General features: G+C 49.7%; 1 long non-coding RNA gene across 1 annotated transcript; it reads right to left on the bottom strand.

The window, feature by feature from the left end:
• Window positions 1–6201: 6201 nt before the first annotated feature.
• LOC105240937 lies at window positions 6202–30885 on the bottom strand. Its single transcript, XR_004620442.1, has 3 exons — window positions 30747–30885; window positions 16352–16631; window positions 6202–6269 (listed from the first exon to the last, which is right to left on the bottom strand). It is a non-coding gene; the product is annotated as an uncharacterized LOC105240937 (long non-coding RNA).
• Window positions 30886–63622: the final 32737 nt, after the last annotated feature.

The following is a 63622-nucleotide window of genomic DNA, read 5'->3' as shown; positions in this document are numbered from 1 at the left end:
GGGAATGGGATAGACTGGTGATGGGTAGTAAGGAGGGCACGTATTGCATGGTGCACTGGGTGTTATACGCATAATGAAGCATCAAACTTTACATCGGAATCCGGGGATGTACTGTATGGTGATTAACATAATATAATAAAATAAAATAAAAAAAGATGTGGTTACTAACCTATGGCGATAAGCATTTTGCAAAATATATGTATATCGAATCATCACATTTTATACTCTAAAGTTACACAGTGTTATATGTCAATTACGTCTCGATGAAGTTGGGGAAAAAATAACGTTTTCCCTGCCATGGGCCTTAGCTGAGGTTGTTTAAATGTTACAGGGAAAGAGCCGCCATGGTGGTAGAAAGGGCTGAGTCAGGGGGGCGGGGGTAGGGGGGAAGATTTGAGAGCTGCCCCTCCTTATCCGAGAAGCCCTGATTGTCACTTCACTTCCTCTGACCTCAATCCCTCCTCTGTTACAGTTGTCCCCAAAGTACAGAGGGTCAGTGGAGGGGCTTGGCAGGCCTGGGCTGGGGACACCCTCTCCAGTCCCCTCACCGTTACAGGAACAACTAATCCCAGGTGCAGTTTGGATCCTCAGTCCTTCTCTCTCCCATGCTGACTCCCAGTTCTGTCCACCTCTGCCTGGACAGCCACGGGCTTCAGGGGAAGGCCCCCCCAGAATGAATCCTCATCAGCCTCAGCCAGTCGGTTGGTCTAGTTTGCTTTGCCAGAAGATTGCCGTGGGCAATTGCATGGGTGGGGTGGGTAAAGCGGTCACCCCGTGGCTGAGAAGACGTGAGGGAATGTTGTGAGAGGCGCTTCTGGGACGGGATTTTTTTTGCTCTTAATGACACGCGCGCACACACACACACACACACACACACACACACAGAAGTGACACAAGTGAGGACTTTGTCTTTTTCCTGTCTTGACTGTTACTATCTGCATGGATGCCTGAAACCGCCAAAGCCCGAGGAGAGCCATGCTGAGCGGGCATCAGCCTGCAGACCAGTGGAGAAGGATGGGGTCCTTGCTGCAGGCAGGGGGGGCCCTCTCTGGAAAACCCAGGCACTTCCCTGTGTCACCTTCTTGTTTTATGAGATGCCAAATATCCCTTATAGTTCCAACTCCTTTCTGCTGGGTCTCCTGTTACTTGCAGCCAAAAGTAAGATGGAGACAGATCCATACAGATCCTGGCTCTGCTATTAACTTCTAGCATCCAGGGACACTGTCTAAAGAGAGGATTCTATTCTGATCCTGTTCGAACCCCCTTATTCCATTGTCTTTGTGCGTACCTCGACAGAGTGCCTTGAAGTGGTCACCCCAGTCATAGGTCAAGCGCCACAAAGAACTCCAGAAATTTAAGACTATCTTTGTTCTCAGTCTGCTGTCCTGACCCTCCCCTGCCCTCCATTCTCCCAGTTTTGGACTTCCTTTTTCACCTTCTGGTACGCAACTTCCCTTCGTCCGCAGCCTTAACCTTGAGGACTGCCTCCTGCGTTCGAGCTAAGACTTCCCGCGGGTTAAGGCTCAGTCTCCCTGTGACCACACTGCCTCTGCAGGACCTACAGCAGCATCCCTGCCTTTCCCCATCTCACTCAGGGCCATCTTGGGATTTTTGCTTCTCTCCTTTTGGGTTTGAGTCTCTCTTCTGGGTTCTGCTGCTGCCCTGTCTGCTTATTCCAATCAGAGGTCTGATTGCATTGCCGAGAGTCCTCAAGTCTCTGTCTGCATGGGCTCCACGTTCCCTTGTAAGGTTCCGAGGGGTCTTCAACTCTACTTCCACAGAGGACGGCTTCTCTTTGGTGCACGCTTCTTGCAAAAGCCAGAAGCTGCCGCCTGGGACGGGCCCTCCTCTGGGCCCCCCTGCACCGTTGCCCCTGCCCCTTCTGTGACACACAGAAATTGAACTCTTGAGCTGGCTGTTCGGGGCTGGAAGGTAAGCACTCTCAGATTGGACACGACTCTGCGGTCCGCTCCCGGCCCTCTCCTCATTCTCAGGTTTAGCAACCAGGGCTTTTTCTGATCAGATTTTCCAGGCCCACAATAAGAAAGCTGCATCAGGAGCCGAGAGGCATGCAAAAACAGGCAAAAAGCTCCCCTGCCCTTGTTCTAGTTGGAGATGCCTGCCTACCTCGATGGTCCATTCCAGCTCTTAAATTCCATGCTTCCAAATAAGATAGTAAAATATTCAACTTTATGGATTGCTAACAGACTCTTGGACCGAAGCTCGAGCCACCCCCAACACGCTTGATTGGATAACAATGCAAAGTACAGTGGTCTAACATGTGCAACGCATTGCCTTTCCTTTTTAAAAACTCATTTTACGAAACCCCTTAATTGAATCAGGCTTGAACTTCCTGTGGCATAAAACCAAATAGAATTACACTGATGCTAAAAATGTAAATGTATCCCAGATACACTGGATGATGTATTCATGGGAACATTGAAGCCTGAAGACTTGCGTGCACACACTGGGATAATAGAGCAGAGCCCAAGGATCAAGCATCTGAGATATAAACATTTATGGAAACATTTTAAATTCCCTGCTTTCTTAGGATTTTTAAAAACTAGTTCTGACCTTAGAATCCTAGAATGTCAGACCTGGGACGACCTCTAACAGATCACTGGTAAATGGTAAAAAAGGATGCCTGGGGGGTAAAGAGACACTCAAGGGCACTCAAAGGACAAACAGGGTGGCGCTGGGTTTGGTTCAGCACACATGGATTAAGCTTCTATGCTTGCCTACCATTGATCTGGGCGTGGAGGTCCAAAGGCAGAGAAGAAACAACCACTGCTTTCAACGTAGCTCCAAGTGTCTGGATGTCCAGATCAGCCCTGGTTCTACCTTCTCCCTCATTCTGATGCGACTCCTTGAGCAATAGGAAGCTCTCTCTTTAGCAGCACAGGCTTAAGGGACTAGGAAAAAATCAAGGCATCTCTCTTTGTCGCCTTCATCTTGAGGCCTGCTCCCCAAGCAGAGCCCCACACTGAGTCACGGGGGGTCCGTGAGCTCTGCCCCCAGCAGCTTCGCCTTTGCGCCTCCCTCCCCACTGCATGAGCCCCTCTCGTGTTAGTCGTTCATGACGTACCCACGGATAACGGGTAGCTGCAGCCTGGTGACATGTCAGCGGACCACAGTCTTCCTGCTTGGCGGCAGGTGCCGGGATCTCCTTGGGAGAATGCTTGTACAGCACGTTTACTTTCCTTTTTGTTTTTTTTCAAAGAGTAGAGTCAGCTCACCAAGGAGGAAAATTGCGCAGCGTGACGCTCTCCCAGCGTGGAGATTTTGGCCCTGATGTTGGGGCCTAGCATCTCTCTTTCGTAGCGCTGTTGCCAGGCAGACTTGTTACTGACACAAATTTCCTCCCTGCTAAGCGGAGTTCTTCCCCCTCCCAACTCCATCATCCCTGCAGCCCGAGCTCGGCTGCAGAGGAAGCCATGCCAGACTCTCTGATTCACGCTCCTAAAATATCAGCCGGCCCGGGTATGCGAGTGATGCGATAAATCTGGAAAACATAAATCAGATTGTTGGATGCTATATCTGTCCACGTGCATAGGCTGCAGCAGGCCTGGAGACATGCCCTGCCTCTCTTGGGGGGCTGCACCCAGGAGGAGGTGAAAGGTCACGGCTTCCGGACCCAGGAAAGTGGACGAGGAGGGAAGCATTTGACACACAGAAGCAGCTTTCAAACCGCTGACACACATCCCAGACCCCAGACACGGGGCCGAAGTGTTCAGGCTCGGAGATTGGCAGGACAGGCTGGAGAAGGAAGCCGGAGGAGAGGCCCTGACGTGGCAAATCTTCCAGCGTCAAGAACTTGTAAAGTCCCTGAGTCTGGACATCAGAGGGAAGGTTGCTTCAGCTTCCCTAGGGCTCCAGTCAAGATGGAAAATCCAATATACAGAACTGAGCAGGTCAGAAGCTTCCTTAAAGAACATTCTAGAAAAAAGTGAACTAACAAGGCCTTTCCTTTGGTGAACAAAGACAAGTGCTTTCCCTGAGCCACTTAGTCATTTCAAAGGCCAGGGGAGAAGGGCCTTGTCTACCTAGCTTAGTTCAGGCCATTTGATCTCACGGTTTCTTGACCTGGGCCTGGGGCAGCGGGCTTGTCACAAAGGACGCTACTGCTCTGGGTCGGGATCCTTACTACAAAGGTCGTTTAAATCTGTAGGCAAGTAAAGAGGGTTCATCCCTCAGATTCTTAAGCCTCAGACACTGCTTTGCTTGGGTTTGGTCCTGCTGCCTCAGTGTGACTCTACCCTAAAGTCAGATCGGATTCTCCGGGGCTTTGTGCCAGGGGATGCCAGGGAGAAACTAGAAGAACGAACAGACAAGGTAGATGGAGTGGGAGGTGCCACCTGGGAGCAGCCCTGAATGTAAATGAAGGAAATGAAGATACGATCAGTGGCCTGCTCCAAAGGGTCTAAGAGGTACATCCTGGGCAGCCAAGAAAGACCCAGGAACAGACCAACAGGTGGCAGGGCCACTGGCTCCACTGACATCATGGCATCGGATGAGGAGCCCAGCCTACCCGTCTCCAGGTGTTCAGGCAGGTGAGATCATTAACGAGCAACAAGGTGAGATGTTGAGAAATTAATTGTAGCTTATCTTTTCTGCCACTCTGACCTATCAACAAAAACAATGAAAGGATAATTTTCCTCTTTCCCTTCCAGGAAAAACAGGCTGTGCTTTGTGTTCCCAAACCTGGGTGTCTTGACCCAGGCAGGGATTTTCCAGCTCTTTGTGCAGTCAGGCCCACCTGGGGGAATTAAAGAGGCTTCCAAGAAGGTAAGGGGGTAGCGGTTTCTGTGATTTGTGGGTAAGAGAGTGTCAGGGCCCTATCCCCTGATGGTAGATGGTTCTGGATTTGTGGGATTCTCCACATCACCTGTCCCTTTTGCGCTCCAGCTGTGAGATGGCTGTGTGCTCACCGTGTGGTCCTGGGAGCAGCGTGAAGGGTCCTCCTAGGGGGGCCTGGAGATAACAGAGAGGAGCCATCCTTGCCATTGCCTGGACTAGAAGTGCCAACAGGAGGCAGGGACCAGCACAGGGCAGAGGCGTCCAAGAGCAGAAACTGCCGCAGGCACAGGAGTGACCCACACTAGTTTCAGTAAGGTAGTGAGTGAGGTGACCTTGAAGGTCTTCCAGGTCCAATATCCCATATCCCTGTATCACATACAATTCTGCAAGCTCTCTGCCTCCTTTTCATGAATTGATCTCCCCCCGTCCCGTGACTCAGCACAACAGACACCGCGCCCGCAGACGTCCAGCTCACAAGGACGCTCTGGTGTCCCCTCTACCTGGGCCACGGCGACGGCGGCCCAGCTGTGCACATCTGTGCGCCGTCATCCCGAGAAAAGTCCGCGCATGCGGGCCTGCGGGGTAAGGCATGTGCCTCAGATTGGCCAAGTCCAAGATGCCGACAAAACATTACATAAGCTTTTGGATTGAATGAAAAAAGCTTCTATTCTTTTCGTTGTCGGACTGCAAAACCGACAGCCGCACACGATCAGGCAGCAACATGCAGGGAGCCAGTCCCCTGTTTGCACAGGAAGCTCTGGCGGGCTCTGTCTTTCTCTAGAATCACACCGGTGAGCCAGCCAAGGCCTCCACTCTGGCCCTGACCCACGGCTGGCTTTCACTCAATTGCTGAGTTCAGCCAGCTTCCTGGGTCATCTCCGCAATAAAGGCAACACTGCCTCATGGAGGCCTGAGCTTGCCTTCTTGCCAGCCTTTGGCCAGGCCTGTTCAAAGTCCCAGGATGTCCCCATGACAGGGCAGAGGCCGCAGGGGATTGCACTGGTGGGTTGACTGGTTTCCTCACATCCCAGTCCTGTCCCTCCATCTCTAGTCCACTTTCCAGTGCGCCCCCCACCATGCTCACCCTCTTCTCTATTAGTAAACTCCTAAGGGTTTAAACGTTTCTTTTTCTGGGAAGCCCCACTAACCACCCAGGCAAAATTCAGTGCCTCTGTCTCTGCACTGGCCCACAGTTTCATGTCCCTGTGGATTGTAGTTAATTGCTTACTTGTCCTTCTCACCTACCAGATAGCAAATTCTTGGGGAAGAGAAGCCACAGCTTATCAATCCCTGAAACTTGCATGATTTGGGTGTAATAAGTACTTTTCCTTACCTCACTTACAAATTCATTTTCAAAGTAATGCTCTATAGGGACATCTGGGTGGCTTAGTCTGTCAAGGGTCCGACTCTTGATCTCAGCTCAGGTCTTGGTCTCAGGGTCCATGAGTTCAAGCCTTGTGTTGGGTTCCACACTGAGCATGGAGGAAAGATATAGATAGATAGATAGATAGATAGATAGATAGATAGATAGATAGATAGATAAAGAAAGAGAGAGAGAAAGAAAAGAAAAAGAAAGAAGAAAGAAGGAAAGAAAAAGAGAGAGAGAAAGAGAGAGAAGGAAGGAAGGAAGGAAGGAAGGAAGGAAGGAAGGAAGGAAGGAAAGAAAGAAAGAAAGAAAGAAAGAAAGAAAGAAAGAAAGAAAGAAAGATGAAAAGAAAAAGAGAGAGAGGGAAACAAGCCATAAGTGACTCTTAGTGACAGAGAACAAACTGAGTGTTGATGGAGGGAGGTGGGTGGTGGTGGGCTAGATGGGTGAGGGGCATTAACGAGGGCCCTTGTTGTGATGAGCACTGGGTGTTGTATGTGGGTGATGAATCACTGGATTTTACTCCAGAAACGAATATTGCTCTGTACGTTAACTAACAAAATTTAAATTAAAAAAAAAAAGTAATTGTGTATAGATGGAGAGTCCAAACCCTAGCAATATCTGATTTTCAAAAGGGATCACAAGCTATCCAAGTGAAAAATTCTCATAAAGTTGCTTCTGGAAAGATACATTTCTTTTACAAAATTACGGTAAAATATACATAAAATTTACCACTTCAAATAACCATTTTAGAGTACACAGTTCAGCAGCATTAAACATATTCACACTGTTGTACAACCATCACCACCATCCATCTCCAGAACGTTCTCCTCTTTCCCAACTGAAATTCTGTACCCATTAAACACTAACTCCCCACTCCCCGTTTCTCCCAGCCCTGGCAGCCGCCGTATTACTGCCTGTCTCTCTGAATTTGATGCTCTAGGTATCTCATACAGTGAATTGTACAATATTGGTCTTTTTGTGACCGTCTTATTTCACTTAGCATACTGTCCTCAAGATTCATCGTGTGCATGTGCCAGAATTTCCTTCCTTTGAAGGCTGAATAATATTTCATCGTATGTATATGCCACATTTTGCTTATTCCTCTGTCCACTGATAGACGTGTGGGCTGCTGTCATCTCTTCGCTATTGTGAATAAAGCTGCTATCAACATGGGTGTACAAATACCCTCTTGAGACACTGACTTCACTTCTTTTGGGTGTAAATCCTAGAAGTGGAACTGCTGGATCCTATGGTAACTCTACGTTTAATGCTTGAAGGAGCCTCCACACTGTCTCCACAGACACTGCACCAGTTTGCATTCCCTGCAACAGGCAAGGATTCTAATTTCTCTGTATCCTTGACAACACTTACTATTTTCTGTTTTTCTTTTTTTTTCATAGTGACCATCCTAATGGGCACGGAGTAGCATCTCATTGTGGGTTTGATTTACATTTCCTCAATGATCACTAAAGTGGAGCAAAAAATAAATTTCTTTAATATGTGTTTCCAGCTTGGGGGATCTGGGTGACTCAGTTGGTCAGGCGTCCAGCTCAGGTCATGATCTCGGGGTCACGCGATCGAGCCCTACATCAAGCTCTGCGCTCAGTGGGGAGTTTGCTTCAGATTTTCTCCCTCTTTCTGTCCCTCCCCCTGCTCTCTAAATGAATGAATGAATGAATGAAATCTTTAAAAAATATATGTCTTGGGGTGCCTGGGTAGCGCAGTGGTTAAGCGGCTGCCTTCAGCTCAGGGCATGATCCCAGCGTTCCAGGATCGAGTCCCACATCGGGCTCTTCCGCTATGAGCCTGCTTCTTCCTCCCACTCCCCCTGCTTGTGTTCCCTCTCTCGCTGGCTGTCTGTCACATAAATAAATAAAATCTTTAAAAAAATAAATAAAAATAAAAAATGAAAAATATATGTCTTTTTAGCTTGTTGAAGAAATATAGCATGTACTATAGACAGTTTTGAAAATACAGAAACAAAAATTATAGAAAAGTACAGGACTATGCAGGAGGAAAAAAAAATATGTGTAACCCAGTTACCTAGAGATAAACACTGTCAAAATTTTGGGACTCTCCCTCCAGTCTTTTTTTCTATGGAAGCACATTTTTATGGCAAAAGAGTTTGTAACATTTTGGGGCCAAGGCTTTTAAAAAGCAGAGGTGCCCCCTTCATCCTCCTTCCCCTTCTGCCAGCTTGATGAGGATGGTGAGCCCTAGGAGACGGGGGGGGGCCAAAAAGTGGAAGGAGCATGGTTTCCTGAAAAACTAGTGGAACCAAGTGGAAGAGAGGCAACTGCTGACCAGGAACACTTGCTTCAGATTGCCGCAAGAGTGGAAAATGCATTTCTGTTTATTACAGCATAGTCTGTTCCACCTTATGTACCATCAAAGGATGCAACTTAATTACCCAGTAGCCTACTGCTAGACAGTTGGAAGGGATAACCCGCATTTTGAGGAACAGACACGTGTTTTAGTTCAACAGCCCAGTTGCTGGGTGTAGCACATAAAATGCTTTTGGCTGCAAGTAACAGAAAACCGAGTTAAAACTCATAAACAAGGAGGGACTTTTTGGCTAACTGGGAGTCCAGAAGTACAGTGAGCAGCACTGATGGCTACAATGACATGAGGACTCTCTTCCTACCTCCCCTCTCTTTCACACCCGATATGGGTTGCCTCCTGGGGCTAATTCCCTGCTGATTATAGGAGGTCTGGCAGCAGCAAGGTCCACATGCTCTCCCATGAAACAGGAGAGATTGTTTCCCATAATCAACCAATAGCAGCTCAAGGCTTTGTGCTGATTGGCTCATCCCTGAACCACACTCTGTGGCCACCACAACTGGACTTCCAGTGGTCTGGACTGATCAGGGACATACTCTAGAGCCAAAGATAGGCTTGGGCCCAGCCACACCCCGTAGCTGCCACCAACAGTGCTTATTTCTATCGAGGGATGGAGAGCCTGGATTACCCAGATGTAGAGAAGAAAGTCGCCTGATTCTAGCTTTCTCTGAAATAGACTAAAGCTCCTTTGGAGATGCTGAACAAAAATCAGGTAATTCCCCCCTTACATGCATTGATATATGTCTTTGAAAAAAATTACTTTCTGCAAAAAAAGAAGATTGAAACCATGAAAGAGGTCGATATTTAAAGACAAGGACACAGAGTCAACAACCAGGGGGAAATTAAAGGACTTGGAAACAAAGTCCAGGTATCTCAGAGAGAATATTTTACAGGAGGCCCTTCTATGGTGGGATGGCGCCAAGTAGAAGAAAAGAGGACAGTGGCATATCCCGATGTTGCGTGCAGGGTATTTAAGCTCAAACTTGTTTCTCAGTCTGTTCTCTGTTATTGGAATACTTTGCTCACTTATCATCCAAATTAAGCACGACTGTCAAGGACACAGTATCTATGCTAAGTTCGGGCTACATACGCTGATCTCAGCTTTTCCTCCAGACATGTAAATGCATCTTCCTGGACATTATACCATGTTCTAGAAATAAAAAAGAGGTAGTTAGGTGAATGCTTTTTTCCCTATACTGTATTACTTTTCCTCCAAGACAGGCATTAGAGACGTTTTACTTATTAGTTCAGAGAGGAACTGGGCCAATTATTTTAACGCACACAAAAAAATAATTCCTTTCAGCACAGATGCTCTTTGATTGACTTAAAACCCCTGCGTGTAAAATCTGCACAAACAAAAGAAATGTGAAGAGATCTGCTATAATAAGCTTAAGTTCAAATGGCAAGGCAGGTGTTGAATTTCAAATTAATTGGTAATGCCAACCCCAAAAAGGTCTAATTCACCTTCTCCGTTGCTCTATAGGGAGAACAAAAGCAAGAAAGCCTGTTTTTCTGCCCTGATTCCTCCCCACTGCAATCCTTTCCAATCTTTCCGATGCAATCCTTAAAATCCAGCTCAGTTTCCATCCTTCCCTGGACTCTTCCTGAACTTCTCCAACCCTTGGCTTCGGACTGCCTGGCACTCACTGAAACGGACCAAAGACTAGGGGTTAAAATCTCAGACTGTGATGTCAGACCTGCAATCAACCTAGATCCTCGGTCCGCTACTGGGACCTGGGGCTCTGCCACTCTGAAAAATGACTGTGAGGATAAAATGAAGTCATGCTTGACGAGAAGCAGTCAATAAATGTCAGCTCTTATTAATATATTAATATTTTATAGCGAGTCTCCTCCCCCCTGGCCTGGAGTAGCACAACATTGGGCAGAGAGCATCTGCTCAACCTATCCCTGTTGCTTTGGACAGAAGGGAATTGAAAATGTTTCCCAAAGTGGAGGATGGTTGTGGACCCGGCTGGACAGAAAGGCCAAGGGCTGTTAAGGCAAGGGTCATACCATTCCAAAACGGGCCTGCAGCAACTACTCCCTAAGTCTGGCACGAAGCAACTACAAACTCCAACCAACTCCAGTGACGGAAAGAAACCCCGGGACCACTGCTATCAGACAGAGAAGTTAAACAGAGGCTGTGAATGTCAACATACTGTTCAGAAGAGCACTGCTAGTCAGAACTTTCTGTTTGATGACTGGCCAAACAGGAATTGGGGTCTTGATGGAATTTCAACATGGGCCAAACTCATAAATTTTATTTGTTAGATTGTAATGGGTTTGGAGAGCAGAGGCAATGCTTAACATTTTTAAGGGAACAACAGATTTTCAATCACCTAAGAGTCAATAAATGAGCCGCTTACAAAGGATCTTTATGTCTTTGTTAATTGAAACAAATCCGTTAGGCCCCGGAGTGAACAATACAAGCTCACCAGCACTTGTACTTGGCATGATGGAAGTTTCTTTCTTTCTTAAACACAAATGCTGATTGCTTATTTATGGCCAGTGGTAGGAGCCTGGACCAGAAAATGATGTAAACCAGCCTCAAAGCTCTGACTCTGTTTTCCACTAGGGAGATCTTGGGAAAGTTACATACTCTCTCCAGATACCCATTTCCTCATCTGGGAAATGGGAATAATAATTCTCCCTACCTCGAATCGTTGCCATTAAACAAGCCAATTCATGTAAAGAACTCAGCCCCATATCTGCCATGTAAACAACTGTCCAATAAATGTAAGCAATTACAGTAATGATTATTCCACAATTCAGATTCTTGCTATTTTTATTAAGCATTGTCTTCACACGCTGTTTAACCACATCTTTGCATGAAACTTGGAGACAGCACTTGGCTGTTTTAAGGAATTTGCATTTCTTTAACCAATAAATCTTCTGATGGGTGCTCTGTGGATATCAAGAACGCTAAGGATAAGGGTTGTCACCAACATTGTGTAGGAGACAGCAGAATTAGACCCAAGGTGAGCGAAATTGATATAATTTACAATTGCTTATTTGAGATATCCGCTCCTCTTCCAAATTGAGTTGTTTTCCTACCCTCAGCAAAACACACTTCAATTTCTTCTCTGACTTGAGAAAACTTCTATAAATCAAATAACTACCAAATCATCTATGCCCTTGAACTGAATCCGGGAAACCGTGAGTTATGATGTTATGTGCCTAATACAGCAAGAATGAGCTTAAAGTAATTCTGCTCAGAGACCTTTACAGGATAGGTGCTTTTTGTGCGTCTTCTCAGGTGATGTCATGGCCTTGCTGGCACTGAGGAGCGCCAGGAGCTGTGATAGGGTCCTGAGCAGTGATGGATTGCGCCTCTCACCTGGACCCTTGGCGAACAGGACCCCTTTGGGAGGCCACTCTCCAGGCATTTTTGCTTGTAAAGGAAGCATAATACTTGACCTGCACGAGGCCTGGAATTCCCGTGGCAGCCTCGTTATAGGAAGGCTCTAACCCTGGACGCGGCCCCCCGACGGCCCCCCGACGGCCCCTCGTGAGCCACTGAGAATGCAGAGAACAAGAAAGATGTGGTGCCGCCCCCCGGGAGCTNGGCCAAAAGCCGCGGCCCCCGACGGCCCCTCGTGAGCCACTGAGAATGCAGAGAACAAGAAAGATGTGGTGCCGCCCCCCGGGAGCTGACCGTCCAGGGGAAAGGAGAGCAGCTAAATATTGGGCAAACACGAATTAATCCCAACTGTGACAAGTACCGTGACGTACAGACCAGTGCCGGGTTTTATACTGGGACCTACTGGGAGGGGGAAAGGAGGGCTAGGCATGAAATTGAAAACACGTGTTTTATATCAAAATCAGCATGGATACATGATGTGGAACACAAACTTTGCTTCAGTTCTAAAGATAAGGCTGGAGACAGCCGAGAAACGTCACATCTCCCCGAGGTGGGGCTGGCTGTGTCTCTCCCGGGTTCGGGGATGAGGCTCCAAGCAGCTTGGTGCGGCCGAGCAGGAAGTCTGAGTGGCCCCGGCAGGCCACAAGGGCTTGGTCTGTAGGGGTGAAGCCCTCCGAAGAAATGAGGAGGGTCCCGACAGGCTGGGGAGCGGCCCATGGCCAGGAGATACCTGGCCCGGAATGGCAGCCACCAACTGGCTACAGCTTTCTCAAAACTCTTCACGCAGCTTTCAGACTGTCTTCTCAGCCGCTCCTCTAAGTTGTCACCTAATCTTCACTCAGGGTGTGTGTGTGTGTGTGTGTGTGTGTGTGTGTGTGTGTGAGAGAGAGAGAGAGAGAGAGAGAGAGAGATAATGGAGGGGAGGCAGAGGAGAAGAGGAAAGGAAACACTTCTGGCTCACTTCCCTTTCCTTCTCTACTCTGTTCGTCCCTCTCTTCGGGCACCTGTCAACTTGTCTGCTCATTATCTGTTTTCAGTCCATCCCCCTGGACACAGTGGGCTCAAAGGCAGCGGCCAGATAATGTCAGCCACCATCTGAACTCTCCCGCACTCCGCTACCACAACTCTGGCTTCTTCAAACTTCTCTCACTAGATCTCCAGTGGCATCTCAGAGGTGGGGGGAGTAGGGGCGCTCAGATTGCCACGGGGTGAGCAGTGACGGATGGGGAGAGAAAGGCATGGAGGTAGAGAGCACAGCCTCCTCTTTCATAAAACACGTGGGATGGAAACACTTGGAGAAGTCTCACCCCCAACCACCCCTGAGGCGGGAACAGCTGCAGGACAATCTCCAGGACCCAGAAGCCTCCCAGGGCAGTGGACTCGCCCTAGAGCTACCGAACCCTTGAATTCTTCAATATCATCAGACCTATAGAAGTCCTAAGTCAAATGCATTAAAGGATAACTAAAAAATTAAAATGACCCCTTAAAAACTTTCATAATTTTATTACAATAGGAACCCAGTTATTTGTAATAGACATCTCACCTAGATCCCTTAACATGTGTCACCAGCAGTTGCCTTGCTCTCAGAATAGTTTGTCACATAAAAAAGTTTTTATATGTGTGACAATAATTACGATGACAGAGAATGCCTGTGTTGATACATGGATACTGGCAATTAGTATCATGCTCCCCGAGGTTTGCACCCCTGTAAACCAGCCTCACTGCAAAATTTGATGCCTGAAGATAGAGAATACATTTTTTTAAAATTTAATTTAATTTATGGTATATTTCAAACCAATATTGGGTTGGTATGTTGCCTGCTTTAGGGTCAGAGGAAAGAGAGAACCCCTCTACCCGACCTCACATCTTACCCAATAATTAATTCCTTGTGATTAAAGAACCAGACATAAAATTAACAATCTAAAATATATGTCTATGTAGGAGACCTAAAAAAAAAAAAAACAACAACATTGGAGATAGGGAAAGTCACTTAAAACAAGACTCTAAATCCAGAAACCTTAAACAAAATAATTGACAAATTTGATTGCATGAAAATGCCAAATCTTGCAACTAAAAAAGATACCATGAACAAAATTATAAACAATGGTGCAGCACTATGGAAAACAGTATAGAGGTTCCTGGAAAAATTTTAAAAAAGAACTACCGTATGATCCAGTAATTCCACTACTGGGTATTTACCTATAGAAAAACACTAATTTGAAAAGATATATGTACCCTTATGTTTATTGCAGCATTAGTGACAATAACCAAGACACAGAAACAACCTAAGTGTCCACTGACAGACGAATGAATAAAAAAAGATATGGTGCACACATACACACTGGAATATTACTCAGCCATAAAAAGAAGGAAGTCCTGCCATTTGTGACACCACAGATGGACCTTGAGGGCAGTATACTAAGTGAAATAAGTCAGACAAAGAAAGACAAATACTGTACGATCTCCCTTGTATGTGGAATCTAAAAAGCCGAACTCACAGACACAGACAGTAGAATGGTGGTTGCTAGGGACAGGGAAAGAAATGGGGAGATGTTGGTCAAAGTCTACAAACTTCCAGTTACCAGAGGAGTAAGTTCTGGGGATCTAATGTACAGCATGGTGACTGTAGAGAATACTGTGTTGTATACTTGACAGTTGCTGAGAGTAGATCTTAAATGTTCTCACCACACACCCACACCCACACACACACACACACACACACACACACACACACAAAGAAATTATCTGAGGTGATGGATGTGTTAGCTTCCCTTACTGTGGTGATTATTATGCAATAAAAATATATATGTCAAATCATCACATTGTACAGCTTAAAGTTATATGTCAACTATAACTCAGTAAAGTTAGGGGGGAACCCCAAAAAACAAAATTAAAAAGAGAATGTCCAGACTGGAAGCAAACAGAGACACACCTTACAAGCTATCTCCCAGGCAAGTTTTCCGCAGCAGAATCCCCCTATCTGTGACACTCAGGCTTCACAGAGCATACATCTCTCCCTAATACAATGTGCTTTGGACCAAGGTTCATACAGAAAATTTTATTTGTACATCCCCTAAATTCAATATAACATTTTAAACAAAGTGGTATGTGTGTGGGGTGGGAGGAGTTCTCTAGCTACTTTCCAAATATAATTGGAAGAATGTCAGAATCACACACAGATGTTGTGAAAAGCACTCAATGTCAACAAAGGGATTGAGTCAGATATTGACAATACTCAGGCCACGTGACTACACACATGCAAATATCTGTGAAAAGTCATTCACTGTTTGGTCATCAGGAAGCAACCTTTGGTGCAACTGACATGCTAATTTGTTACACATAGTTCCTGCAACTGACATGCTAATTTGTTACACTTACTGACATTGTTCTGTCTTTTAGGAAATTGGTTGGTAGTGATGAATTGAAAGGAGAGGAGCTGCTGTAGCATTTCACTCAGTGTCTGGTTTTTAGGAAAGTTCCTGATGGTAAATGAGAAATGCTTGTATTCACAACCAGTAGTACAGACAAAGGATTAATATCGAGAAAATATATCAAATAGCTCATTCAAATGTGAAGGGAAAAACCACCACTAGAGGACAGGTAAAGAGTGGAAATGGACAATTCACAAGAGAAAAAATGTGAAATTAGACAATAAATGCAAGCAATACTCAACCTCATTGATAAAGAAGGAAACACACTAAATACAATAAAATAATGAACTACCATTTTTAAAATTTATCATATCGACAAAAAAAGAAAAAGTATGATAATATTAAGAGTTGTTGAGGATATAGGCAATCAGGCTCTTTTACATTGCTGATGGCTGTGTGTGTTGATAAAGGTATTTTTTTTTAAGATTTTATTTATTCATCTGAGAGACCGAGAGAGATAGTGACAGAGATAGCGAGAGAGAGCACGAGCAGGGAGGAGAGGGAGAAACAGTCTCCCTGCTGAGCAGGGAGCCCAGTGTGGGGCTTGATCCCAGGACTCAGGGATCATGACCTCAACCGAAAGCAGACACTTCACCGACTGAGCCACCCAGGCATCCTGAGGAAGGCATTCTTCAAGGCAAATTGGCAATGTCTATTAAAGTTGTCATATCCACATGCTCTACTCTAACAATTTATTTCTAAAACACCGTTACTCAGAAATACCTGTATGCACAAATATATGTGTCTGTATGAGGATAATTATCATGGCATTATTTATAATAGCAAACAATTTTGAAGATATCCAAAAGTACACCAACAATGTAAAGGCATCACAGCATGAAATGCTGTACAGTTGTTAGAAAGAGCAGGGTAGACTTATATGTGCTGAAGTGGAGAAGTCTCTGGGACATAGGACGTGAACAAAGAAAGTTGCAGAGCAATACATCGCATACCCCAGGTTGATGTATATGCCTCTCTCTATAAATATAAATAAATAAATGGAGAGAGACACACAAATAAGTAAGAAGAGACTGAACTGTTGAGAGCAGTTACCTCTGGGAAAGAAGTCATCCTTGGAGGAGCTGGTGGAGACGTGTCCTCATGCACTAAACGTTTCAGCTTCTTCCCTGTGTCGTGCTCCTTGCTGTAGGCAGGTATATTCCCAGGCTGTGGACCTCAGGAATGGCTACACGACTTGCTTTACTCAAAGAAGTGATGTTGGTCACTTTTGTGCTGAGTTCTGGAAGTCAGGGCACCATTTGCTTTGTCCTTTTCTTTCTGCCATGAGATTGACAATGCTCCAGATAGCTAGGTTTTTCCATCAGCTTTAGTTCTGGAGTGAAGAAGGCAAGAAACACAGCTGTAGTGGACTCATAGAAAACGTGCAGTGTGAATAAGAAATATGCACTTGTGGCTATAGGCCGCTGAGATTTGGGGGTGTTTGTTACTGTAGTATAACATGACCTATTCTGATTGATACAAAAAGAGGAAGACTTCTACAGGTTTTTCTCTATGTGTTTCTCTATTGTCTGAGCATTAAATGTGTGTATATATATTTTTTTTTCACGTATTACTTGTATAATACACTGATTTTAAAAAATTGACATCTTAGCAAAATTACTTATAAATGACTATATGTCAAGGACCTACAGGATTGCTGACAAATAAAAATTGCAAGGTTCAATCCTGGGATTCCAAGGGCTATGCTGAAGTGCCTGCCTGAGACTGGCAGGCCAATACACCATGGCTACGAGCTACAGTGCTGTGAAAGCGTAGAAGTTGTGTTGTCAAGTCAGGGGCCAAGAAATTAGGGTGGTTAATCGGACATGTAAGAATTCTTCTTGTGCACAATAGCGGGGGAGATCGGGGCAGTTAACAGCTACCTAGTCAACCACAGGATCAAAGGCATCCCTTTGATGCCTCTAACTAACCTCTTAGGTTAGTTATGCTTAGCATTCCTCCCAACTCTGCCTGCACCCCCTCCTTCTTCTAGTGCTGGGAGTAAATGGCGAGACCACAGTAATTCTTTTTTTTTTTTAAAGATTGATTTACTTTAGAGAGAGAGAAAGAGCACATGTGTAGGTGGAGGGCCAGAGGGAGAGGGAGAGACTCTCAAGCAGACCGATGCAGGGTTCAGTCCTCGGACCCTAAGACCATGACCTGAGCCGAAATCAAGAGTTGGCCACTTAACCAACTGAGCCACCCAGGCACCCCACAGTGATTGCTTTTATAACTATTGAAAGACACGGTTCTTCAGCAATAGTTACAATTATTGCTGACTCATAGTTGTCTGAATATGTCTGTTTCTTGGATGTGTCCTAAACACAAAGAATTTGAGAACCACTGACCCAGAAAATAGAGTAAATCATTGTATGTAGACGCTTATTTCCTAGTGGCCGCTGTCCCTTGCTCAAATTCCAGACTCTCCGGCCTTACTCAGAGACCGAGCACCTCCTCCCTGTCAGGTAGTCTAATTGCAGTCAGCAGTACAGACACCACCTTTGCTCCCAAGCTTACAGCCAAGCTGAGGCAGATCCATGAAAAATTTACAACCAGAGGAAGGGCTGACAATAACAGCAGTGGTAACGCTTTCTCAAGGGAGTGGTAGTTTCCAAGCACGGTGCCAGGTACACAATTCTAATTCTCAGAAAAGATCCTGCAAGCCAAGTATGATTACCCCTACTTTTTCAGATGAGGAAATGGAAGCTGAGAGAAATTAAGAAACCCCCTTCAGTTCTGACAGGCGGTAGACAGGGGTCAGTCTCAAGGTCTTTTGGCTGTCTACAGCAAGTCACCTCCTCTTAAAGGGAGGAATAAATAACAGCTGGGGGGGGTGGCTAAACTTCAAATCAGAGCTTTAACCTTCAGAGTACCGCGCAGAGATCCAGCCTTTTGCTTCTGCCGTCCCCAGAGGGCAAGGCAGAGGTCTGGTTAGTGGCCAGCCCAGCAATCTGACTTAGGTTAGTTATGGTTAGCATTCCTCCCAACTCTGCCTGCACCCCCTCCTTCTTCTAGTGCTGGGAGTAAACATCTTGCTTGCTTGGGGCACAAGGGTGGGGGTGAGGCAAGTCTTCACAATAGCTCTGCTATTGTGCAAAGGATTCTGGAAGAGGCATATCTAGCTTGTGGTGACACTGGGGACCCCAAGGCCCAACCTATCAAGTCCCTTCTGTGACTGAGGTTAGGGAATTGGTCACAGCTATTTGCCCTCAGCTCAGTACTCTGTTTAACATTCTTCCTGGTTAAGCACTCAGCGCAGAGAAATGCCCTAAGATATCTAACTCAGGTCTGTTCTCAGTTACTTAAGGAAGTTCAACCTGAATGAGGTTATGGCAAGGCTCCCAGCCCCAAAACTGCTTTCACATGGGGCTCATTTTCCCACTCAGCAGGAGAATAGAGAAGAGTGAGCAGAGAAGGTTTTACCAGAAAAGACTAAAAGAGCCTGAAAGACCCCGAACAAGAGGCTTTGGGGATGGTCTCCTTTCCCGGACTCTGCCCTGGGGCCGAGGGTACCTGGGTCAGTTGGCCTTGAGTCCAAGATTCAACAAGGCCTCCTGAGCACCCAGAATAGAGTCAGGAGCTTCTTAGCCAGATGACAGAAATTCTAGACAACCTACAGGATGGCAAGTCAGATTCCAGTGAGTGGCTCAGCTCGATACTGTGGATGGAAGTAGGGAAAAAAGGACTTGGCTCTGGGGCCAAGCGCCGTGCCAAAAGGAGAATAGGAGCTAAGTGTTGAATGAATAAAAGCACAAACAGAGGAGGTGTACAGGGAAGGACATACTTATTGGAAAACTCTAAATACTGGATGTTTTCACAGTACTTGGATGGCCTGCTTTCTAGAAGCCTCATATTGAGGTAAATTAATGTGACCTTCAGTACTGTGGTTAGCTTAGTTCAGACTGTTGTAACAAAATACCACAGACTGACATTTATTTCTCATAGTTCTGGAGATTGGAGGTCCAAGATCAAGGCGTGGGCTAGTTCAGTTCCTTGTAAGAGCCCTCTTCCTGACTTCAAGATGGTTGCCTTCTCCCTGTGTCTTCACGTGGCGGAGGTAGACAGCTCTGGCCTCTCCACCTCTTTTTTATAACGATGCCAGTCCCTCTGTGGGAGCCTCACCCTCAAGACCTTATGTAAACCTAATCACCTCCTGAAGGACCCTCTTCCAAATACCATCACAATGCAGGTTAGCAATTCTGGTGGGACATAAACAATCAGTCCCTAACAGTAGTGTATTAAGATTGCATGTTTGGGGGCTCTGCTTTTGTACAAAAGTTCGATCACTGAGGTAGACAGAATTCTAAGATAGCCCCCAAGATTCTTGCCCCTACAGTGTGCATGTCCTGTATAATCTCCTTCCTGGAGATAGGTGGGCCTGACCTAATCAGTTGAGTTCCTTAAAAGAGGGTCTAGAGGTCTGAGATGGAAGAAGGCCGAAAGACTGGAAGCATGAGAGGGATTTTGCTAGGGCGTTGAAGGAACTAACAGCTATGTTGTGAGAGAGTCTATGGAAGGGGCCACATGGTGAGGAGATGTGGGAGGCTTCCAGGAGCTGAGGGCAGTGCCCAGTGATAGCCAACAAGAAAATGGGAACCTCAGTCCTACAACCAAAGGCAACTAAATTCTGCCCAAAGCTATGTGAGCACGGGAGTGGACCCCATGCTTCAGACGTGGCTCCTCCCAGTGGACACCTTGATTCCAGCCTTCCGAGACCCCGAGCAGAGAACACACCCACACCATGACAGGGGCCCGATCTACAGACCTGTGATCATAAATCTGGCCTGCCGCAAGCCGATGAAGCTTACGGTAACTTGTTACACAGCACAGAAAACCAATGCACTCTCTTTTCTGCAGCACATCGGTCCCCGCCTCTGGTCCCTTTGTCTTCTCAAATGCAACTTCTGTGGTTGTTGACTACCTTTCCCCCTTATATGAATAAACCACCTCCTTTCCATTTCCTTTTTCTTTTCTACCCGTTCCTTTGGGAATTTATATAGTAATTAAGATCTGCTCTGCACACGCTGTCATTTTTAACACTATTGAACACAGAAAGCTCTATTACCTTCTTCCCAACCTCTACAAAGCATTTCCAGGGCACGCATCACTGTGAGGCTGCTGTTTTCCTCCCTCTCAACCAGTGTTGGGAGCTCCCAAAGCTTAACGTTATGTTTATTACATAACAGCAAGACAGAAGCCCAAACAACCTGCTGCTGGGCTTTTAAATAGAGCGGCAGCAGCAATCTCTTCTGGGCTCGATGAAGAGCCACTTCAAATGTCTCCTAATTTCAGCAATTTTCTGGTCTATAGAATAAAAAGTCTAAAAATGGCTCTGAACGTATTTAAGTGCACTCACAGGAAACCCACCCCTCCCCTGCCAGCTAGGCCGCTGCAAGGGGGCGGGACTGGGGGGGGGCGCCTGGGGTTGTTGGGCTTTGCAGGCAGCCTCTCAAGGACTGTGGCCCTGTGCAAGATGCTGTCGGGGGAAAATGGGAAAGGCGTGGAAGTGGAGCCCTTGCGGGTTGGCACTACAGTCACGTGACTTGGCGGCAGGTCCTCCCTCCCTGGGCTCCCTGTTCTCATTGGCAGGACCATTAGCAGTTGCATTCAGGCAGAGGACTCTTCCTTGCACTGATAACCCACTCAATCCGGTTTGAGAGGAGGCAGCGGCTCGGCTGGGGCCATCCACTGAGTACAGTTTGTGCGGCTTCCTTTGACCACCGCAGGTCGGTTTTATTCTCAGGCACCAACTCCCCCTTCAGTGCCCCTCACCTCCCCCACTTCACCCCGAATCTCTGGGCTGAGCCATGAGAAAAGAGTGCCTCTTTCCCTTCTCCCACGCACCTACCCGTGGCCGACTGGGTGGGCTCTTCTCAAATCCACACTGTGGCCAGGGACATGGAACCCAGCGTTTGGCCAGGAGCGGGCATGTGTCTGCTTCTGGAGCAGGACGATGAGGTCACAAGCACTGAGAGTGCGGGAGGGACGTGTCCCCAGCAGAAAATGAGGGTGCTGTCAGCAGAAGAGGGTGGAATGGATGCTGGGTGGGCCAGAACCGATGTCCTCTAGCCACCTGTCCTGTTCTAAAGCAGGAGAGGGTTGGGAACACTTCTGGCCTGGAGAGGCAATCAGAAGCAAAGGATCTCTCCTCCCCTCTATGCTTCCACTGAGCCACCCAGAATCCTATGTGTTCACCTGTACGAGCTCACCAGCCTACAAGAGGAATCAAGGTATGCATTTATAGCTCATTTTTTCCTCTGCCTGGGCCCTCCAATTTCCTCTCCCCTTCAAGGTGGTAGCAATTTCTGTGCCCCTGCTCTACATGCGAAAGAAAAGAATCAGTTTGTTTTGCCCAATTTTACTAATGTTGGGATCGATTTTAAAACCACTCTAATATAGAACAGGACACTTGCAAATATATCTTAGTGGGATTATCCATTTGATTAATGATACTTAAATCATTAATTTTATATTTAACCTAAGGAATGTGATTGATTCATTTATGTAATAAACTTGTGTTTATTGAATATTGAGTAAGTGGAGCCAAGGGGAACAAAGATATTCGACACTTCTCCTCCAAAAGTTTACAATCTAGTAGATAAAAAAAGCGCATAGCACAAAAATAGCGAAATATGGTTCTAGGTCAGAATCCGTCAGTTTCTTTAAAAAGACAGCTTACTCTGTGTTCACCTAACTCCTAGCTTGAGGGGTTTAACTGAAATTAGGGAAGGTTTGGCTCAGGTATCTGATATAAAAACGGCCACTTAGCAGCTCTGAATTCCAGGAAAGATTCTGGAGGTTGGGGAGAGAGGTCGTGTTGAAAGGAAGCCTTTTGCTTCAAAATGAAGAATCTTTTGAGCACTCTGAAAAAAAGCCGTGTGAAACCCAATGAAGAAAATGACTCAATCCTTCTTGATCTTTTGGCTTTTGACAAGAGCAAGGCCTAAGAGAAAGAGCAACACGTCGGATTATCAATGGCATACGAACCATTTGGAGAACCTGTTGGTCGATAGATTGTGCAAGAGTATCTGTTAAAGAAAATTTGTCATACAAAGTCGGGACAGAGAGTAAAGGTGAGGGGATACGTACTGGGCCTTGTCAGGGTCAGCTGAAGTTACACCATGGGTCCCGAGTTTGAACATCTCTAGAAAGGGTCCTGGGTAGCCTCTCTTTAGTCAGATGACCCGCTTGGACTGGTTAACCGGGGAGCAGGGGGAACGGTTATGTCACACAGAAGAGCTGCTGAGTCTGTAGAAGCCGTGGCTGGTTGGGGAAGGTCCCTGGGCAGAGGGTACACCCCCTGGGGGCCGGGTGGGGGTGGGGAAGAGCTGGGCAGATGGAATCATGGGTCCCGTCTGCCGGAAGTTAGCTGGAGACATGTCAGTAGCTCAACTTCCACTTCTTGCCACTTAGCATTGAGTTACTCTTATTGCTTCTGGGGCTCAAATACTAAGCCTCTGCTTAGTAAAACACATGCCAAGGATGTGGTAACAAATCCCTGCCTGGCCTCCTAAAGCTGAGTAATGTCTGCAGCCCCTTACCAAGTGAGTCCCCACTTGTATAGCCTGCCCCAGTCACTCAGTCTTTCTCGAACTGGACCCCTTCTGTGTTGGGCTCCTTAACCTGCACCTGGCCTGTGTCCCAAGCTTTGCCACGTGCTGGCGGGCATCCCTGAGGCTTCCTGGATCCCCAGCTTCCATGGCCCTGGCTCCTCGGCTGCCCCCTTCCGGCTGCAGTTCCCAGAGGCCTGGTTACGCCACCACACAGGCTGCCTTCAACACAAAACTTGGTGCGAAGGTTTTGCAGAGCTCTGATGGAGGAGTGAAATAAGAGACTGAGCGAGTGAGTGTTCCCGGAGGCAGTCAGCACCAACACTGTCTGGGAGAGCTGGGTGACACCAAAAGACCATCTGGGGAGTTCTTACTTTTTTCCTGACTTCCTCTCCTCTCCATACTCCTGGCATAGGGAACTTGAGCTGGCTGGAGTGGGTGAGCATGGTGAAATATGAAAAAAAAAAAAATCATCAAGTCAAGACTTGACAGCCTCAAACACCAGAATAACAAAATCTACTGTGGCTCCAGCTGTAGAAATTTGGCTAGTTCAGGAGAACGACTGAAAGCCACATGCGATGTATAAATCACAGGGCAAGCAACATTCCGCCCTCCAGTGCTTCCCATCTTCCTGGCCGCACGACCCTTCGGAAACCTCCACGGGGCTCTTTGCCATGTCCTGCCCTTCCTAGGGGACTACAGGGTGAAAAAGAGGCCCTGAGCGAAGACTGCCAGTAGACCAGCAGGGCTGATCACGTCTTAGACCATCGAACCCCCCTCTGAAGTTGTGAAAAGGCAGCCCGGCATCTGGGCAGTTTCCAGAATTCCCAGGGATGACTTCCGAGACAGAGGCCACAGCCCATGTGTCAGACCAGAATGCGAATGTGGTAGCATCAGAAAGATTTCTCCTCCTCTCTAGCGGGTGGACGAACGATCAAAACATCCAGTTTTTAAAACTCCAGGAATATGAGGAGGTATTGATCTCTAATCCCTGGTCTTTAGAAAAAAAAACACTAGCCTTTTTTTTTTTTAAGCTAACTCTCAAAAGGAAGGCGTGCTGGAGAGAGTGCTAAAGCCCTAGACGTGTCTTTGTTCTTTTTGTTCTGATTGCGGACAGTCAACTGCCGAGTTTTGGTGGAGGCACCGTCGTACAGTAGGAAAAAGATGGATCTTGAAGGCAGGCAACTGGGAGGGATCCCAGCTGGGTGTTTCTTAGCTGCGTGACCTTGGACAGTTTCCATGACCTTTTGAGCCTTAATTTACTTATCTAGAAAATGGACATACTAATAGAATCTCCCCGGTGTGAAAAATTACATGAACTTGCAAAACTCTCAGCTCATTGCTGGACGCACAGGGGAGTCTGAGGAAGACAAGTGTTTTGGGAGAGGGGGAGGGTACAAGGTGGAACAGGGCAAAAGCAGGATCTAAGGAAGGTGTCATGACTGAGCCACACCCATGTCACAGAAAGCTCCTTGAGGTTCTGCCTTTGTTGGACTCATCCTGGACTCTCCAGCCCCAAGCATGGGCCTTCTGCAGAGCAGGCACTCAGGAAGGGTTTGCTAGCTGGGTCTGGGGCCCTGGTCAGGGAGAGGTTTGCAGGAGGGGAGGGCAGGCAGGTGAGACAGAGAAGCAGGAGTGAGGCAGCGGTGAGGATGAAGGACACTACGGTGACAAAGTGGAACGGTGGAAAGTGCCCCGTCATTAGAGCCCCCATAAAATTAATGGACTTGAGATGGAATCATTTCCAAAGTGCTTTGGAAACCAGATGGGAAGCTTATGTCATTGTTTTCACTGCAAGCTTAAGTGAAAATAATGAGCCCCGTTCCTGCCTGCAGGGAAGATTCTGGTTCCACCATTGTCTACCTTTCTTTGTCTAGCCTTGCTGAGATGGGGCCTTCCCATCCTCTCTGCAGATACCCCTGTGACTTGCTACCTGCTCTGTGGGGCTGTCTGGGCAGCTGGCACGAGGGAAATTGCTTTTAGGTAGAACAGGGCAGGAAGGGCCCAACCAACACATCCTACCTCTCCCAGCAGATGGGCGCGAAACACCAAAAGCGAACCAAATTCTGAGGCTTGGCGCCTTGGGGGGGGGTCTTTGAAGCCTTCCTGGGGAGCTATAGTTAGACGTGACAAGCCGTTGGAGAACCAGACTGCTACACAGATATATTAGTGGCTGGTGTGGGGAGAGGAGAAAACACCAGACCCAGAGATATGGCAGGGTCCTCCCACCTGCTTTGCAACTTACCCTCTGTCAGGCCCATTAACCTGTCTGGATCTTTATTTTTCCCCTGCAAATGGCCATGACCCCACCCGTGGTTAAAATGACCTTTTGCCTCTCTGTCCTCCCAAGCTTTACAGCCCCGATTTTTACCCGGCATGCATTTCACCCTGTCTGGCATGACAGTTCTTTTTATACTTTAATTTACACACCTCTTGATACAGCAAATTATAAGCTCTTCGAGGGCAGGGGTCGGTGGGAACCACAGCTCATAATTATCCATTTTTAATCATTCACTTACCAAGTATTGGCCAAGCCCCCCAGGGACTGGGCTAAATGTCTAAAAATGGAGCAGTGAGCGACTCCGATAAAAATCCCTGCTCTCAGAGTTTCCCTTCTGGTGTGGAAGGCAGAAAATAATGACAAGACATAACCTAAGCAAGAAAAACAAAAGCAGGGCTCCTGCATCACACAACTCCAGGGGGCACTATTCCTACAGAATACACGGCTAATGATGCCCCCTGGATCTGCACGAGCAGCTGCCCTGGTGATACGCTATCCCCAGGGCCTGGCCCAATGCCCGATACGTGGTAAGCATCCCGGCAACATTTATTAAAGAGTAAGTAAAGGCATAAATGAGTGGTCTTCTCCACGCAGTGACGTCTTTTCACACCTGACTAGATCCATTCTTCTCTCCTTTCTGCATATGCTTGCTGCGTGTACCTGCTTGAGGTGAGGCAGGGCCACGCGACTAATTCTGTTCCGTGACCAGCAGCAGTGCCAGGACTCACTTCCGGGCGGGTGCCTGGCCCTCTCCAGCTTTTTCCGCTGCTGCTGCAGTGGCCAAGGTAGCCATGAGGTGTGGATCCTCTGTCATCGGAGCCTCTGCGTGATTCTGTGGAGCAGAGCAGGTCTCCGCAGGAATCACTTGCCGGCTAAACCTGTGTTATGTTCCGTTAAGGCACGGAAACTTTGGGGTTGTTTGCTTGCTCGGCAGAGCCTAATCTATTCTGACTCATGCTCCCACCCTCCTACAAGCTCTGTCAAGGTCAGGCTGCTGGGCCATTCATTGGGCCCAGCACAGAGGTGATCAGAAAATGCTAAAAAAAGAAAAAAACCAACCAAACAAAAAACAACAACAAAAAAACCCCTGATAGATAAAAGAGGAATGCACATTGATGAATAAGTATTATCAGTGCTTTTTCCTTCAGCTGGAATCCCTCAGCTCTCCAGTGCGCCCCGGGCCTAGCCACGAGGCCAGGTGTTCATTGCCAATGGGTGGGTTTCCTTCTACCCCCAAAGTCCTCTCTGCAGTGGGGGAGGTAATGCTGCCCTTTTCCACATAGGAAAAAACACACCAGTTTCTTTCCACGGGATGCAAACAATCTGGAGGAGGGAGACGATTTAGGAAGACTCTAGAGGCCCCCCGAGTTGGAGCAATTGGGATCTTTGCCTACCCAAGACCCCCAGTGTGGCTCACACAAAACAGAGAGACCCTCGCAGCTGTGCTCTGAGCATAGACAGAGATATGGACCAAAACGCTCCCTTCCTCACACAGGGTCAGAAGCACCGCTTCGGATCCGTATTCCTCAGCCCAGGGCTTAGCAAACCCCCAAGTATCTGTATCACCTGGAGAGCTTGTGCAAACAGCTTGTCAGCCACCACCCCGGCGCTGGAGATACAGTGCATCTGGGGAGGGGTCTGAGAATTTACATTTCTAGTAAGTTCCCACATGCTGCTGCCACTGCTGATCCATCCCTTAGACTGATGCTCTGTCTCTCAAAGTCAAGGTTACATGTAATAACTTGAGGTTAGCACTATAACCTGCTACCATCCATTAACGGTATAGGATGAACGCCTTCTTTCAGCTTACCCAGATCGGGAAGAGGGAAAGGTAAGTTTCAGGGAGGGGAGGGATTCTTTCCAGAGTGAGGGCTGCTGCCCAGAGGGGAGGGCAGACGTGTGTCATACAGGAAGGTCCCGGGATGAGAGCCAGAAAGAACCTGGGGCCGATCTGGGCACAGAGGTGGCCACGGAAAGGATGTTTGAGAGCTGGTCATTGGGTGGTAAAAAGAGCACTGGACCTCAAGCCCGAAAACTTGCAGTCCTCTCCCATAAAGCCTTGCAGCCGCTGGCCGCAGCCAAGGTGAGCCACTCTGAAGCTGATCTCTACCATCTCTCACTGGCAGAGCCTGCCCAGTTTCCGGGTGGGTCAGCCCTGCCCTGGCCCCTGTGCCCAGTGCACCACCTGCACCAGGCCTGAGACCCAGCGCGGGAAACCTCCAGACAGTGCAAAGCGCTCTGCCGTCTTCTTGCTGACTTCTTAATCTGTGCTGCTGGCGGGGTTGTGCTGTGCCAAGGGTTAGCGTGGGTGGCCGTGACTCACTCAGCCTCGTGGGGAAGCAGATGCTGCCAGCGCTGCCACGGAAACAGGCTAAATCAATCCCAGTCCCCGTAGGGGGCAGAGAACAAGCTGCCTGCAGCCAGTGAGTCGGGGCAGCTCTGGTTCTGTTCTGGGTGCGGCCACCGAACCAGGGAGGACAGCCTGTGCTGTGCTGGCCACGGCTCTGCCCGGGAGCTGGGTTGGGGGCAGCAGCAACCGGAGCTGGTGCGGGGACTGCGTGCGGCATGTGACCAGGGCAGACGGGCGGCTGTGTGGGATGCGGGCACAGACTGTGGGATGTTTGTGCTGGGGGGAGGTGGTTGTGCTCCTGTCTTCCTGCCCTTTCTGGAAAGGTCTAACTCCCCTGAAGCTGCTCCCTTACTAGATGATGTGGAGCTGCCCCCCCCCAGCTGGCCAGAAATATTACCCCCCAACTGAGGAGATGGGGACAATGAGGCCAGAGTTGCAATGACCTAAGCAAAGTCCCACAGCTTTCAGAGGCAGAGTCAGGCTGGGCTCCCGATGTCCTGAACACCGGATCCTCATTGTTTCCACTGGACACCGCCTCCCTAGGAAACAATTTGCTGGGCCTCGGGCAATTTGCTTTGCCATGAATATCTGCTCTTCGAGGCAGTGGGGAGTGCCATTAATAACACACTCTGCTTTTCCCAAGAGCAGCAGTGAGTCTCCGGCCAGCTTTCCCCACCTTCATCAGCAACTAAGCCAGGCGAATGAGTTCCCACTGGCTCTACCAACCAGCCAGTGGAAATCCTAAGAGTTTCCCGTTTGCCCAATATCCTATCATTACAGAGTTAGGAACAGAGCCAGAGCTGGGTGTCCCGGTTTTCAGACCAGCTCCCCCCATCTCCTACCCCGGGGTAGGGGAAGGTCTACTCTCCTCAGTTCCACCTGGTGAAGCTCATGCCATTTCCCCAGGTGCCCCCTTTCTATTCCCAGGGGAGGCTCACAACTGGGTATGGTGGCATCTGCACATCTTTATGCCCAGAGGCCCCTCAGCCCCACCATAGCCACTTCCCCCTTCCCCAAGCCCCTCGCTGCAGAGGGGGCTGGGAGCAACCTTTCCCTTCCATTTTATGGTGAGATAAAGTCCAGCGCGGGTCCCCTCCTGCATCCTCTTTGGGGGATATCCCTTTCCCTGCCTCCCTGTGTCTTTGATCCATCCCTTATGTCCTTTCTGTGAGCTCCTTCTCAGTCTGTAGACATGTTTCTGTCCCTCTCACAAGAAAAAGCAATGAAACAAACTGGTTACTCTCCTTCCCTAGCCGAATAGATGCTTCTTAACGTGGCCTGAGCTTGTCCTCTCCCCTTTCCTGCCTCCCGAGAGCTCAAACATCTCCCTGTGAAGCCCCGCTCTTCCTCCTCGGTGCTACCTGCCCTGCCCCCCTGCTGGTGTCCCCTGTGGTCATATCAACACCTGGGGCGGTCTCTGATGTCCCCAACCTGCCTGGACCTCAGAGCACCAGAGGGGGCGGGGGCCCTCTCAGACCTGCCGCCGGGCATCTTCTCTCAATCAAGCAGTTATACTTGTGCTTAGCCTTCCTGACCCATCCCTTTCAGCTCCAGCCTTTGCCCGCCCTACCCACCCCTGCCCCCAAACTGGGCTCTCAACCAGTCTACAGGACCAGCTAAAAAAATGTCTGTTATCCCCTTCATCTCTGGCTTTTTTCCTACCAAAAATATTTTATCTTCCCCAAGTTAAAGGAGACAATCTCCCCTGCACGGGAGACAGGCAGGGACTGGAAGGTGTGTAGGGTGGGGAGGAGAGCAGGGGACTCCTGCGGGGGCACTGGGAGCAGGAGCCTGCGGCCAAAAGGGCCCTTCCGCACTGGGTCAATTCTCACGGAATGAAACAGAAGCCTACCAAAGGGGCCACTACGGAGTGGAAGGAGAGGGTCTCCTTCTCAGTCTTGGAGCTGAAGGGTAGGCTTTGAAAGAGGTGGGAGTAAGTTTTCCTTTGATCATAGTCTAAGAACCACCTGGAAGGCAAGGTGGGCTCATCTCTTCCCAGCTTGGCCAGGTCAGATGTCCCATGGGAGGGCACGTCGCCTCCCTGCCTGAGCACCTGAACCACAATGAGGGGCCCGCCCCACCACCACCCTCCTCCCTGAGCACCTCTGCAGGGCCGGGAGGTGGCTCCCACTGGAGTCAGCCCACTGAGGCCCAAGGCTTTAGAAAGGGCCTGTGCCTTCCGTCAATGCACCTTGGGGACTCAGAAGCTCTCGACTCAAGGTGCCCTGAAGATGGCAAGGCACTTCTGTGACCCCAGAGCCCAGGCTGTCAGTAGGCTCCCTGGCTTTCGGTACCTAGCTCCCATCCCAGGAGAAGACTCGGCCAGGCTTCTGGGAATGGCACAGAACACCCAACATACTTAACATTTCCACACAGATTCTTCCCAAAGCCCGTCTGCATTCACCAAAATGCAGACTGTCACATTTCAAAGGGGACAGCCCTCCGAGCTCATGCAGGACTACTGTCAAATGACCGACCTGTCAGGCTGGACAAGTTCCCAGAGCAGAAGGCTCTCTGGGTGACTAGGAATCTGTAGAAGGGACTTTGGGAAATGGAAATGTCTTCCTGATTTGATCTGAAATCTTCCTCCTTGTAACTTCCACCCACCTGATTCCACTCACTGGTCCTTGGAAGAAAATTTCTCGTCACGCATCTCATTGGTCTTATGGTAGCTGGAGGCGGCGAGGATGGAATTGTCTGCCTCTTTTCTAGAATGAGGATGCCTCGGGAGGCCAAGGGGATTGCGAAAAAGCTACAGGGGAGTTGGAGAGAGAACGCAAGTGTCTCCACTTCTCGGGCCAGTCCTCCTTCCATTAACCTGTGTTTCTTTATCCTTGCCAGGTGTTTCTGCACCTACCACACGCACCTGGAATACTGGAGGCCTAGGACACCTTGCCCCTTTCCAGAGAGTTCTCAGTTCCAGCTTAGCACACACACACACACACACACACACACACACACACACACACACACACACACACGATTCACAGCACATGCTTGGCCAGCAGCCTGGGTGGCTCGTCTTCACCCAGGAAGGTCAGCCTGGAAAACCAGGTTTCCTCCTTACTTTCAGCTGCCCCCACCCCCAGCACAGGCCACAGGCAGGAGAGAGACCACGTGGAGAAGCTGCTTCTTCACTAAGGAGAAGGGCCTGAACTTGAAAGGAAGAAGAAAGGCCTGGAGAAGAGTTTGGAAATGACAGCCGTCAGCGCTGGGCTTGGAGAGACGGCAGAGAGCTCGTGGGGGTGTGGGTGGGAGGGTGCTCACCGGCGCCAAGGCTGAGTCGTGTGGCAGCAGGCAAGTAGGGGAGCAGGGCCCTGAGTGGTGCCAGAGCTGCAAACCAGAACCGCAGGCCTGGTCCCCACAAAGGCAGGTCCTAGCAACTTCCAAGCCCTCGGATCGCGGGGCGGGCTCCACCCCCAGAGACGTGCCCTCAGCCTTCTTAAAGGCACGGTGCTCAATTACCGGCTCGCGCTGACTATCCGGCCAGCAGGGTTCACGCGCACTACTCTGGGCTTCATCATCTTTCCCAAATCCGTTAGGCACAGAGAGACCCAGGCTCTATGCTCTGCAGCTTGCGGATGCCAGAGCTGACAACTCTGTCGTGGACCCCTACCCCTTAGTGTGGTTGGTATTAGAAGGGGGGGCCTTCGGGAGGTAATTAGGTTGAGATAACATCTGGAGGGTGGAGACCCCATTGTGGGATTAGGGTCCAAAGAAGCAGTCAGACCAGAGCTTTCTCTTCCCGCATGTGAGGACCCAGCAAGGCAGCCCGGTGCCTGCAAGCCAGGAATTGGATCCTCGACCGGGAGCCAAATCGGCCAGCACCTTGATCTTGGACTTCCCAGCCTCCAGAACCGAGAGAAATGCCTCTCATTTCTAAGCCACCAAGTCTATGGTATTGTGTCAGAGCAGCCTGAGCTAAGGGCCTCTCGGATGCTCGGAAAGAGAACGTGCACAGATCTGGTAACCCAAAGAGCACTGCAGAGGAGGCCAGATTGCCGAGCTCCGTTTCTTATGGTGGAAGGGGCAGGGAAAGAGAAGTGTCATGTCTGTGAAGGACGCCTTTGGCTCTGATCTCTGGCTGTCATCAAGTTGAAGGGGGAGTGTTGGAATCCAGGGCTCCCGGCATGGATCTGATGAAAGACAGTTCCAAAAGAGGTGAATATTCCTAAGTAATCATGGGCTGTGGAATTCCAGACAGGTGCGAGACGACAGTTAGACCCAGGCACTCGTCCTGTCTTTGCCACTAATAGCTGTGCAGACTTGGGAAATCACCGCATCTCTCTGAACTTGGGTTATTTCATCTCCCACCTGAGGATAAAACCTGGTCTTCTCCACCTTCTTCTAGGCTGGCTGTAATCTGACGTATATGAAGGCACTTTGAAAAAAAAATGTAAATAGAAGGATGAATCTTTTTGAGAGAGAGAAAGAGCGTGTGTACTTAGTTGGCATTGGAGAAACCAAGGAAGGCTTCAGGGAGGAGCAACCAAGGAGGAGCGAATTGGCCTGGACAGATGCCATTCATAATGACAGTTTCATCTGGGCCAAGGCCAAGGCAGAGAGCTCCTATCTGAGATCCCGGGAGGAGGCAGGGACACTCAGAGGCTGAGTCAGAAGGGTGGATACACAGAGGCGCACAGGACCACAGACGGAGCCCTAGCCCAGTGGAGCCAGGGTGAGAAGCTCAAGTCAGTGTCCCTGAGCCAGACCAGGTAAGGGTAGAAGGCACTTACAAACAGCTCCAGAGTAACTACGCCTTCCAGGTGAGCTATGGATCCCCAGCCAACAGATTTGCTCAGTGTCATAGGCCACGGGATGTGGGGCAGGTGGAATGAGCCTACTGACTGAAAGAACCAGGTGAAGTGCAGACAGTGGGGAGGATTTCAGGACGTGGAGATCCTGGGTGATGGGCGGGAAGGTAGTGGGCTCCAGTTCCAGCCACGGTACGGTGACGTAACAGGCCCGGGCTGGGAAGGCAGAGTCTGGAAATTCGGCCAGGTCTCACGTGTTTGGTGGGCATATTTGGCGAGGGTGGGGGTCAAAATGAAAAGCAAGGATGGAAAGCCAGGTAAGGCCAGGGCTTGATGCCCACCAAGAAATGTGGACTCTTCCCTGCAGACAGTGGGGAGACACTGGCTGGTTTTAAGAGCATCTTGATACAGCTGGTTACCAGCAAGTGTGGGGGAAACTTAGGGCAAAAATGACAGTTTGGCAAGAGGTAACAGAATTACTAGAGCAGAAGTTGTAGAGAATAAAGGACAGCAGGGTGACTGGCTCCACAATCCAACGGCACAAAGTAGTGACACCTCTGAAAGGACCTCTGTTGTTCTGGGAGCTTCTACCCTTTCTGCCCCTTTCCTAACAGCACTCAGGTTTCCTTTTGGGGCATTAACTCCTCCCAAATACAGCCTGACAGGGCCCATCCCTAACCCAGCAGCAGGCCTGCTCTAGCTGGGCCGATCTGCAAGCCCTCCCTGGAACCCGAATCTCCAGCAGAATAGAACGAAAAAGGCAAAGGTAGGATTCTGCCCTCCAGCGCACTCCATCCACCATAAGGCCATTCTTGTCTATCTTGCTTCTTAGGCCTTGGCGTGGCCCAGATTCCCACCTATTTCCAAGCCTGGCTCTTGTCAGACTTCCATCAGTTCTGTAAAAATCCGGTATCCTTCAAATAAATTCTCTTTGGCCAGGAAAACTAAGCTACTTACAACCTGAGAGACCAGCCTTAGGGATACACGTCCAGCTTCTGTGTTTTGGCTCTTTTCCTTCCATATGCTGACTTCCTCCCCATTGGGACCTGGCCTTAGAAGNGAGAGACCAGCCTTAGGGATACACATCCAGCTTCTGTGTTTTGGCTCTTTTCCTTCCATATGCTGACTTCCTCCCCATTGGGACCTGGCCTTAGAAGCCCAAGACCAGAGAAGGAAAACCCAGGGCTGGGGTTCTAATTGTGCCCATTGCTTAACCGTCCCTGGGGTGTGGAAGTAAAATCATGTATGGGCCAGCAGCCCCCAGTCCTTGATTTAACAGAGTGCAGGAGGATGTGCCTAAAGATGGGCAGAAAACGCAGTACTTCCCAAAGCCAGGCATCCTGTTAAGGTGCAGACTGCACGGGCAGGGCTGGGGCTGGGTCTGGAATTCTGCATTTTTGACCTGAGCCCGGCTGAGGTCGGTGCTGCGGGCGCCCGGCTCCTTGCGTATCTTGCTAACGAGCTCTACATGGCGTACACCAGGCAGCAGAGAAGGCATTTAGGCAATTTAGCAGATCTCTGGTCATCAAAGCGGCTATTTGCGTAGAGTCCCTGGGGTGAAAGCCGGGTTACTGTGAGCTGAGGGGGGTGGGTGTTGGAGAGAGAGCAGATGGCCGAGGCGGTGGAGCTCCCAGACTGTGAGGGTACCTGCCGACCTCAGCATGGCGGAGGGCCGTGCTTCTCAGAGAAGAGCTCTGGAGAAGTATACATCCGTGTTGGTCAGGGAGGACAGAAACATAGAAGCCTGTTTCTCCTGCTCCATCTGCCTTTTGCTCTCCCAGGGTCAACCCTGCCGCACCTAATGGGTCTCAGGCATGGCGGCCCTTCCTCTGCTCATCTGGTGTTCCTGGCCTCTGAGGGGGTCTCCACTCTTTTCCTTCTTTCTCCCATCCTAGCCAGTGTTTCCTCTTCTTCTTCATCACCTCTGAGAACACTTTCAGGTAAAATAGAGGATGTAGACAGGGTCAGGTCATTCCATTTCTCTGTTCCCAAAACCCTCCAATGGTTCTCATGTAACTTAAATCCAAATCCTTACAATGGCTTCCAAAGCCTCACGTGACTTGGCTGCCCATTTCTCTCTGACCTCTTCTCTTTCCATTCTCGGCCTCACACAGGCCTCCTGGCTCTTCCTCACACACATCACACAGGTTACATCTCAGAGCCCCTATATTTGTGCCCATGGTGAATCTCATCTCCTTCACATCTTTGCTTAAGTTACCTTCTTCACACAAAAACACATACACAAATGTTCATAGCAGCATTATTCACAGTCACCAAAAGGTGAAACCAACCCCAGTGTCCATCAACAGATGAATGGATAAACAAAATGTGTGTGTCCATGCAGTGGAATGTTCTTGGCCCTAAAGAGGAATGAAGTATTGATACACGCTACAATATGGATGAACCTCGAAAACACTATGTGACATGAAGGACATAAAAGGCCACATGTTGTGTGATTCCATTTATAGGAAATGTCCAGAATGGGCAAACTACAGAGACAGAAAATGGGTTGGTTGCCTCGGGCTGCAGGGAGGGAGGAATGGGGAATGACAGCTAATGGGTACAGTGTTTCTTTTTGGAATGATGAATGTTTTAAGCTTGATGGAGGTAGTTGGGTATACAAGTCTATTTACAACTAGTTTTCAGTACACGCATTTTAAATGGGTGTATGGTATGTGGATTACAGCTCAATAAAACTCTTATCCAAAAAAGTCACCCACTCTCAGTGGGCCTGTCCTGACCACTAGATTACAAGCCCCCTCCCTCAACTAGTTTCTTCAGTCCCTTGCACCCTGCTCTACTTTTTCCCAAGGCTTAATACCTTCTAACAAACTGCAATTTCCTTTTTTTTTTTTAACTTGTATTTTGTTTCTTGTCTCTCTCCCCCACTGCAGCGTAAGCTTCGGGAGGGGAGGGAGTTTTTCCTTTCTCTTTTGTTCCCTGATGTATAGTGTCTGGCAGAGAGCTGGGACTTCGGTAGACACTCAGTGAACATCTGCTCAGTGAATGAAGGAACAAGCACTAGAGTTCCAGGGAAGAAGCCTGGAGCTCAAGATGTCCCAGATGCCTGGGGCCTGCCTGCTGCTGGATCACAACACAGCAGTCGAAAGGAAGTCCGAGGGCCAGCTTTGCTTCACAGATTTCACATCCACCTCGCTCTATTGTTTTCCACAGTCGCGGATGGCAGCAGCTTCCCACGGGAGGCCACAGAAGAGCTGTGGCCACAAACTCCCACAGGGCTGGGGCCATCAGACAGCAGCGAGCAGCCGCCACCTGGAGACCTGCCCGTGCATGAAATGTGCAGCTCTGCGCTTCAAAAAAAAAAAAAAAAAAAAAAAAAAAANAAAAAACAACTGTGGTAAAATATAACATAAAATTTGCCATTTTAAGCATTTGCAAGTGTAGTGGCATTTGAAGTTCAGTGGCATTAAGTACATTCACTGTTACGTAACCGTCACCACCATCCGCCTCCAGAACATTTTCATCATCCCAAACTAAGGCTCTGTACATGTTAAACACGAACGCCCCAGTCCCTTCTCCCCCAGTCCCAGGCAACCAGCATCCTACTTCCTGTCTCTAGAAATGTGGCTACTCTAGGCACCTCCTATCAGTGGAACCATGTAAGTGAAATCAGCCTTTTGTGCCTGGCTTCTTTCACTGCGCATGAGGTCTTCAAGGTTCATCCACACACAATAGCCCAGATCAGAATTCCCTGCCTTTTTAAGGCTGAGCAATATTCCACTGTAGGTGCAGACCACACTTTATTTATCCACTTGTTTCACCTTGTGACTATGGTCAATGATGCTGCTGTGAACACGGGGACACGGGTATCTGTTCGAGACCCTGCTCCCACCTCTTTCGGGTGGACACCCAGAAGCGGAATTGCTGGATCACACGGCAAGTCTACATTTCACTTTTGGAGGGTTGGCCATGCTGTGTCCACATGGCTTTGCTCTTTGCTGTCCAGGAGTGCAAGGGCTCCCCTCCAGCCCTCTGGCCCACGTCCATACCCCAGAGTCGGCTCAGGGCGGCCTCTGTGTTCATCCAGGAGGTAGGTATTCGCATCCCTGTCTTACAGGTGAGAGGAGACTGCAGCCCAGGAGGTCCATGCACCCGGCCTGGTTGCAAAGTGAGTAGGCAGCCAAGCTGGGACTTGAGTGTCCTTCTCTGACTCCAAGGCCGGTCTGCTACACCAGCGATGCCTGGTGGCCTCCGTGGCTCGAATCTGGCCCCCAGATGCATGTTTTTGATCATCAGGTCTTTCCAAAGTAACAATGTATTAGCTTCTGTGGGAAATGATGTTATTCCCAATTATTCAGTGCTCCTGCGTGTGGGAGGCGTGCACTCCTCGCCGTTGACCTTGTACCTGGCTATGTGCTTTGCTTGGCCAATCCAGGGTGAAGAAGTCACAGGCACTCATCATCTCAGACACGAGGTTCAGTCACTGCTCCTTTTCCTTTGCTATAAGAATGGCAGGTCCCAGGTGAGGGTGGCCTCTTCGGCCTGGATCCCAGGGTAAAGAAGTCATGTGGACAGAGGCTCAGCTAACCAGAGCAGGGAGCCCAGCCGCCCCGGCCCTGCAGTCCATGTGGAACATGAACAACTCAGGCATCTGTGTTGCTGTGGGTCACTGAGAGTTTGGGGTTCTTCCTTACGCAGCACAAACTAGCAAAAGCTGCTTGATCCTGAGTCTGCTGTTTTAACGCTTTGGAAAGTTCTCATGCAATTCCACATATGTGGCTTCTTCTGAAAACTTAAGATTTGCCACTTCTGGGCTCACAGTGTCCCTTGGCTGCCGGTGGGCAGCCCTGCAGAGTACCTGGTGCTTTACAGGGAGCCTGTGTCCCCCCAGAGCCACAGCCCTCAGCACACTCCCCTGCCCCAGCCAGGGTCTCTGGACAAGCCCCCAGATTCTGCTAAGACCTGATGGTGCTGCTCCCTGGGACGGTGCCCTCTGTGAATCTCAGGAGAGAGAGGGGCCCCAGAGATGCAGGTTCTAATTAGCGGCTGTCCAGCTGTGCGATGGGGGACAATGTCACTCCCCTCCCTGGGCCTGTTTCTTCTTCCATGAATGAGAGGAGATTCAACCAGGAGATCTCAGGGCACCACCGAGGTAGCACCATGGCCAGAGAACACCAGGCTTTACTGCGGCAGAGACTGTGCCGGCAGCTTGGGGTTGAGGGGGGGAGCTGATGGTGATGTTAGCAGTCTCCCCGCCCCCACTTCACCGTTCAGAGAGGGGGAGCATTGGGGTCGAGCCCCACTGGGAACTCTGTGATGGGAACTTGGCCTTGCACTGAAAGAACGTGCCCTGGACACCTGGAGTGGGACCGCAGCCCCCCTGCCCAGGCCTAGAGCACACCTGCTCACCTTCTACCTGACTGCAGGCCGTATGTGGAGCATTTCAGACATAACACTTACGCTTTCAGGTGAGCAAACCTTTCTGCAAGTCCCACTTACTCATTGCTTGATGAAAGCCCCTGGAGGCACGGTGCTAGGGCCTCAACCTCACGGGAAGGAAGAGAGGGAGAGCACTTTCAGAGGCCCTGACCGTGGGCTGATGGATTCGCTGTCCCCAGGTCTGTCCCCAAAAGCTCAGCTCCAGGTTCCCAGAGGCATACAGGCCTAAGCCCCGTGAAGCACACCCAATCCAGGGATCCAAGACGAATGGCTGCTTTAGAAACCCATGGAGGGTTTATGAAGCCCTGTAGCCTTCTGAACCCACTGCCTCCGTTCCAGTAAACATTTGTGAGGGGAGGGAAAGTTTCCTTGTCCACACATCCTACGTGTGCAGTTTGTTGAATTTTCTCCAAATGAACGCACTTCTGTAACCCAAATCAAGACAGAGAATGTCATCATCACCCAGGAAGTCACCCCTTCCTCACTCTTTTCCAGCCACCACCCCAAGAGCAACCAAGGCCCTGACTTCTAACAGCATGGGTGAGCCCTGCCTGGTTTTGAACTTCACATAAATGGAACCACCCAGCACACCTCCTCTGTGTCTGGTTTCTTTGGGGTAACATTACTGTGTCAGGTTTGTCCTCACTGCTCTTTAGTTCTGCAGAAATAGGAGCAAGGCGTGAAAGGAAGGGGGAGTGGGGGAACAGAAGAGGGAGGGTGGGGTGGTGAAACAGCCGGGGACCCTCATGCTCCTGTGATTCCAAAGGAGCGCTGGACCTTAATTCGGTCATGAGCTTGACCTGTGGAAGGGTCAGCCCTTGAGTGAGGAAGTCTCACTGGCATGTGATGGAGTGGGAAGGGGGACACATGGATCCTCTTTTCCAGCGCTGCTTCCCAGAACTTTCCTTTGAACGTTAGGCCCTGGACAAGGGACGCGTTTGCAGAAGTGGCATGAGGCTTCCCCGGGGGCCTCCTCTGAAACGTTCACCCTGGGCAGCTGGGGGCTGGAGGAGGGGTGGGAAGGTTTACAGGCCATCTGAGGAGTACGAGACAGTTTAGATGCACCCTTGGCTGTAAAGCAGAGTTTGTCTGGAAAGAATGCCCATGAGGGGGAGACCCTGGCAGATTGTACACCCCAGGGAGCCCAGGGTTCTAGCTATGCAACTGTAGTAAGTCACTCCACCATCTGGTCCCAAGCGGCCTAGATGGCGCTGAGGCCTTCTACACCTATATCTTCGTGCATTTTTTTAAACTATGGTCAAACATAAATAACATCAAATTTACCTTTTGACCTGTTTTAAGTGTACAGTTCGGCAGCATGAAGTGCATTCACACTGATATGCAACCGTCACCACCTCCATCTGCAGAACATTCTCTTCTTTCCCAACTGAAACTCTGTATCTATTAAACAACAACTTCTGGTTTTCTGAAAACTTCAAGAAAGGAGTAGATATCTAATGGTGAAACTTCTGAAAGTCATTTTTGGGGGATAGGGCCCAGCATCTAAGATGGGTGCAAATCCTGGCCTTCGTGAAGAGGAAATAGTCTGAGTTTATCTGGGCTGCTGCCCTGCCCGCCTCCCTAAAGACTAGGTCTATGTTTTCCATGTCCTTGTTCCCTCTACTGGCCTTTGGACTCTGTGCCCATTTGGTCCTGGACTACCCAGGGATGGTTCCTTACACTATCTTAAACCATCTTGTTTCTTTAAACCTAGCTGGGCTGCTGAGTAGGGCCCTGTCATCCAGGGCATGGACCAGAGTGGATCTTGGTAGACCGACTGCCTCCTGATGAGAAACGGGTGCTGGGGGACCCCCGCTGTGCGTCTTTCTCACACTCACATACCAGAGACCTGGTCCTCTCAGCAAGCTGAGCTTTTCCTGTCCTTAACACATAACCCAGAATCCCTGGCAGGGGTCTAAAAGAAGCTAGGCTACGCCTGGAAGGAATTAGACCATGGGACATGAGTCCTCTTGGAGAGGGAAACGTGTCAAAAGTCCACAAGCTACGTTCTTAGATCCACCCCCTAGAGGGAGAGCCTGACAGGTCCCTAGAGCTTATCCAGGGCTGTGCTGGAACCACTAGCTCAGCCAGAGACTCCTGCGAAGGTTCAGCTGCGCTCGCCAAGGGCACAAGGCTGTGCACCTCCTGACAGTCACCTGCGGGAGGTGTCTCGGAGGTGCCACACACTAACCCAGCCCACTCAGGGTCCCTAGCATGCTGCCGCACCTCAGCAAAGCAGGTGCTTTCCCAGGGAGGGGGACTGGGTCAGAGCGGAGCCCACGCCCACCAGGGGCAAGGCCCAGGGGCAGCCCTCCAGCCCAGTGTGCCCGTCTGAAGAGGGAAAGAGGGAGCTCAGCTTACCCCGGGGCTTGAAACAGGCATATCTTTTTTTTAATGACAGGATTCTCTCTTTACGGGAGGCTTTAACTTTTACATTTCAAACACTTTCCTAGGTCTCCAGATGTGCTCTTCTGGCTGTATTTGGGACCAGAGAACGGGTGGTGGGACAGGGCGGGTGCATTAGGGCCGGCATCCAAGCCCATCCTGGGATCTGCCTCCTTGCCCTCACAAGTGTTTGCACTCCCCTTACCCACCGCTCCTAGCTCACTGAATGGATCTCGAGTCTCCCGCCCTCCTCAGTCCCCGTAGCCAGGTTAAATTCCACAACGCGTTTCTATCCAGGTTGCCTCTCAGGCGCTGCTGCCACGCAGCATTCCAGAATTGCGCAGCTCCAACGACCAGCTACCACCCGGTGCAGGCCTTCTGTGCCCACAGCTCTCACGTGTCCTCTCCTTAGGCCAACCCCTTCCACCTGCAATGGCTTCCTGGGGCCTCCTCCAGGAAGCCCTCCAGAGTCCTTCAGCTGAAGAGATTTTATGATCCTTTCTGTTCCCCCAGAAATTCCTTGGTGCCTCCCTCACGACACTTTGCAACGTCCGCCCAACTGGAGTCATTCTCATCCATGGCCTCTCCACGAGACTGTGCGCTCCTCAGGGCAGGACTTCCTTCATTCATCTTTGTAATCCCAATACCTGGCACACAGCAGGCACTCAACAAGAGGACGTAAAGTGTTCTGACTCCGATCCCACTTCTTATCACCAGCTAACAATTCTGGCCACCAATTTCCAACGTGTGTGTGTGCATGCACGTGTGCACACGTGTGAGGGGTTTTCCCCACACACCCACGCAAGGCTTCCACATCAGCTGGTGTCCTACAATTCGACTCAATTCCGACCCCATCTACACAGAGACAGCGTAGGATCCTACAGGTGAAGGGTTCAGTCCTACAAGACTGCCCACCCCTCCTACAGACAGACACCAGTGCAAGTGCAGCCCGTGTTTCTGACCAACCGGCTACACACTGGGAGCTCCCACGACCCCCTCCTTGGGTTTGATGAATTTCTTAGAGTGGCTCACAGAAACATTTTACTTACTAGATTGCAGGTTTACAAACATAACTCAGGAACAGCCAGACAGAAGAGATGCATAGGGCTTCCAGGCTCTCTGGGGCGTGCCACTCTCCCCACATCTCCACGAAGTCACCAACCCCCATCCTTTTGGGATTTTGTGGAGGCTTCATCACAGAGGCAAGATTGATGAAATCACTGACTATTGGGGACTGAGTCAACTTCTGGCCCCTCCCCATCTCCCCTCCTCAGATCAAGGGGTTGGGACTGAAAGTTCCAACCTTTCAATCCCATAGTTAGTTCTCCAGGCATCCAGCCCCCATTCTGGGGTGCAGTCCAAAAGTCACCTCGTTAGCATAACAAGAGAAATCTTAATCACTCTCATTACAGGAAATTCCAAGGGTTAGAAGCTCTGCCAGAAATGGAGATGAAGGCCCAATATATATTTCTTATTATAAATCACAGTATCACGGAATTAAATAGATGGCCTTTCAGTTTGTTGTCCTAACCCTGTCCTGCTCCCACTGCACTTTGCAGGAAGGACTGCCGGGGACCTATTTACTGACTTTGTTGGCTGCCCCACAGCGCCCAGTGGCTCAAGGGAGAATGATTGGTTTACTAATATCCTGGGTGCTGCTGGCCAGCATTAGAGCTGGGGCAGTCCCCCTGCGTGCAGCTGCCTGCCCCCTCCAGGGACACAGATGTGGATGGGCTCCCCTGGGCACCTGCCCAAGTGACAGGGCGGAGACTGCAGAGGTGGCCTTGGGAGCTGCAGCCCTAAGTCACCCGGACCCTATCCTAAACCCCAGCTCCCTACCCAGCCTAGAGGGAACAAGACCCTGCCCTTCCTCCCTCTCTCCTTCGCTGCCTGCCAGTCTTGGCAAAAGCTGAGAGAGGTATACTGGTTCTATTTCTCTAAATTATAAGGGGAGGGGGCGTGTCAGGAGGTCCCTCATAACTGCGTCCACAGCTCAAGCTGTGGTCAGGTGGCAGAACGGCACACCTCAGCACTTGCCCAGGGAAGTCGGCCTGCTTCCTCAGGTGGGAGAGTTGTGGGAAGCCCCACTTCCTTTCCAGACTCCAAAGAGAGGAAGCTTTCCGAGGGGGTGGGGCTGATAGGTGGAGCCAGATTCCCTTTTCTTTAAGCCTTGGGGCTGCAGCTGGGCTCCGTATGGCTCATTTCTTCTGCCCCCTAGTCTCCCTTCCCAGGTAAGCCACCCGCTCTTCTTACCCTACGTAAGTGAGATAAAGTACGCAGCATATTGTCTACAATGCTTAACACAGGGATAGGTGCTTAGGAAATGGCCATTTTGTTCTGTTAGGTTCTTGTGCGTCTGCCCTTCAGAAAGAGCTCTGATGGGCGTGCAAGTAACAGAAGACCCAACCGACAGGCTCAACACGCAGGACTCATCATCTCACAGAACAAGAGTCTGGAAATTCACAGTTCTAACTCAACGATGTAATGAAGTTCCTAGGTTCGTTCATTCTTTCCTCTCAATTATCCTTGACATGTGGCTTTTCTTCCTCATGCCGTGACCTGACAGTCACAAGAGGAAAGCCACAGCTCCTGCTATGGTGTTTGTTTTCAAGGCAGGGAGAGTGAAGGAAAGGGTAGGACCAGCCATGTTTTTCCTTTCATCAGAAAAGGGAAAAAAAGAAAGAAAGAAAGAAAGAAAGAAAGAAGAAAAGCAAAACAAAAGCTTTTGCAAAAGTTCCTCAGCAGAGTGTCCCTTATGTGTCTGTACCAGGTTCCTATTGCTGCTATAACAATGACCACGAACTTAACAGCTTAAAAGAACACATTTACTGTCTTCCAGTTCTGGAAGTCAGAAGTCTGACTAAAATCAGGTGCCAGCAGGCAAAGTCAAGGTGCCAGCAGGACTACGTTCTTTCTGGAGGCGTGGGGAGAGAATCCATTTCCTTGCCTTTTCCAGCTTCTGGAAGCTACTACCCCCATTCCTTGGCTTGTGGCACCCTACCATGTCCAAATCCAGCAACACCTGGTGAAGGTGTTCTCATGCTGCATCACACTCTCTGCTTCCCTCTTCCACATGTAAAGAGCCTTCTGATTTCATTGGGTTCACCTGGATAATCCAGGCTACTCTCCCTATAGGTCAGCTGATTAACAGCCTTAATTCCATCTACGACCTTAACTCCCCTTTGCCATGTAATCTAACATATTCTCAGGTTCCAAAAATCAGGATGTGGACACCTTTAGGAGATCTTTCTTCTGCCTCCCACCATATCCTTGACCAAAGTCGATCTCATTGGCTACCACCAGTTGCTAGGGAGATTGATAAGTCAATTAGCCTGTAGAAGGGAGCAGGAGAGTGGTGGCTGGCTTAGACTAATCATGTTTTATCATCTGAACCTGTTCACTTTGTTAAACCAAATCAGGGTTGTATTAGCAGGGAAAGGAGGTGAAGGAGTGGTGGGTATTGGGTTGGCTAACTGCCTGCCACGGCAAAGTGCAGCTGATTTTGTGCAGATTTCCCTGGTCACACGTCATGTTTGCACTTGGTGATGAGATGGGATGGAAATCATTAATGCAGATGTTCCTAGGGGGTGCCCAACCCTGCACATTCAAGAGGGATCGAGACTGTCAGCCAGAGTTTTCATTCTCCTTCTCCTGCCCCCCAGCCCTCCAAAGAAAGAAACTGCCCAGAAAAATGCTTTTCTTGGGCAAAGAAAACCACTTGTAACGGGCAAAGGGAAGTGAATTAAAAAGATGGAGAGAGGCAGGGAAAAAATTTATTGGGAAAGTGTGCCAATGTACATCATAAAAGTCAGAATGAGGAGTGAAAAAGAACAGGAGTAGAGTTAGGAAGGTCTGGCGGTAGTCAGGGAGCTTCCCAATTGTTTTTAAGAGAGAACACAGAAGTGGGAACTATAGCTTCTATTGGGTTAGAAAAATACAAGTAAATACCATGAGTATTTTTGGAATTACGTTGGATTATACAGTTGACTGTGACTCCACCCTGGAACTCAACCAAATGGTAGATTTAACATAAATTATTACACATAACTGCCCCATCCCATCTCTTCCCGAGACGGTGCTCACTTGCTAGTCAGTAAAATAGTTAACACTGGCAAACAGTTAATACTGGCTTCAGAGGCTCACCTGTAAAACAGGTATTTGGACAGGGGAATGTGAGTCCCCTTCCAACTCCGCTCGTTGACAATCCTGCGATCATTTCATGAAGTCCAGCTCAAGCTCCTCTCTGTACCCTCAGCTGTCTGGGGCATCACTCTCTTGTGTTCTAAACCATGGGCTCAGAACAAATAAACATAACTTGGAATGCTAGCACTCATAAGACCGTTTAATTTTTCTTCGCTTCAGTTTCCTCAAATGCAACCCCTCAGTCATACCCAACCAGGGGTGTTGATGTGAGGATTAAAAATCACATATGTAAGGTGCATGGCACATAGTAGGCACTCAAAGAACTAGAGAACTAAAAAACTGAAAAAAAAAAAGACATACAAAATAAAATGATGGTCTGTGATCAAAGGGGAAAAGTTGCCTTTTGGATGGTGACAATAAAAAAAAATGATCAAAAGCAAACATCTTGAAATTTTTAGTTCCTGGTCTTGGGTACTTTCCACACTCAAACTGACTGGTCACCCTTGCATCGGTGTTGGGGAAGGTCATTGAAAGGACATGACCACCAGGTGACCTGTGAGCTGAAGCTGGGCGGGCACTCAGAGGTTCCTCAACGCCCCCATCCCTGTTCTTAGAATGTGGGTTCCACGTGCTTCCCTGCTTCCAGCAGCTGCTCCAAGGACATGGCCTTGAGATGGCGATGTGTTGAGAACACCTGCACGGTCTGTGTGACTGAACCCCGTGAAGGCCTCTGTATAAACTTTTAAGATTTGCTGAGCACGGGGATCCACCCACCTGGGTGGAGCCCAAGCCAAGCCTCATATCTAAGTTTCCTTTGCTTATTAAAACAGCCACCTACTCACCTGGAGTGGCCTGCGTCTTCCTTCCATCTCTCCCTGCCCTCGGAGTATGGGGTCAAGTTCAGGTTACACCCAGGATCTCCTGAGCGGGACTGCAGACCAACACTCTGACACCTGACGGGGTTTACAGAACACCTCACCTGTTAGTCGGAGAGGGAAATACTTGTTTGCTTATCCCCTTTCAAAACACTGTGTGGGATTTCCCTGCTCTCTAGGACCAGGGTCCTATAAATGTCACAGAGGATCTGAAGAACTGTTTTTATGTTCCCAAATGTACGTGATTCTTCGTTTTGATCCAAGATCCCCCAGCCCTGCACTGTCCCATACAGGAGCTACGAACTGCTTGGAGCCAATTAAATTTTAATGAATTGAAATTAAGTGAAATGAAAAATTCAGTTTCTCAGTCAACCTTGGTCACATGTCAGGTGCCAATTAGCGACATGTGACTAGGGGCTGCCACCCTAAACGGACCAGATTATAGCATTGTCACAGGACATTCTATTGGACAGTGCTGCCCCTGATCGATTTGCCTAGGTTTCAATAATAATAAACTTTTAAAAAAAAACCCACACAACAAAATCCAGCCTGGCAGTTGAAGTATTAGCCCTGATAAAGGGTTGTCTGCAGTCTGGCAGGGACCGTTTTCCCACGGACCCTCTGCGTGAGAGCAGAGTCAGCCTGGTGACCTACAGGTGGAACAGATGTCGTCAGGCCCATCTCCCCGGGCTTATGAGGGCTTCCCTGCGCCTGCCTCTCAGGCCTAGCTGTCTGCCGGCAGCTTCATGACTGATAGCGGAACGGGTCACCGTTCCCAAAGACGGATGCAGTGAGTCAGCACCCGGGCCAGGCCGCGGTGGGGAGTCGGAGCGTCTGGTCAAAAGGGCCCCTCAGCGCCTTCCCCTGGAGCAGTTAGGGGCTGCTGGCTTTCCTCATACTCCTCCCAGGAACAGATAAGTGGACAGGCATGTCCTTGCCCCCATTTCTGCCCGTGGAAATCTCCTCGCCCCCTTCTCCGTATTCTCAATGCCACCTTCTCCCAGGACCTCCTTGACTCCGTGTGACTGCCCCCAGCACGTTCCTCACAGATCTCCAAGCCCATTTATGGACCGTGCCTTCCACCTTCCGTGTCTGTGATGGCAAAGCCCTTGGAGGGCAAGGCCTGTGCTCCTCACAGGCCCAGCGCAGGGTGCCGTGTCTTGACACGACAAACATTAGTCAGCAGGACTGGATCCCTTGTAAGCTCTGGAGGGTCCACTGGGAAGAGTTTTGTCCAGTGTCTGTCTTTTACGCTTGCCCCAGAGAGACCCTAACGGTAGCCTCTGTGCTTAGGGGGATATAGGGTAACCATAAGCTCAGACCGTCAAGGCACAAACCTCGACCTTTCTCCCTGGGTGACATTAGGAAATTTATTTCACCTCTCAGGGTCTCATTTTCTGTAAAATGGGGATACCAAGAGTGTGTATCCCCTGGAGTTGCCATGAGAAATAAAATAATATACCTCAAATACTTAAACTGCCTGGCAAACAGTAAACACTCAATACACCCTAGTGATGCCTTATTATTATCATTCTCGGCGACAGCCTCACTGTCCTGGGGAGCAGCTTCCTGACTTTATTCCTGCCCATATTTCTGCCTCGGACCTTCAGTTTCCTCATCCGTCTGAGCATCTCCCAGACGCCCCCTTGCCTTGGCCAGCCCAGCCCCCATCACGAGCACCGAACCGCTTCCCAAGGGTGTAGGCCCCGGGATGCCCAGCCTCCTCTGGACACGGCCCGGCTCCACGCTGGGTAACTGCGCCTCCACGCAGGCTGAGGACACTCGATAAGGGTCGACGGGCTGGACTTGCTGGTCTCAGAACAACTAGCTCCCTGGAAACGTGTTGGGCTGATCTCTGAGCACGAGCTGCCTTCACCTTAAATTGGGGGTGTGTCTTCAGGAAGAATGGGAAGGGTGTTAGGAAAATTATAGGCGTGAGCTTTTCCTAGGAGCGTGTCACTGGGAATAGCAAAACAAAAGTATAAGCTGCTTCTACAAGTTTTCGCTAAAATGGCATTTTGGGAAAAGAATTTGAGACCCACCAAACCAAACCATCAACAATCAGAAAACAATGGTTTAGAATGTTGGCAAGCATGCCATGTAATGGGTATTCTCTTGGTAACGGGCCTCCAGAACATGGAAAGAGAAATCACAACATTTAGTATTGATATCTTAGACATTTAGGTCCTCCATTCTGAGGTCTTTTTGGGCAAACGACCTGTCGTGCTTATATAGAAATGTTTCCCTCGTTACAGCCTGCCACACTAGAACGTTCTATGTCTACCAGCCTTACAGGGGCTGCACAAGGGAAAGTCCTGAGCCTGAGTTTTATTAACTGCTGAGAAGTCCTACCTCTGGACATCCCGTGTGCAGTGATGAGCAAACTCAGATGCAATCCCCACTCTTGGCCCTTATCAAATACCATCAGATAATCACGCAAATATTTACAACTGAAAACTGATTTGTTCCATGGAGGAGAGAAGTATGGCGCCATCTCTGAAATTGTGTGACAACAGGAATGAGAGACTGCAAGCTTCGAGACACCTCTTCTGAGGAGGTGGGCAGTGTGGGCAGAAGAGGGCTCCAGACAGGGATTTTCTATGTCCCCAGATGCTCGTTCACTGGCGTGTTTATGTGTGAGTTTCCCCTGCCAAGAAGACCCTCCCGGGGCCCCAGTTCCACCTGCACTGCTGACTCCCTCTGGGAGGGCAGGTGAGCTGCTCTGTGATGTGAGGGCACTGTACTCAATACCCCAAAAAAGGCCACTCCTACTCTGACATCTGAGGAACCCCCAGAGGCCCCCCCATCCTAACCCTCTCCTCATCCAGCTTGGATTTTGTGCCAATCTCCGTCCCCACGACACCTCCTCACTGTCTCGGCTGCGTCCAAGTGGCATGCTGCCACAGGGCACGAGGGAGGTGGCAGCTGGCACCCCACGGTGCTTGAGAATAGAGCCGCGGGGCTCCGTCCTCCCCAGCCCCACAGACTCTGCCTTCTGGTCTCAGCAGACTCTCTCCTGCCACTGCTTCAATGTAAAGATGGGGAAGTCAGTCCCAGGAGCAACGCAACAAGATGCGAGCTGGGGCGGGAGCGGCGGCGACCACCAGAGAAGCCAGAACCCACAGTGGGGAAGCCTGTTCCAAGCACCGCTGGAGGCACTTATTTTAGCCAGCAAGCCTCATTCCTACGTAATGTGGAAAGGAAGAAGCATTTGCACCTAACTCTTAGCACGTGTTTGTCGAAGGAAGGCCTGAACGGACGAAAGCACATAAGCCCTGCTCAGTCCTTCCTGGAGAATTGAACAGGGCATGGGAGCGGGCAGGGGGGCCGGCTGGAGCCCTGTGCAGGGGAGGGTCCCTGCGCAGCCCTGAGGCGGCAGCTGTGTCTCCAAAGGGGATGGGGGAAGAGAGACGTGCCCCCGGCCAGAGCTGGAAGGGCGCCAAGCAGACGGCCTGGCCCCCATCCCGACCCGGAGGACACATCCCCGCAGACCTGCTGCGCCCACTGTGCTGCTAACTGGGGTTGGGGCCTCTTGCCTGGGGAGCGAGTGAACTATTCAGCACCCTCCTCTGGAGAGAGGCTGCCGCTGCTGCTGCTGCTTCCCAGCGGCCCCCACCGCCCCCTCTTCATGTCTAAACGTCGCGTGAACGTCAGTCTGTCTCCCCCATGTGTGATGCATCCATGCTTCTCTTGTTTTGGGCTTTCCCCTCGGTGTGAAGATAAAGACGGTGCCATCCACCTAGTACCCCCTTGTCCTGGCGTGTGTGGTCTCAGCAGCCAGGTCTCACTGCCCACCCGTAGGCCCTCCGCAGTGGTTCCAAATCCCAGCCCCTGTTCTAGGCTAAGGGCCTGGCTCGGGCTGTGGCACAAGGGCAAGGCTGCTGCAAGGCCAAGGGCCTCTACCAAGGCAGCAGGACTCGTCTGTGGCCCCTCTCCCTTGGAGAACATGGCAAGCAAGGGAAAGTACGGGATGGAAAGGAGCTGATTATGGGGGGAGGGCCATGCCCGGACTGAAGGGTGTGAGGGGAGGGCAGGGCCCCACCGGGGACTGGATCACTCAGGGGTTGCTAGGCTGCACCAGGTCTGTCCAACCTGCCCTACCGGGCACTGCCCCTCCTCCCCCTCGGCAGCCAGCTCACACTGTGCAGGCAGTGGGAACCCAAGCCCTACCCACCCGGGGGGGCCTACAATTCTCCCTCTGGCCAGCTCTGCCTCTCATTTCTCAGGTCTCCTCTCTCCCTTCACCAGGGGCCTCAGAGTTCTGGCAATTTCCAGTGTTAGTCCCGCCTCCCGTCCCCAGCAGGTGTTTGCTGATGGCAACCCAAGGGGAAGAGGGAGGCCTGATGGCAGGTGGCGGTGCTGACCCACTCTTGCTCCAAGGCTGCTGGGGCCTGGCAGAGACTGTCCGAGATCCTCCTGACTCAGCGCTTGGGTGCGCCTTAGGCCTCGCTGCAGGTGAACTAGGGGGGCTGGAAGAATTCCCATTTGAGTTGGCTGCTTGCTGCACGTGGAGTGTACCACACACAGAGACTTTCCTTTGTAAAAAAAAAAAAAAAGAAGAAGAAGAAGAAGAAGATAGAAAGAAATGAGGCAGCAAGAACACCAACCACAGCCCGTCTGGGTGCAATGCTTTACAAGTCACAAGGAGCCGGAATCAGATGATGCCTTCTAATGAAATGAGCACAGAGGAGTAAAGTAGCCACGCAACGACTTTGGACAAATTATTTAATTTCTCCAAGCAGCAGTTTCCCTCTCTGTAAGAGAGGGATAAAATGCTATCTACTTGATATTTTCCAATAAAAGGAACCAGGGCTCCCAAGAGAAACGGTGGATTCTGGGGCTGGGGCAGGAAATACACCTGGAGACTGGAGCACCTGGTAGGGCCAGGAAGGAAGGAAGCGCTGAAAAAGACAAAACACGGAACCAACCAGCTCACGGTGATGGTGATGGGGCAAGTGGGGGGGCTGTCAAAGGGACACAGGAGAGAACCAAAAGAACTCCCGGTAACCAAAGCTGGAACCATTTGAGCAACAAAATAGATAAAGTAATATTAGATTATAACCCAAAGTACAAAATCAATTTCCATGAGTCCATATTGATGTGAAGAAATGATTGGATAAATAAATAAATGGGTAAGAAGAGACAAATTTTCCATGCAGAAGAATTCCATACAATTTATACAGATGCTCTGCCCTCAAGGAGGTGGGGGCCGTGCATAGAGACTTTCTTCCAGAGAGGACCGTATGGAAAAGGGGAAAAGGTGTAACTACAGTAAAGAAACCTGACAAGCCCTACCTGGAGCCGGGTGACCAAGATCAAGGCCACCAGACATATATCCTATTAACCCTTGATATGATGAGAATGACACCTTCCTTCCGTCTTCCTCCTGAAACACATCAAGGCTGGTCTGATCACAAGAAGAACATCAATGGAGATGGACAGTCTACAAAATTCCTGAACAGTACTTCTCAAAATTGTCAAGGTGTTCAGAAACAAGGAAGCTCTCGTGAGAAGCTATCTTGGCCAAGAAGACTAAATGTGAGACTCTAGAAGAGATCCTTAAACAGAAAAAGGAAATTATATAAAAACGGAGGGGGCGCCTGGGTGGCACATTCAGTTAAACATCCAATTCCTGGTTTCAGAGTGGGTCATGGTGTCAGGGTTGTGACATTGAGCCCCGTGTGTGGCTCTGCGCTCAGCATGGAGTCTGCTTAAGATTCTCTCCCTCTCCCTCTGCCCCTCCCGCTCCTACTCTTTCTCTCTCTAAAATAAATAAATCTTAAAGCAACAACAACAACAACTGAGGGGTGCCTGGGTGGCTCAGTCGGTGAAGCGTCTGCCTTCGGCTCAGGTCATGATCCCAGGGTCCTGGGATCTAGCCCTGTATCGGGCTCCTTGCTCAGCAGGGAGCCTGCTTCTCTCTCTGCTGGCCGCTCCTCCTGCTTGTGCTCTAACAAATAAATAAACAAAATCTTAAAAAAAAAACCATGAAAAACTGTGAATAAAGTACCAACTTTAGCTACTAATATGTATCAATATTGAATTATTCGCTGTGACCAATGTAGCATACTAACGTAAGACGTTAATAATAGTGGACACAGGGCGTGGCATAGATGAGAACTCTAGGGATTTTCTTCGTAATTTTCCTGTAAATCTAGAACTGTTCTAAAATTATAAAGTTTATTTAAAAAGTATTATCTCCCTCCGAGGGTTGTGAACATGAACTGTGCTGGTACACGGACAGTGCTCAGCACGGTGCCTGGCAGATAGTGAGTGCTCAACAAATGGCAGCTCGGTTATTATTCGGTCCTAGGAAGGGTGGAAACCAGAGAAAGAAGCACACCGGAGAGCAGAGAGCGTATGAATATGCGAATTACGACTCTAACTCCCAGTTTTGGCCACAGCACCTCAGCAGCCACTCTGGAGAGCTGCTGACCTCTGGAAAAGGGCCATCCCGTCTCATCTCGGCACATGAGGGGGACCTCGTCTGCATTGCTGTGAAAACCTGGAGCTCAGTGGATGGGGGGCGGGTAGCAGTGCGTGCTGATGCCCGAATCACAGCCAGGATCAAGGCAGATTCGGGCCTGCTGATTTGCAGGTAGTCAGAGTGAGGGTGTGCATCTCAACATCCCAGAGAGAGGAGATCCCCCTACACAGCTTCCAGAACTGGGTGGCCCTGACTCCCTCTGTAGGGTGCACATTGCCTCTTGATTAAAAACGGAGTCTGGGCAGAGGCTCTGGGTCTGTGCTCTAATTTGATTCCTTGCCGACAATGAGATCCCTACGCTAGCCGCCTTCCTGGGCCAGTCACCTGCATCCGGAGATGTTGTCCACACCCACTAGATAGGACTTAAACCCCTGCCGTTCTGACTCAGTCCTGGCCCCCAAAGGGGCGCTATCATCCAGGCATAGGCCAGAAAGATCAGTGAAGGTTCCAGCGGGCAGTTGATCGACACTGGAGAAATCTAGGTTATGGAGGAACAAACCCAGAGGCAAGAAATCCAACAGTCTGTGTGTGACCTCGCATACTTGGGCTTGCAAGCCAGAGAAACCTAACTCAGGTTAGGGGCCCCAGGAAAGGATGTGACATTGGGCGGAGAGACAGAAATTAGCTCACACAATCAGGCCTGGAGAAGCCGAATCAGGGCAGTGCCACGGGTCACCTGCTGGAACCAGGACTCCAGGGCTGCCAGGAGGCATGTTCCATGCGTTTCTTGAACCCGCCACCAGCCCTTCACCTCCTGCTCTGTGCTGTCCTCCCAGGTCTGCTTTCTCCAGCCACAGGCAGCCCCCAGGCCTACCGTCACCACACTTGCCCGCAGAGAGGAGCAAGGCACCTCTCACCTTCCTCCTCTAGCCAAGCTTCAGTTACAAAGTTCACAGGGAAGTACCCTGACTCGTCCACCTGGCCCAGCACCCTGACCTCCAGATGGCAGGAACCAAGGAAGCAGGGCCCTCAGAAGTGTTGGCCCCCATTTAGACCTCACGTTGGAATCACTGCAATCAAGGGACCGAAACCACAGCTGTTATTTGACCAGAAATTTCTATAAAGACCTACTAATGTGTAAAGTTGTTCACTGAGTAACCGGAAAGGTAAGAAGAGAATTCAGCTGGATCATGGAGTTAGCTACTGCCTGAAACAGCTACTGACCCTAGGGCTGGGCACAGGGGGAAGAGGCCGGAACTGAGAACTTAGAAATTTAAAGGAAGGCCGCCCTGGGCGCTGAGAGGAGGGAGCACCAGCCAGATGGTGTCTCTGCGGGGGATGAGATAAGGTGGCTTGGGAAAGTGCTGACTGGACTCACCTGCCCCCACTGGCACGCGGGCATTGCCGCGGCCCGGCTAACCGAGTGCGTGCGCACCTCCGCGCGATGGTGTACTATTGGACGATAAAAAGGGGTAAAGGACAATGAATCAATCTCAGCAACATTTTGCAGCGGGAAAGAAGCCAGACACAAGGGGACAGACTGGGTGCTTCTGTTTTTATGAGACGTCCAGAAAAGGCAGATGTATAGAGATGGAAAGGAGATCGGTGGTTGCCTTGGGTGGGGGTGGGGATGGGGATGGAAAGTGACTGTGCTTGGGGTTTCTCTCCGGCCTGATGCACATGTTCGATGAGAAGATCACACAAGGTTGCACAACTGCCGATATGCTAACACTGACGAGGGTGAATTTTATGGTTTGTAAATCACATCTCGAGAAAAGCAAGTATGAGGCAGGTGTTCGTTAACCCTCCAGTGGCAATAGCAAGTGTATCAAATCAACACGTGGTACACCTTAAATCTACACAATACGTCAGTTGTATCCCAATAAAGCCGAGAGAGGGGGAAAGCAACTACTTTAGCCAGAAAACCATAAGCAGAAGCAAGTTCCTTCCTCCTCCGGCCTCTCAGTGACCCTCCAGAGGCCCCCTCTCTCCAGCGCTGAGCAAGGACGCTTTGCAGTAGCAACGGAGAGATGTGTCTGTGAAGTCCCAGTGCCAGCATCCCAGAGCAGGGTACGGAAGGGTTAGTTTGAAGCAGAAAGACAATTAAGAAGTATCCTAGGGAGGTGAGTGTTCCCCCAAAGGAAGGAGGTTTCTGGTTCTAGAAAAAGGACTGGAGGCGATGCCAGGCAATCAGAACAATAAATGTCCACAGCTGAGGGCCCGGAGGCTGGAAAGAGAGGACAGGCAGTCAGCTGTGAGAACACTGGGGAGCGGGGGCTGGGGGGCGGGGGGACGACTAGAGTCAGAGTCAGGTGACACTGGGAATGAAAGGGCAGGACAGGAGCTCCTTCCGCTCCCCCTGCCTAGAGTCCAAGATCGGTGCTGGCTGCAGTGTTTCTAGCTCTGACGACTGGACTCACCCACAGGGAGCATCTCGTTCTAGAAGATACCACACCCTGATTTTCAAGGAGCACGGCAGCTCCACTCATGGTGAGAGTTTGTGAGGGCCTCAGGGCCTGAAATATCCCCTAAATTAAAGGCTCACTCCTTTGAGGTCACTCCCCTTCCACTTACAAAATACAAATACACTGAAAATGGTAGCAAATTTGTTTTCATTCTAAAATACTTATATGTCTACGATGTGCATTCCTACATCATTCCTCGGCCCTGGCAGGAGAAGGCAGCGGCCCGCGTGCCCTGTGAGGGTGATTGGGAAATCTGGATCAGGAAAGTGCTTGAACTCACAGTTTTCTGGACACACAGGAAGATAAGCCAGCGAGACAGGAAGTGGACCAGTGGCTGCCAGGGGGTGGGGATGGGAACGGGGAGTGACTGCAAAGGCGGCCCGAGGATCCTTTTGGGGTAATGGGAATGTTCTGAAATTAGATTGTGGGGATGTGGTGCAACTCTGTAAATATACTAACAATCATTGAATGGTGCATTTAAAATGGGTGGATTTTATGGCATGCAAATTATACCACAATAAAGCAGTTTAAACAAATGAAAGTATCTCAAAGAAAGTTTTTATGGACTCTTGGGCTGGTAAGGACAAGATATCCACCGGGAATCTGCGGCAGGCACAGTGTCTGCCGTCCTTAAAGGTCTGCTAGGCTGGGCTCTGGCCTCCTCCACACCCTCCCTCGGGGAACGGGGGAGCTCAGCGAATCCCAGTCAGCACTGTTCAAGTCCCGCACAGGCTCTGCCTCTGCTCTGGGTGGCCGGGAGGCCATGGGGACTTAGGGTCAGCCCTAGTGGGCCCTGCATTCAGCTTCATTTTTCTGTGCAGCCTGAGACCGAGTCAGGTGTGGGGGAAGGGACTACAGCTTCGGCCTCCTCCCCAGCTTTCACCCCTGTTCTGCAAAGACATCACTGGGTTACAGCTCAGCTATTAATAGAGTGGGGGTATTGATTCCTGTTCTGCACTTGTCACTCACGCGTGTAAGAAATAAGATTGCATTTGAGCATTTCCGGTCTCCAACCAACCCCCAGAGATACCGCCTTAGAGCGTTCCTGGTTGAATTCCCAGGACGTTCCGTCATGGGTGTTCCAAGTTCAGAGCCTGGGCCTGCACCCGAGGAGCTGACCACCTACCGATGAGCCGGGACCTAACTAGAGCATTGCTTGTCACCCTTCCTGGGCACATGCACGACTCAGGGCATCTGCCTAAACGCAGGTTCTGAGTCAGAAGGTGCGGCTTGCGCCCTAGACCCTGCAGCTCTCATCCGCTCACATGGCATCCACGCTGCTGGTCTACGCACCACACTGTGAGTCGCTTGCACCTAGGGCTTCACTGCCTGAGCTGCGAAGCCTCCGCTTCTTCCCCTGGAGTGTCCAACTGCAAGGGAAGGAAGGGAGGCCTTTTCCTAGCAGAAGCTCATGGGAGCCACTGGGCTCTCTGGGCGTACACTGAGGACGCTTGCCTCTGCATCAGGTCCAGCTCCGTGTCCTGAGTCGCCTGCAGGCGAGGACAATAGCAAAGACAGCAGCTGCACCCCCCCCCATGGAGGAAGCGATGAGCTGCTGATGAAGCAGGAAGGGACATGCCCCAGTCCTCAGCACCTCGCCACGGGCTCCCCTAGTGTGGCAGAGGACAGGCGCCATGTGTGTCCTGCTCAGCACCTGAGAGGCTGGAATCCTGCGGGTGATCGATGGGCCCTGGAGCACTGCCAACAACAAACAAGAAAAAATTTGCTGCCAAAGCCAGAAAGAGCCAGCCCTGATCTCATGTGGCTGTTCTCCGAGTCACAGAACATTTGTTAGCGTAACTAGGTACAAAGCACCGCCGACCAACGTCAAGTTGATTAAGACCTAGTCCTGGTCTCTGGAAGCCCACTACCCTGGGCGAGTGTGAAATGTGAATGGCTTGTGACACACAGAAGGACGAGGAGGCCCCGGGACAGAGAAGAACGGCTTGGGAAAGGGGGAAATCACTGGCAGTAGGGGAAGAAGTCCCCTTGAAGGACGTGGCGTCAGAATTGAGTCTCAAAGGCTCGGTAGGGTGGTGGTGGGTAGGGGTGAGCACAGAACAGGATCGCACGCAGCCTTGGGTCGGGGGAGGCCGCAGGGGGAAGCTTAGAGCAGAATGTGTGGGGCCTGAGCTTTGAGGCCTATGACCGCATCTGAGGAGCACAGAGATGGGTGGTTAATTGTGTCCATAAAGCGTTTACTAGGTGGCGGGTCACTTTGTAGACGTTGTAGGAGCTGCAGGAAGCCACAAAAAAGCAAATACTTTTCAAATGCTAGCACATTTGTGCATTCTAAGATATACAGCAGGCACTGGCAGAGAGGGGCCATGAGGAAAGTACAGAGAAGTGTAGGGGTTCAGAGAAGGGACATATTCTTCCACGACCTGTCTTCGGACAACTGTGGGTGCACAGGAAGCAGACAGGCAGGCAGACTAGCCAATTAAGCAGGGCTTGACCTTCCGCTCAAAGCTCTGAAGCTTGTTGACAGAATGGAAAAGTCTGGCCATTTCTCATTGGCCTTCTATGTCCACTTTCAGCAACGTCTCCCTCCCCTGCCTGACAGAGAAGGATCTGTCTGGGGCCCCACGGCCGTGCCCTTGACCAGCTGCTTTGGCAGTGAGGCTTCCCTGACAAGTGTTAAGAAAAATGATCCAGAACCTGGAAACAAGGCCAAGAGGGTATCTTCATGTCCTTTTAATGTCATGCTGAAATATCGCTGACCAGCCTCACCCACGAAGTGTCACCTTCTCGGAGAATGCACATTTGTTTGACTACACTATTTACTACCAGCAAAGGGCTCAGACTTTGTGAAGTTAGCTGTTAGCGTGTAGATACTAATGGATCCTGTCCGGTAGAAAGATAACCTCAAAGGTTTGGGTTCATTACGCTGTAGGACATGAAGCAGTTTTGTATCTACGTATCCAGTATTCTTTCTTTAACAGGATTGTGTAACCCCCAATATCGCCATTGCTCTTTGAACCAGCCTGACCGTTTTTATTGTTTCCCTCATTAATGACTGAGTTAAATAAAGGTTTTGACCTGTGTTCATTCTATAGTTGTAAGAAAGTCAGGCTCTTAACTTTCAAACGTTATTGCCCAGTTAGAAACTAAGGATTCTGTGGATTCTGACAGACACAAGGATGTGAATTGATACTGCTAATGCTATTAGAATTTCCTAATAGAGGAAGATGCTCCATACCAAGGTCCAATGTCAACAAAAGGAGCCAGAAACCCCAAGAGGAAATGCATGAGAAGGAAGAGCTCGTCTGTGCAGAAGGCGAGTTTTGTCTGTGACTCCGTGAGGTTGGGACTGTTTCTCTCAGGGGCTACAAGCCCCCTCAGCCTTCTGAACATTGCCAGAAGTTGAGTATCATCCCAGCAGGGCAGGGAACAGGTCACACTGGGCTTTATGGGACCAGTTCTCATCAAGGTACCATGTGGCAGCAGCAGAAGCAATGACAACCGAGACCTTAGTCCTACCAGAGACTTACCACACACGCCAGCCTGGCCTCTCTCTGTCTGACATTTGGAAGGAGGTTAGCCCTTTGGCTAACTAAGCCCTCCATCCGAAGGACAATTCAAGGCCTCAAGAGAAAGGTGTTCAGCTTCCTGCAAGGAGGCATGTGAATGATATATACATTTGTACCCCAAATTGGTAAACTGAGTCTCGCCAATTACACATGAGGATACATAAGAAATTTTCTTTAAAACAAAAATCCATAGCTGAGAAAGGAAAAATTGGGAGCAGTGTTATGCAGGGAGGAAAGGCAAGCCTCAGAAAGCACGAGAGTCCTCCCGTGGTTTCTTGGCTCAGTCTACAGAGCAGACTGTAGAGGTCAGGATGGGACTGTGTTTCAGTTTGCCACATGACAAACTAGCTCACACTACTGGCATAAGATAACAATCACGCATTATCCAGGATCTGTGGGCTGGCTGGGTGCCTCTGGCAACGCAGGCATGACTCCACTCCTCACTGCAGTTCTGTGCGCGACTCTGCCCCACTCTGTGTCCGGCCAGGGGCCCAGGCTGAAGGGGTGGCTACCCGTGCAAGAGGACAAGCAGAGGCATATGAAGGCTATCAGGCTCAGAACTGCACATCACGACTTCAATCCACAGCCTTGACCAAAGTCAGTGTCAAAGGGCGTGCCCTTTGCCTATCGTTAAGGTCATGACAAGGGTCTGGATGCAGGGGGTGGGTAAAGGAATGGCGCCAATCATTCAGTCTGCCCAGAGAAGAGGCTAAGTGCCTTTGGAAGCCCACCTCCTAAGTGCCTCTTTTTAGCACGCCAAGCAGATAAACATCTTATTATCAGATAAACATCGACCGCCCTCATTTTGACTACTGCGTGGTATTCCATGGACCAAATGTATTATTCTCTATTTAGTCAGTCTTGTAGATGTCATTCAGATTGTTATGAGGGTTTTTCCAATCATAAAAAAAGTTGCCATGCAACTAATGAATTGTTGAACACTACATCAAAAACTAATGATGTACTATATGTTGGCTAACTGAACATAATAATAATTTTAAAAAGACTGAAAAAAATGCTGCAATGAATACCCTCTGCCCACGTGCATGAGTGTTCTATTGGAGGTTGCTCAATGGTCTCTGTTAGCCAAACCCCTCTGCTATACAATCCCTGAACTGTAATAGTCACACGGCTGCCCAGAATAGACTACATTTCCCAGCATCCCTGCACTTAGGTATGGACATGTGACTAAGTTCCAGTCCATGGGGTATAGCAGCAGTGCTGTGTGCAACTCTGGGATTGTGGCCTTAAAGGAAAGAGATGTGCCCCCCACCCCTTTCCCAATTGGTCCTGGCTGGAATGTGGCTATGGTAGGGAGCTGTCTTCCACCATGTAGGGAAGCACCCTGGAAGAGCAAAAAAACATGGAACCTAGGTCCCTAATGCCATGGAATCATCCCCCCAACACACACACACACACACACACACACACACACACACACACACACCCCAGCCCTAGATTAACTCATCTGTGCTGTTTTATGTTCAGGAGAAATATATCTACTGTGTTTAAGCCACTGTTATTTTGGATATTACAGAAATTAATCCAATATCCTGATTAAAATTAATATATTCACAAGATAAATTCAGAGCAGTGGAATTGCTACATCAAAAATTATATGCATTAAAAAAATTACTCTTTAATGCCAAGTCACCTTTCACAGCTATTATACTAATTCATACTCCCACCAACAATATGTGAAGTGCCTGCTTTACCACACCCTTGCCAATACTGTCCATTATCAAACTTAAAATGTTTACCCATGAGCTGAAAAATATCTCATAACTTGAACATTTGCACTAATTTATAGAGATGGGAAGTCACAGTCTTGGCCTATGTTTATTATCCTTTTTATACATTCTCTTCAATCTTTACCATAATTCTATGGCATGTTATTATTGTCCCTGTTCACTTTAGCTCTAAAATGTTGAGTCACTTGTCCAGCATGCCACAGCCGGTGAGTGACGGAGCCAGCTTTGAATCCAGGTTGGACTTGCTCCAGACCAGGCACCCGAGCTCTTTTTCCGACACCACACCTTTGACCTTGCCAGGGCTTCCACCTCCCCACTGACCACCTGTATATTTACTGGACACGAGCCTGGGGCCCATGCAGGCAAACTGGCCCCCGAAGCCAGGTCCGACTGGGCCCTATGGAGAGCCCATAAACCAGTATTGTCAGCTCTGACTTCCAGTAGCTGGGACTTGTGAACTCCCGTGTAATGGAGGTAGCCGTGCAGTCTTATCCCGCCCTTCCCCACGAGCAGGAAGGTCGCCATGCCTGACCATCCCATAAGCATCTTTGAAAAGCTTCTACCTTCGGCTTTGTTTACTACAACTCATACCAGCGGAGACGGTCTTTCCAAGCAAAGGCTGAGGTGCATCGTCAATAGCTTACATTCTAGGCAAAAAGAACAGCATCCTGACCAAGGTGAGAGGTGGCCTTTGAGCTCAATTTCTTTATCTTTGTTTCAAGAATAATTATAGCTTTTTATCATTGTGTGTGTGAGAGTGAAAGACAGAGGAGAGAGAAATAATAAATGTAAAGTGCTTTGCATAGAGTAGAAACTGCAGAAACTGCACCCATATTTCACGAATGTTGAAATGGCCCTGGAGTGCTCGGGAAAGTGAAGGCTGACCCTGTGTGAGGGTGAGGGTGCAGGGGTGCGGCAGCTTTCTCACCACGCTAGGAACAGGGTGATGAACTCCCCAGTCAAGAGCACTAGAGAGAAGACTTTGGCAATGATATCTAGATTCTCTGGTTGGTGGCCCCAAAGATAGGACAGAAGGGCTGGCACCATAGCAACCAGGGAGCCAGGACACCTCATAGAAACAGGGAGGAGATCTGCCTTTCCGAAGACTTCTGACTCCCCCTTCTGAGTCAGGGGGAAGACCCCATGGGTCCATCTGACCGCAAAGGCCGTGGCAGCAACCACTGCCTGCAGCCCCTGGTGAGGGCTGGGTGGAAGAGGAGGAAGGCGAGGAAGCATGGGCTTGTAGGATGGGAGGAGAGCAGCAGCCTGCCCCATTGGCAGACTGCAAAACCCCAAAGGCGATAGGCAGCAAACTGACCCCTTAGTTATTTTCTCCAGACTCAGTTAGGCTGGCCCCATCTGCCCTGTTTGCATTTTGTGTCCTGGGAGATGTTCCCCGCAGATCATGTCCTGAGACAAGAGAAGCAGGGGGAAGAGTTCCTGGGGCCTCTGCACCCAAGCACAGGCTGCAGGGACCCAAGGCCTCATGACCACAGGTGGCCCACGCGTCTACTTGGCATGTCCAGAACATCAACCAATTCAATACAATAAAGGAAAAGTCCCAGGAATTCCAGTCTGACAATGTGTTATTAAGTTGTGAAGTTTTTGCCTGGTGTGAACCCAGGTAGATTTCCAGGTGGACCCAGGGAAGGAGTCTGGCCCAGAAGGGAGCTTATTTCTGGGACTTTGGCCTCAACCTCCAGCAAACAGCATTGGACCAGCCATGCCTTGGGGACAGGGATGCAGTAGGACTCTCTTTTGGATCCCCAGCCTTTCGCACAATACACGACGTACACTGGGTAATTAATAAGTTTTTACTGATTGAGTTAATGAATGGCTGGAGATGGATGAAGGCCAAGGATAAATCTGAACAATTCTAGTGTAAAAGGGCACTTGTGAGCAAGCCCACCCCTCCCATCAGCACGCAGGCTGCGATCTGGGCCTTATACATTCACCTTCTCCTTTCCCAAGAATCAGAAGTGCTTTAAGGAAACGTAGGCCACACTTGCTGAGATGTCCCCAGTTCTTCCCACTGAGACTTGGGAACAAGAGAATTTGCATGTGGAGGGTCTGGTCTCCCAGGCCCAGTGCTTCCTACAGGAAAGCATTAGAGCTTATTAGTTTTGGAAGGATGGTGAACAACTCTATGGCTTGCTTCCCAATCTGTAAAATGGGGCTAAAAACTACAACTATCTCCTGAATCAAATGAAATACTTCTTATAAAGTGCTGAGCCTGGTTCAGAGCACCTGGTAAGACACACACACACACCACACACCATACATACAACCACACATTACACACACACCAGACACATACACCCCCCCACACACACATACCACAGACACACACACACCACACGTGATACATACAACCACACACCACACACTACACACAGACACACAATACACCCCCCCCACTTACCCTCCCCCACACACACACCTGGGCTGGGGCTCTCAGGGAGGCTCCAGTGGGGAAGATGCTCTCACTAAGCCCATGACACTCCGTAACACAGTCAACTCCAGAGTCATAGGCCTGATGTTCTTCGAGGTTGTCAGCACCATCTGTCCCCAGCATGGACCCCTTTGCAGTCCCTGCGAGCCTCACTATGTGAAATAGGAGACTTAGGGTCAAATCCTTCAGACAGATGGGAATTTAGGCCTTGACGGAACAAGAAACAGGGCAAAACCCGAGTTACTACCTTTAATGAGCTTAATTTCCACTCAGGGAGGTAAATCAAACAGGGCCCGCAGAGCACTTCGTTGCTGAACAAACCAGGCTGATCTGGTCCGAGGACGCTGAGAGGCTAAGTAGCTGTGCCCAAAGTCACAGACGGAGCTGGGAGCAGAGGCAGGACCAGACCCCAGGTCTCCTTCACGACTACACTGCACTTCTTTTTCTAGCTTTTGTCACAAAGGGACAACCACACTTTGTTTAGGCAGCCAGGAACTTTCGGCTGGTGCTACTGGCATCTAGCGACGAGAGAGCAAGGATGTTGCTCAACGCGGTCGGATGCATTAGACGCCCCCACGACAAAGACGTGTCATGCCCAAGATGTCAATTTGGTTGGCTGTCCGCGGGGGTAGGCGATAATCTAGGCTAATCACCCAAACCTCCAGGAAAAGTAGAATTGCAACAGGAGGGAAAACGTCGCAGAAACAGACTGTAATTTCATGATTCCACTATTTGGTGAGAAAACCCCATCTTTTTTTTTTTTTTAAAGACTTTATTTATTTATTCGACAGAGATAGAGACAGCCAGCGAGAGAGGGAACACAAGCAGGGGGAGTGGGAGAGGAAGAAGCAGGCTCATAGTGGAGGAGCCTGATGTGGGGCTCGATCCCATAACGTCGGCATCATGCCCCGAGCCGAAGGCAGACGCTTAACCGCTGTGCCACCCAGGTGCCCCCCTATCTTTTTTCTGACACCAAATCTGTGGAGTTTTTACCACACCAACAACCGATTCTCTGACATCAACTGGGTGTGTGACAATTCAGTTCAGTTCTGACATGACCAGGCTAGAGTTAACACAGGGCACCACAGGTTAAGGGCTCAGTCCCACAGAAAGAAATCCCTTGACAAAGGGAAGCAATGAAACTGTGACTCATTCTATGTTTTAGAAATCTGATATTCGGAAACCTGCAGACCTGAAGAGTCAGGGTCTTCTTGTGAAAACCTGATACACGAGTGCTATCCAGACAAAGAGCTGATTCATTAGGTGTGGCGGACCCGTACTTGAAGCCCCAAATCACGAATGTTTCACATCTAAATTTTTTTTTTTAAAGATTTTATTTATTTATTTGATAGAGATAGAGACAGCCAGCGAGAGAGGGAACACAAGCAGGGGGAGTGGGAGAGGAAGAAGCAGGCTCACAGCAGAGGAGCCTGATGTGGGGCTCGATCCCGTAACGCCGGGATCACGCCCTGGGCCGAAGGCAGACGCTTAACCGCTGTGCCACCCAGGCGCCCCTCACATCTAAATTTTGTAGACTTTGTTACATACATTTTTGTTAGGCACCGTGTGAAACAATGGGATTTCCGGTTTCTTTCCCCACCCCGCAGTGATCACATACGTCTGCCATGGTAGTCAGCTTGCAAGGAAGAATTTATTCATTGGTCTATTTGGGATTTTCGAAGACCTTGTAAGAATGCAGAGTAACTGTTCTTCTGGAACGGTTGGAAGTCTGTCTTTTGGAACATGGAAGTAGGTGAGCTCTAGCCCTCACCCTCAATCAGGCAACCGGGTCGGGATGCTGTGGTTACTGGTGGGCGCAGAACGGAGATGGTGGGATTTTCCTGTGGAGGACCATCCCTGAAGAAATCTCTACCTCCTCATTTGATCCAGGTTTTCCAGGGAAAAAAACAAGACTCAAGGTTTGATGGGGAAACAAAAAGTGATCATTTTCTAATTCCCAA

The sequence above is a fragment of the Ailuropoda melanoleuca genome, chromosome 14 (assembly GCF_002007445.2).
Source record: "Ailuropoda melanoleuca isolate Jingjing chromosome 14, ASM200744v2, whole genome shotgun sequence".
Classification (NCBI taxonomy): Eukaryota; Metazoa; Chordata; class Mammalia; order Carnivora; family Ursidae; genus Ailuropoda; species Ailuropoda melanoleuca.
The sequence above is the reverse complement of the archived record's forward strand: the minus strand, read 5'-3'. Positions and strand labels throughout refer to the sequence as shown.